The sequence below is a fragment of the Barbus barbus genome (assembly GCF_936440315.1).
Source record: "Barbus barbus genome assembly, chromosome: 46".
Lineage (NCBI taxonomy): Eukaryota > Metazoa > Chordata > Actinopteri > Cypriniformes > Cyprinidae > Barbus > Barbus barbus.
The window spans coordinates 19,009,845-19,081,933 of NC_136724.1; the positions used below are offsets into that span (position 1 = coordinate 19,009,845).

The window sequence follows — 72,089 nt, forward strand, 5'->3', positions numbered from 1 at the left end:
CGTGAAACATTTGATTTAGATCAGAACTTCGGAGTGGGTTCATGAGTCTATCGTGCTTTCCTGTAGCTCAAATAATAGAGCATGGTGCTAGCAACGCCAAGATCATGGGTTCGTTTCCCATGGAAAGCAAGAGCTGATAAAAATGTAAAAACTGTAACTTGAATGCAATGTAAGTCACTTTGGATAAAAGCATCTGCTAAATGTAAATGTCTTTAGATTCAGACCGGAACTTCAGAGGGCGGTTCGCAAATCATTTAATTTTGATCGGAACTTCTGAGTGGGTTCATGAATCTTTAGATTCCTCCTGGTTTTCATCCAAAATATCTTAAATTGTGTTCCGAAGACGAACAAAGCTTTTACGGGTTTGGAACGACATGGGGGTAAGTGATCAATGACAAAATTTTCAGTTTTGGGTGGAGTATCCCTTTAAGGGTGTAGAATTTAATACTAAGTTGTTTCTAGCAATCATTTTGCTCAAACAATTAAATGCCTGTTTGCACCCTACACTCTTGCTGTACAGACAGCTTGTCATTATTTTGAAATAAACTCCTAAGAATCCAATGTGTCCTGATCAAGTGTTTGGGTTTAATTTGCAGTAATGAGTGGCTTGCTCTACATTATCTCTTATGTAATTGCCTAGCAGTGACACACATTTGAAATTCTTGAAATGATCTAATTAATTTAAGAATTGATAGAAGATACACACAGGCTTATGTACCATTGGTTTTCCCAGAACATACATATGAATCTGAACTGTAGATTAAATTAATGTTTGGAAGTGGAAGCTCTGATCACATTCTGCCAAACTGAGCAACTCTACCTAATTATTTGTTTGCTTAGGCTTTGCTCAAAATGAACAAACATGGCAGATGAAAAATTATCTGAACATAATGCTTGACTTGGCAAAGTCTGATTCCATAAAATGCTGAAAAATATCAGTTTCTGGAGGTGTAGTACTTATGCTGTCATTTTAGCAGATTCCCAGGAGACATGAAAAGGATAGTTCACACAAAAATTTAAATTCTGTCATTATTTTCTCACCCTCATGTTGTTCCAAATTTATATGCATTTCTTCAAATGGTATCCAATGCTTTTAACTTCCATAGTATGGACAAAAAATATAATGGATGTCAATAAGACCCTGTTTGATTACCATCATTCTTCAAAATATCTTCTTTTGTGTTCCACAGAAGAAAGTCATACAGGTTTGAAATAACACGAGGGTGTTATTAAAATGGATGTAAAAGAACCTGTTAACATAGCAAATGTTCTATTAAATCAAAGGCTACATTAAATTTGTATCATATGCAAAAGGATGGCCTCATAAAACCTAAAAAAGGAGGCAAATTTCTCTAAGAAAGTTCTCTCTTTCAGGTAATGAGACTTTTTTTCCAGTAGCGGTGTTATTCTCTGTGACATTCATAAAAGAAAGTTAATGCTTAGAGGAAGACTGCTGGCAGAAAGAGAGAGAGAGAGACAGGAATGCGTACAGTAGACATGCCCTGCCTCCTCTCTGCCTTATTTCCTGAATGATCTGCATTAATATTGAGTTTAATGCTTCATTACACCCACACCTTTATATGGAAAAAGTGGATGATTAAAGTGCTCTGTGAAGCATCTGTCTTAAAGTCACGGAGTCATCTAAAAGAATCATGAGCTGTATAAATAAGTTATGGAACAGCCGCTAAGCAAGCAGCGCCAAACTATTAGAAGGAGAGAGAGAGTTCTTATTCTTTATACTTGCCTAAAACATTCATATACTATAGTAGCTGGCTTTGATACTGAGCTTCCTTCTGCAGGCTCAGAAGAGACCGGACCTTCTCATATCTTCACTTAATTACAAATAGAGGACTCATCCATTCAGACAAAATAATATAATATATGTATATATATGTATATATGTGTATATATATATGTATGTGTATATATATATATATATATATATATATATACACACACATATACACACACACACACACACATATATATATATATATTTACTGATAACAATATGAACGCTTCCAATGATAGTGATCTAGAGAACTGATGTGTTTGTTCTACTTTATGATTGTCCTTCCATTAACCAAAAGGAAACAATCTTCTCAGCTTGATGTTCAGATGTCTACATGCAACCAATTTACCTATTTTCTTCTATTTTTGTGGCGTTTTGTTTTTAATGGGGACTATTTCAGACGTTTAATGTTTCAGGCAGACTATTCTAATTGATGTTAATCAAACATGCAGTCTTTGTAGTTGAACCATTTCATTTAGATGAAGTATAGTGGCCCTCAAACACTAATTACCTGCTCTTGCTGGCTGTTTACCAAAAGCCCTTTCTAGAAGAATCCAATATATGAGCTTTAACTTCAGAATACCATTTCATCTAAAGCCGCTCATATTGACGATGACACCGCAGCCTATCAGCACAGATTTCTTTTTTCAGAGTTTTTTTACACTCTTAGAATACATGTAGAACACTAAAGGTTTCTGTCAGGCGTATCAATCAAAATCAGTTCAATCAAAAGCCAGAAAAAAAGGTTATAGGACCTTTCAGGGGATTTCCCATGCATGGTGGGATCATTTCATGACTTTAATACAGTAAAAACTGGCTTACCATTATTAAAACATACAATAGTACAATATTTTAAGATTAGCAGTGTAATGTAAGGTTAGTAACCGTATTGACAGACCCATTATGTGTATTCTGCAGTAGAAATAAAGCACAAAGTCATGGTTAAACATTTGAAATCATTGCATAGGTGTTGTATTGTAATGCAGAGTTGCATTTATTTCAATATTTCTGAGCCTGACACAAATATTTTGAAAAAAGCAAAGAGAATCCCTTCAGATCTTCTCAAGTACATTGAAGACAGGCCATGAATGTCTCATGAAGCGTGGCGTGAAAGATAAAGTTCGCAAGTTGCTTTGAAGTCGCTTTCCGTCATTCGTCTTTTAATACTTTAGGTATTGTTTATAGAAGCAGTGATTTAAATGTGCACAAGTTTTCTGCTTTTAAGTGCTTTATGAATATCGTTTAGTCCTTTAATGTGTATTTTGTTACATTACTTTGTAATATTGTCTTCTTTCTGTAATAGTCTGAAGTGATGCACTCTTAACACATCTTTATTAGGACTCTGATTTATTGGTCTGTGGGTTTAGAAATTCAATCTAGGCCAGCTGCTCCTTAGGGTGTTTCTGAACTGTGAAAATCAAGAATAAGCTTTTCATGTTCAGTGATGCATCATGTTCAGAACATGCTCCTAGTTAGTAACAAGATCCCCAAGATCATCAATCATATTCCTGTACTCAAAGAAATAGTTTTCAGAAGCCAATATCACACACTATATAATAATTGTACTAAATTACCAAAATAAAATACTGTATCATTAGTGATGCTAAGATTAAGAACAATCACTCCTCTCCCATCATAGAAACCACACCTACATTTATCAGCCCAGCTGCTGTGTTTGTTCTCTGTGGAAACACATACTAACTGTCACAGTAATGTAAATAACAGCTGCCCAATTATCATGATTAGTTATCGTAGAGTTTTTAACAGATGTACGGCTCTACCACGTCACCCTGTCACACATATGCTAGCGCTGTAATTGATTCTCTGCGAGGTTAATATGAACATCTGAAGGGTTTCAGCAGGGCAGATGATTCCTCACAATATCTCACTCGAATTTTATTGTTTTTGGCGAAGGGAAAAAATGAATCCCCGTAAGACTTTATCACAGCTGTTTTAATAGATGAGGTTCATTATTAAAGAAATTTGAAAGCTGAAAGTGTCAGGTTTTGAGATAAAGTCAAAGACGGTTTAGTTAAACGGCGATGTAGCTGATCAATGTTGGGCTTTGGTTTTAATATGTTCTTTTTTATGCTGTTATTCAACAATAAAACAGTGTAACCTACTTTTGGGAGAAAACACGTTGCAACCAGTTCTTAGTAGGAGTATTAGTTTGTCTTTCTGGTAGATTTTCTGGGTCTGAAATATAAAGTTGGTAATTAAAATGTAGAATATGTTTGAATGTTCTGTAACAGTTTATGTCTATGAAATGTTTAAAATGATGGCACAAATTTTACTGTAATGTTGAATGGCTATTTTTATCCCCAGAAATTTATTTAAATAATAAAAGTAATAGAGGTATTATTGGTACTGATTATACTTGCCTTTATTCATAATTCATAGCCAAAATATATTTATGATTACAAATTTAAATTTTAGATGCTATTGGTCATGATTACATTAGTAAATTTGTAATCGATTAAAAGCACCAGGGAAAAAATATACATACAAATATAGGCCTCTGTCTGTCTGTCTGCGAATATATAATTTTGTATTTTATAAGGCAAAAATTATTGCTTTATTTAAATAAGCCTTCCCAGAATTCCCTGCGTGAACTATCAATAAAATGTTTGTTTACATTTTATTTTAAAATGAGCGACCTGATGGTGTTTAGTGTTTAGTGTGTGCGTTATATTATGATTGGTCAAAGTTTTTATGAACTTTAAATCATCACTTGATTTCTTTTTTTCATTGTATTGTCTGAGAGTTAGTATATTTTACAGAAATAGCCAGTTTTGTTGCTGTTAATCAGGGCTGATAGATCCGAGGTGACATTTGGTGACTGACGGAAGAGCGCCTCTTTAAACCCTCTGAGCGGATGATGATGATGATGGTGGTGGTGGTGGGGCGCGGGCACGGCGCCTGACGTGTCTCTTCATCATCAGCTGGCTGTAGTGAGGAGCGCGCGGTGGCACTTTATCGCGCTCTCCTCTCACGCTCTCTCATTCAGGCTCGAGCGCTGTGCCATGCGAGCGCGTGCGTCTTCGCGTGCCAACCTCGCGTGCGCTCGGAGCGTCGGACCCCGGCGAGATGCGGGAACTATAACGAGAGCTCAGATGTTTGGAGGTTCTCCACTGGATTGTTGGTAAATGTTCCTGCCCCAATCTCTGACGACCATGCTTTATTTCCAGCTGGTGATCATGGCGGGGACGGTCATGCTGGCATATTACTTCGAGTACACGGACACGTTCAACGTGCACGTGCAAGGCTTCTTCTGCTACGAGACCGCGTACACGAAACCCTACCTCGGACCCGAGGACACAAGCGCCATCCCGCCTGCCGTCCTGTACACGGTGGTCACCGGAGTCCCCACGCTGCTGGTGAGTCACTCAACACAGTGCTTGTGCAGTCACTTCATTGATTGCTAAATGCTATTGAGTAATCAGGTGATATTGATTATCATGGAAAAGTTCATTTATCGACCAATGAAAGAATTATGATTATCATGGAAAAGTTCATTTATCGACCAATGAAAGAATTATTACATAAAAGCAGATCGAGCTTGAAGTTGATGCATGACTTCAGCATTGATAAGCATTGATAAGCGATTATCATTGATAAGTGCTTTAAATGTATTCATAAAGGAATGAGTTATTGCATAAAAGCAAATTAAGCTTGAGATTTATAAGTAATAACTGTGGATGTGTAAGTGTTATTGATTGACAAGTTATCAGTTTAAAAAAGAGTGATTGCATAGAGGCAGATCAGATTGATAAGTGATTTTCATATTAATTTATATCTGATTTCATATTGACTTACCTGTTAAGTGTTGATGAATTGATAATTGACTGAAAACACACACATCAGACTAGGAACTGATTATAGGTTATTATTTTATTTATTTTCTTTAATGGAGATTTTTATATTGGTTTTCAGTGATATGTTATTTTAATGAATTCATAAATTAATATTTATATGAAAGGCTATGAGATTGATGTGATCGCTTGACATTGATTGTCTTTAATATAAATACTGATTTGAGATTTTGATATTTTCATTTGTATTTTTTAATTGATTATCAAATGAATGATTGTATGGAAGCAAATCGAACTCGAGATGCAAAACTTGATATTTATTTGCTAGAGTATGAGGTTATGATTTTCAAGTGATTTTCATATTGGTTTTCAATTATGCGTCATTAAGTACCTCACTAATGAATAATTACATGAGAAGCTATCAGACCGGAGATTGATGTGATCACTTGATATCAATTGTCTTTAATATGAATTCATACTGATTTTCATTTGTATTTTTTTATTGATTTATTTTACATTTATGGATTATCAAATGAATGATTGCATGGAAGCATATCAAACTTGAGATGCAAAACTTGATTTTGATTGATTAGAGAAATGATTGCATGGAAGTAGATCCGGCTAGAGACTGATTAGTGGTTTGAGATTATTTTTTGCCAAGAGCCATGGGATAAGTGGTTCTACAATAATTATTACATGATTTGTTTTAGATTTTGATTGGATAAGTGATTTTGCTTGATTTCTGCTTTGATTTTTAGAGGTGTGCATAAGAACACATTAACATGTGCTATTCATTATTGATTGAGCAGCGTGCAAGTGATTGCATGAAAGTAATTGAAGCTAGAGATACATAAGAAAGAGGTTTAATAAAAAACAGTGCTGTGTGATGCTGGCAATGCTGTCTGAGGTATAGAAATAATGCACACCATGAGTCTTTAAGACGAGACTTGTGTGTGAGTCATAACTGCCTTTAGTCGACACTGCTGTTCATCATCACTTTCACATTCAAATACATTCCAACTCTGCTGATTTTGTATGTTTATTTATAATTTAGAGGTTATTTCTTAAACCATTGCATAGAATACTCATTTTCATGCATGCGAGACTGTATAATTAACTAGATCCAAATGTGTTTACTGCACATGTTCCATCTTGGTAAATCAGCATAATGAGATTTCATTATCCATGCATGCATAAATTAAACCTGCATTTCATAACCCCCCCACTCACTTCATATCTAGCTGAAGATGAAGCCTTTGATGTTAGATCACACCAGGCACTGCCCCAATACTGAATGCCTTCATTAGCTTGACTATTCACTGACAACTGTGTCGTTGTTTAATAACACTTGTTCATTGAAAACTGCAGTGTTTTTTTTCATAAGGGAAAACAGCAAACTGTGAGCATAGACGTCTCACATCTCACTGTCTGTAATTTAATGTTCACCAGTCCACATTATTTCATCAGTGGCAGTGACTCAAACTGAAGTGCCCCCATGCTGGACCTTTGCTACTCTGTCAGCTCATAGTGTGGTTCTGTATTCAGCTAATGTGCTCAACAGATGAATGGCAGCTGATAAAAGGATGTTTTATGCTTAAAACCTGAACCTTCTCTGAGTTCAAATTTTTTCATTATTTATTTTTTAGGATTGCATTTGATTGGACTCTGTCATTCTGATTTAGATTTATTTGCATTAGTTTGTTTCTGCTAAATATACAAGAGAATGTCATGCAGATTTGTATTTATTTGTTTATTTATTTACTTTTTGTTGGGGCTTATCACATTCGGTAGGAATTTGGTTGGAGATATTTAATAGCAAGTAAATGCTATCCTTTAGCCAGGGTCCAAATGTAATTTTGGTTACACCTGCCATGAATATCACTTATCAGCCACAAAAATATGGCTTAATAAAAAATATATATATATTATTAATGATAGAGAGACAGTGGGGTGGGTACAAGCCAAATTCAGTCAATGGAGCCATGCAATTTGTCTCATGCATTTTTTATTTATTTATTTTTTTAAGTATTATAACTTAATATATTAAGTATTTTTTACTGTTGAACCTTGGTAAATATTTTTCTCAAATTTAGCACTTGGTGAGCATAAATTTAGAATCTTGTCTTCAGATTTCTGACACCTTATGGTTTGTCACTTTGCAGTGTGGACAGCCAAAAGTATGGCAGTAGTGTTTGGTATGTTTAGCTGGTATAGCTTCATAATTTGAATGCAAAAAAAGATGAGTGGAGGAAAGATAATTAAATATAGAATTCTTATTTTCAGTGATTTCCTGCTAGACTGTTTCCAGACTCAAATAGATGCATTTTTCATTTATAGTACTGTCAGATTATAAGTGTTGCTACATGGCAGCTAGGTTGTTATATTTTTTTCCCCCCCAACACCTTTCTGAGTAGCACAGACAGATATTGGCTCATGTTTTTCTAGACAGAAAAAATAACAATCCGGCTGCCACGTCGCAACACTGTGACCCCAGCCAAAGCTGTCGTAAAGAGACATGAGCTCTATCTCCACAAAGTACTGCTCATAAACTCCACGGCGGACTCGTACTGAAACCATCACGCTGTGATTTGTAGTCTGAAAGGATTGCGGTAAAGATATGAGCTTCAGACAGAGATATTGCTCAATTTGAGCTGATATTGGCAAAAATGACATTGATGCGTTAAGGTGCGGATTATAGGGGAAAAGTCTTGCAAAGGTGAATGATTAAAGAAATCCCTCAACATAATAAATTCGCTGCCGGATTTGGATGTGATTGTGCGATATCACACGTAGACAGTCAGACATTTGGATAAGGCATACTAGTATTCCCATCACATCTTCATTTATAACAGATTACAACGTAAAATCCTATTTAATACTGATAAATCTTCTGATAATGAATGGAATTTGATGATCACTGTCAAATGTGCTAAACCACAACAAAGCCCATTCTTTATCAGAGATTATAATGAGCAAACTTTGAGTATAATCGTTTTACCCAAACATTTAATGACTTTTCAGGATGACTTTTGCAGATTTACTTGATAGTGTAAGGCCCGGGCTAATAGTCGAGGCAAAATTAAAGCAATACTTCACCCAAAAATGAACATTTGTTGAAAATGTACTCACCCGCAAGCCATCTGTGATGTAAATGAGTTTCTTTTTTCATCAGAACAGATTTGGAGAAATTTAGCATTACATAATTTGCTCACTAATGGATCCTCTGCAGTGAATGGGTGCCGTCAGATTGAGAGTCTAAACAGTTGATAAAAACATCACAATAATCCACAAGTAATCCACACAACTCCAGTCCATCAATTGATGCCTTGTGAAGCTGCATGTTTGTAAGAAACAAATTGATCATTAAAACAAAGCAAAAAAATCACTGAAAAAGTGGCCTGTTGTACTGTCAAACCAAAATCCACTGACATATTTGTTCAGAACAGTTTTGGACTGTTTTTCACTGGAGACTTGTGGATTACTGTGATGTTTTTATCAGCTGTTTGGACTCTCATTCTGACGGCACCCATTCACTGCTGAGGATCCACTGGTGAGCATTCCACTAGTGTAATGCTAAATTTCTCCAAATCTGTTCCGAAGAAGAAACAAATTAATTTACATTTAGGATGGCCTGAGGGTGAGTACATTTTCAGCAATCTATAATTTCTTGGTGAACTATTCCTTTAAGATGCAATGTGCCAGTTATTTTAGCTCATGATTTGCAACTGCACTTGTATATAAACGTCTTATATTGAATACCAAACACTTCTCATGCACACTCATTGAGACGTCCCCTATCATCATGTGTCCTTGAGCAAGACACTTAACCCAGATTGCTCCAGGGGGACTGTCCCTGTAATAAAGACGTGCTACAGTCACTTAGGACAAAAAAGCAATTACCACACAGCTAATAACTATAACTAATAAGCTAATATAAGTATGCACATATTTCTCTGACTCGCTTATAGAAATAAAGCTTCCAATTAGAGTTTTACAGCTTGATGTCATTTTAGGTAAGTCTCATAGAAATGTCTTATTCATAAGAAATAATATTGGAATAAGGACAATCCTGTTATTAGTAACATTTTGCATTGAAAATTTCATATTAGGCTATCAAATTCTGCTACTGTCAGACTGTAAAAAATTATGTCTGAACATATTCCTTTTAAATCGGTCTAAACTCAAATGCATTGCAAATACTATTATGATAAATACTTTGATTTAAATCAAATATTTTGTGCACATTAATGATTTATTAAAGGATTATATATGGATAGTCCCAAAATATGCCTCATATACATTTTCTCTTTTATTTTCTTTTGATCATGGGGTGAAATATGACCCAGATATATTTATGAAAGTTTTATGCGATTCATTCACAAATAACTTTATTTGTTATATTTATTTCTCTCTCTGGTGTTTGTATTGTCAGAGGGTTTCATCTTTTGTGCGTGTGTATGTGTATATAAAATATATATATATATAAAAAATAAATAAAGTTTCAGTTAGAAAAAGAAAAGGTTCAGTGTATTTCAACAGTTGCAGTTGCAATTATGGTAATGATTTAAGAAGATTTAAAAAATTAACATTATGATTGCAGAAGGTGAAATGATCAATGAAAATGATTACATTGTTAAAAAACACTGAAGAACCTTTATTTCTTTGAGTGAAGCGTATATTGTTTTTGATCTGTCTCTCTCTGACTTTGAAGCCAGTGAATTGGTGTTTTTTTTCTGTTTCGCTTACAACAGATACAGATTACAGCCGTCTGCTTCTGACATGCAGTCAGATGTGATAGATCATCATCTTCTTTCATATCTACTTGTTACAGATTTTGAGGCTTTCCAACTACTTCTTTTATATCTTGGTGTACACTTGTATATCAAGGTAGAGTTCACAATTGAGTTGTGATAACAGTTTCCATGATCAAAAACAATTTTATGGCAAATCCACCGTTATGCTTTCAAACACATATGTAACTGCATCCATTTTGCAGTTATAGATTGTTTATATTAATGTGCATGAATTCAGCCGCCATTTATGTAATCGTTAGATCATCAAAGTACAGTTAATTACTTCACAGTTCTGAAGTAATCACACTTATCCTGATCATTCCCACTCATTATATTGAATGTATTTTGTCTGGCAGACTTTCTTTCAAAGTGGGTATCAATAAGTAAAGTACTTAAGATTACAAAATGAGCAAGTGGTTTCAAAATCTTTTAGTATTCTGCAGTTTGCAAATAATGTCTAATAAAGTGTGCAAATAAGGCAAATAAAGTCTCTGTCGGTACTGACCACAAACAAAGTCCCTTTAAGCAAGTCGATTCGCTTGGCAGCCATCTTGGTAATGAAGATGCATTGTTGTTTTGACTAATGACACTCTGTTGTAGAATTGTATAGATCGTAGAGAATGGTCTTCTTTTACTGGCTCAATGTATTGGTTACAGGCTAAAAGACAAGATGTGCCATTTTGGTGTCCACATAAAATTAAATTTACAAAAGTGATTTTTTTTTAAATACATAAAAACATATTAAATGCAAGTGAAGTGTTTACTTTAATGTTTCAGATAAGTTTTGTGAAAATAAAATTGAACATAATATCGTCAGTCAGCATAATAGATATATTTATAAAAATTATACAACATACTTATTCTGACCTGTACTTGTAAAAATATATAAAAGAATAAGTTATAATATGAAATTTTATTTTTGATTAAATATAAAATTATTTAAAAATTATTAAAAAGGGTAAAACCCTTTTCTCAGAAAAATAAAAAATTTAACAGGACACATTCTAATGTAAGGAAAAATTTTTTTTTTTTTTTACTTTTATTGTTTTGATTCTTGAAAAAACCCTCTTTGTCTTTGACCCATGGACATACATGTTACCAGATTGTTTCAAGTTTAGTTTGAAACATTTTTCAGGACTTGAAGGTATGGAAGTCCATTTCCACCACACAAGAAAAAAAACATGCTTTGGTAAACCATTATTATGAAATACTAAGTCATAATTATAATTATCATAGAATTATGACCTTTTTATCTCATATAATTGACTTAATTTCAACTTTGTCTCATAATTTTAACTGATGACAAATACAACATTTTGAATATTTGTCATAATTTAGATTTTTCTGTTTTATGACTTTTTGTCTCATAATTATGATTTACCAAAGCATATTTTTTTCAGTTCTTATGTGATAGAAATGAGCTTCCATTTGAAGGTGATACAAATGCTTGTAAGTACTGGTTAGTGTCGATTAGTAATTTCCTCTTTCTAGGACGAAATCGCAAGAAATTGGTCTTAATCCCCAGTTTTCAACATGTACGCCATCACTGAGATTTGGTTTTGTTTAAATCTCTCATGTTTATGTCTCGGTGGTCTTGATATATTTATAATCTTCTGTCAGTTGTTAGATTTTACATCCCACTAATGATACTGAATTCAGTGGCTAAAGGGTTTCTTTATAAAAATGATTTTAAAAATGTAATGAGGAACATCAAGAGGTTTTGACTCTGTGGAGTTTAGTTTCACAGCATTAGTATATTCTCCTTATTCAGTGCATCCATATAAAAGACCTCTAGATTTCTCTCAGCTTTATGAAACAGACTGAAAAGACTCTCTGTCAACAGAAAATGGGCCACGAGGAGTATGAAATAGCTGCTCATTAACACAGTCCAAACAACATCACTCCATTGTCAACAGCGATCATCTGGGCCATACAAACCAGTGAGAAACCAACAGATGTTCATGTCTGGCTGAGTGACCAGGACTTCATGCTTGAATTGATGTGTGTTTATGGAGTTTTAGTCCATTAGGTTGGAAATGGTTGAGTTTACTGGCCCACTGTTGGGCATTAGCATCGGGCTACACATCATGATTGTGCTGTCATTTATTGGAGTGACGTTATGCAGAAACATGAGAATAAGTTACTATAAAACTGTTATTTAACTGTTTTAAACCAAGTTTGTGTAAAAATAAGAAACCAGGAAATTAGTTCAGCTGCATCCATGTTTCTTCCTCTTCTTGAGATCTACAGGCAGCATTTGGTTGGCAAGCCTGTGTGAAAACATACAACATAAGAGAGAGTATGGTGTAATGTTAAGGTATTCCTGCTCAGGTGGAGGACTGTAACCTCGTGCTTAGAGTTTAACCCTGAAGATTTAACCTCATTATTCTGATGCAGATTTGTTCTTTGTGTTCGTATGCACTTGAAACCATCTGTACTATAATCATTTTGTTAATGTTTGGTGTGGAAGAACCCGTTTCAGAATAACAGGTTTTAACAAGTGAAAAAAGTTTTAATGTACATGTGACAGGGCCATTTAAAATGTAATCTAGTGCTTAACCACTGACAGTACAAACACTCTGTTTAAAGCTCATTTAGTTAACCTACTTTTAGACCTCCTGCTGTTATTCAGGCAGTCATATTGTTTTAGCTGCTAATAGTATTTGCTATGAAAGAATCCTGTCCAGGATGTCCTTACAACAAGCTCAACCAATGATGTGAGTTTGGGGCATGGCTATCAGTTTGCTTGACCAATGGGAGATAGGGGACATGTTTAGGAAACAGTGTTTTTTTTTTTTTTTTTTCTCAGTTCTCTTTGGTGACACTAGTTGTACAAAAATGGCATGCATCACCTTTAATATCAGCATGATATTAATCTCATTCAAAAAAATATGATTTCATAATCTATCATTATTGGATCTATTAATCTATTGAATCAATTCCATTCCTTTTCAGCAGACATCAAGCTCTCTTATTTTTCAGCCCTCTAAGTACCTCTCATATTGAGACCATTTTTCACAACCAAATAAATTCCTAATGGATAAGTATTTTTTTTCCTGTTGAATGTCCTTTTTCATTTGGAAATTGAAATTTCTGTGAGCTGAGGTTGTTGCATTAAATATATAGAAAAATGGAAGTATACATATTTATATTGTCTGTACATACCATGGTAAAGTCTTAATCTCTTAAATTAGTTTTGGTCAACAAATATAGGCTATGATATAATGTTATTAATCTAATTAATCAACACCTTGTGTAAGTAATTTGATTGACAGCCCTGGTTTAAATCTATTTCCTGATGGATATAGAGATCAAACAGAAGCTATGTGTTTCTCAAATGGCTGTTGGTTTTTTTTTTTTTTTTTTTTTTCCTGTCTTTTCTGATCATTTTCTTTTCTGCTGGATGCTCATAACCTAGATTCTGCAGTATGTGTGTAAAGCCTTGAGCGGTTGTACTACTGTTTTGAAGTAGGGGGGCAAAGAGGCCACCAAACTCTTACGCTTCTCTACCCAGATTTGTATGTGGAGGTTTATGCAGTTTGAGAATGTGAGATTAAGTCGCTCTGCTTTTGGAAGCAGAAGATCCTACTTGCATCTATAAGCCCCAAAAGCAAACCCTTGAGGAGCTGGACAAGCTCTTAAATCACTCTGACAGATCAGGAAGAGCCTCAAGCTCCTCATGTGTGTTCGTATCCTGGTCTCGTTACCTCAATCAAACCCGGATCTCTGCACTCATGAACAGAGGAAGAGAAAGAAATGTCTCATTAGTTTTATTGCAGATAGAGTTTACTTTAAATGCCTAAAATCTTTATGGAACCTTAAATCCATTTTTAATGATGACACACACGAATTTGCCCAATTCACTTGATTTAATGAAGTGATGATTCAGTCCTAGATGAAGTATCTGTTACTTTGTGGTGTTATTCCAAATGTGACGGGATATTAAACAACCATTGGGAATTGAATGGATTGTGAAGGGGAGGGGCTAAAATGAGAGGGCTTGATGACATCAGCGGGGAGGGAAGGTCATTTCACAGGCAGAGCAGGTTATTATATTTTGATAAATTACAAAAAACACTTTTTCTTTGTCACAATAAGACCAGAACAAGAAAAGTTAAAAAAAATAGATTTTATGTTGATTTTAATAAATGTTGCAGTTTTCATAGTTTTTCATTAATATATATATATATATATATATATATATATATATATATATATATATATATATATATATATATATATATATATATATATATATATATATATATATATATATATATATATATATATATATATATATATATATATATATATATATAACGGTCACATAGGCAAATAAAGTTAATCAGTGATATCAATCTAACTGACCAAATTATTCAGTCTTATAGATGAAGTATACAGTGTGAAAAGGCCTGTAGTCAAAGCAAGGCTTCTGTCTAGAACAATATTGCAACACCTCATCTACTAATGGATGCAAATAAGGGCAGAACGAACTCTAATTTGGATTTACGGGATAGAAATAGTGCCCATTCTCATAATGAGCATCAGCACAATAAAACACAAAATGTTTATTATGACAGTCATTTGCAGAGTTAAGACCAGCAGGCTTTAACAATGCAGCCAGAGACTAATCAATATCTTGCTTCTGTTTCAGGCTTTTTTTGTCATTTTTAAACTTTTGTTCTGCCTCCCCTGTTCTGCATCTCCCTTTTTTTTCATTGGCAACTGAAAATTGGGGTTCAGTTGGGGCTTTCCACACACTTATAGCTTCCACGGGGAAGTCGTGGCCTAATGGTTAGAGAGTCGGACTCGTAATCCAAAGGTTGCGGGTTCGAGTCTCGGGCCGGCAGGGATTGTAGGTGGGGGAGTGAATGTCCAGCGCTCTCTCCACTCTCAATACCACGACTGAGGTGCCCTTGAGCAAGGCACCGAACCCCCAACTGCTCCCCGGGCGCCGCAGCATAAATGGCTGCCTACTGCTCCGGGTGTGTGTTCACAGTGTGTGTGTGTGTGTGTTCACTGCTGTGTGTGTGCACGTTGGATGGGTTAAATGTAGAGCACAAATTCCGTATGGGTCACCATACTTGGCAGTATGTCACTTCACTTCACTATACTGGGTTATATACCAGATAAAATAAACAATGTTTTGATTGTGGGCTATTTTACTTGGGCTGTTATGAAACCATCTAGTAATATGCTATTGCACTAAGAAGCGCCACTCACATTTTCCTCAGAAATTTTTTTAATTAATTTTATTTGATTAATTACAGATGTTTGACATTTTCTGATGTTCCGCTCTGTTTCAGATCACCGTGACAGAAATGGTGTTGTTCTTGATACAATACACATCGAAAGATCTTGACAGTCGAGAGAAGACCATCGTGACCGGGGACTGCTGTTACCTCAATCCATTAGTGCGGAGGACTTTCCGTTTCCTTGGTATGTCACGGCTTTTCCACTTCATTTTATGGATCTTTTTATGGAACCTTGTGCTTTCAGCCCTGGCATTCAATTTACAGTTAAACTGTGAGAATTATTTGGAAGTGTTTTGTTCCTCTCAAAAGAAAGAGAGGTTGCACCAACCCACGGTAAGTGCACTAGTGTCAAAAAAACCTGTATTTTAGGTTATAACCAGTGAAGGAAGGCATTTGAAATGCTTTATTTTATATTAGGGACTGTTCACCCAAATAAAAGTTGCCCTTATTTACTTATGACTTTTTTCTGTACAAGACAAATGGAGAAAGTCGGAAAAAGAAATCTCTAAAAGAAATGGGATAAAACTGCACCTTAAAAGAACTCTATATTTCTAGTTTTCTGAAGCCACACAGTAACATTGTGCGAGGAACAGATATATCAAACATAATTTGTTATTCATAATAATGAAAAAGGATGACTTAAATGTACTCAATTGGCATCAGAATGTTTGAAATAAGATGAATGGACTATAATTTTGAAGCTTTTGTTTTACCTTTTTACCCTTTTTGGTTACTTTACTGTGTGTTTGTTTTATGAAAAAAGAAGAATGCATTTTCTAAATATCTACTTTTGTGTCCCACAAAATAAATAAAGTAATGCAGGTTTGAAAATACATGAACGCAAGTAAATGATGACATGATTTTCATGTGAAGTGTTCCTTTAAATGGAGTTTGTTGCACACAAAATGTGGTTTCTAGGAACTAGTGATGCATCCAGATTTCAGCTCTGGAAAATTAAATTAAATAAATATACAGTTTGGCAAAAAAGTATTTAGTCAGCCACCAATTGTGCAAGTTCTCCCACTTAAAAAGATGAGAGAGGCCTGTAATTTTCAGGTACACTTCAACTATGAGAGACAGAATGGGGGGAAAGAATCCAGGAAATCACATTGTAGGATTTTTAATGAATTATTTGGTCAATTCCTCGGTAAAATAAGCATTTGGTCACCTACAAACAAGCAAGATTTCTGGCTCTCACAGACCTGTAACTTCTTCTTTAAGAGGCTCCTCTGTCCTCCACTCGTTACCTGTATTAATGGCACCTGTTTGAACTCGTTATCAGTATAAAAGACACCTGTCCACAACTTCAAACAGTCACACTCCAAACTCCACTATGGCCAAGACCAAAGAGCTGTCGAAGGACACCAGAAACAAAATTGTAGACCTGCACCAGACTGGGAAGACTGAATCTGCAATAGGCAAGCAGCTTTGTGTGAAGAAATCAACTGCGGGAGCAATTATTAGAAAATGGAAGACATACAAGACCACTGATAATCTCCCTCGATCTGGGGCTCCACGCAAGATCTCACCCCGTGGGGTCAAAATGATCACAAGAACGGTGAGCAAAAATCCCAGAACCACACGGGGGGACCTAGTGAATGACCTGCAGAGAGCTGGGACCAAAGTAACAAAGGCTACCATCAGTAACACACTACGCCACCAGGGACTCAAATCCTGCAGTGCCAGACGTGTCCCCCTGCTTAAGCCAGTACATGTCCGGGCCCGTCTGAAGTTTGCTAGAGAGCATTTGGATGATCCAGAAGAGGATTGAGAGAATGTCATATGGTCAGATGAAACCAAAATAGAACTTTTTGGTAAAAACTCAACTCGTCGTGTTTGGAGGAGAAAGAATGCGGAGTTGCATCCAAAGAACACCATACCTACTGTGAAGCATGGGGGTGGAAACATCATGCTTTGGGGCGGTTTTTCTGCAAAGGGACCAGGACGACTGATCCGTGTAAAGGAAAGAATGAATGGGACCATGTATCGTTAGATTTTGAGTGAAAACCTCCTTCCATCAGCAAGGGCATTGAAGATGAAACGTGGCTGGGTCTTTCAGCATGACAATGATCCCAAACACACCGCCCGGGCCACGAAGGAGTGGCTTCGAAAGAAGCATTTCAAGGTCCTGGAGTGGCCTAGCCAGTCTCCAGATCTCAACCCCATAGAAAATCTTTGGAGGGAGTTGAAAGTCCGTGTTGTCCAGCGACAGCCCCAAAACATCACTGCTCTAGAGGAGATCTGCATGGAGGAATGGACCAAAATACCAGCAACAGTGTGTGAAAACCTTGTGAAGACTTACAGAAAACGTTTGACCTCTGTCATTGCCAACAAAGGGTATATAACAAAGTATTGAGATTAGCTTTTGTTATTGACCAAATACTTATTTTCCACCATAATTTGCAAATACATTCTTTAAAAATCAGACAATGTGATTTCCTGGATTCTTTTCCCCCATTCTGTCTCTCATAGTTGAAGTGTACCTGAAAATTACAGGCCTCTTTCATCTTTTTAAGTGGGATAACTTGCACAATTGGTGGCTGACTAAATACTTTTTTGTCTGACTGTATATATTTGGTTTCAGACTTAAAGGAACACTACACTTTTTTGGAAATAGGCTCATTTTACAACTCCCCTAGAGATAAACAGTTTAGTTTTACTGTTTTTGAATCCATTCAGCCGATCTCTGTGTCTGGTGGTAGCACTTTTATCTTAACTTAGCATAGATCATTGAATCGGATTAGACCATTAGCATTTGGTCATCAAAAATGACTAAAGAGTTCCGATGAAAAGAAAATGAAAAGTTGCGAAATTACGATGAAATTACGCAGCGCCTGAAAGTAGTCCCCAGCTAGGTAACTAGTTATGATATAGCTAACCTCACATGCTCTACATCTACAACATCATGATGGTAAAGCCTCTCCAGCCACGTCACATACACTCAATGCAGTTTAACAAATTAAGACCAGACTTAATCTGTGCTGTCTGTCTGTCTCTCTCTTCCTTACCCTTTCGTTCTCTCAGTTTAATTGTTTTTACCCTTTTCAAGTTTCTCCCCCTAATGCTTTAGTGTTTTTGTGAGATAAAGAAGCAGCAACGTCATGGATTATTAGCCTGATCCTCACAGAAAATCCACTTCCATCTCCTATTAATTTCTGCATTAAATGGTTCCCATTCACCCACAGACGCTTTCGTTTTCCAGCAGGATGTACAGTACTTTAGTCATAGTTTCACAGTTTGCTGTGCCTAGTCATCCAAGCTGCGGGATTGTTGGACATCTGACGGCATTAGCAGTCTTAAAGACAAATCAGATAAGCAGAATTGTTCCTAAGCCTCCTACAGGTCACTGAGAAGATCACCTTTACTTTACTGACAGCATCTGTCACTGTTCAGCAGCAGTCAATGTGGCCTAGAGGAAATCGGATCTATCTGAGATCTGTTTTTCTTTTTTTCTTTTTCTTTTTTACAGCACTTGGCTTCTTGAAAGCATTGTCATGATTGATTAGGCTGTGGCATTTTTATCTTTAAAGAGATATAGCAAGTTATTTCAAGCTCAGCTTTTTTCCAAAGTTACAGTTAATCCAAAAAAAGTGTGTCTGATCATTTACTGACCCTCCTCATTCCAAACCTTTTTGACTTCTGTGGACAAAAAAAAAGAAAAAGCAGAAATGTAGAAACAGACAAAAATTTAAGTCATTATTCCCTGAAAATCCATAAAAAATGCTCAAATCCCTTTTACTTTTGACGTCATTGACAAATCGCATTCATTGGTAACTTAGGAAAGTCATAGAGGTTTGAAACATTAGTGTGATAAGCAATAAGGTTCGAGAGGTTGTGTAGAAAATATAAACACTACTGTTCAAAAGTTTAGGGACAGTATAAATGTATTATAATAAATGTATACTTTTGAGCAATTAAACATTAAATTGATCCAAAGTGATAAAAATGATCTTTCATATAAATGCTGTTTTTTTTTTTTTTACTTTCTATTCATCAAATGTTTTTGAAAAAATCGATAACAGTTTCCACAAATATATTAAGCAGCACAATTTTTGATAATAATAAGAAATGTTTCCTGAGCAGCAAATCTGCATATTAGAATGATTTCTGAAGGATCATGTGACGCTGAAGATGGGAGCAATGGCTGCTGAAAATTTATAAATTACATTTTAATATAGAAAGCAGGTATTTTAAAGTAATATAATATTTTATAATATCACTGTTTTTATTGTATTTTCAATCAAATAAATGTAGCTTGAAATACACTACTATGTATGTAAATATATTCACATTATAGAACAGGCTGGAGTTCCTTATTGCTTCTACAAATCTTAAAGGACAAATCATCCATTTATATCCTTTATATTTTAAAATGAATTAATTCTTTATGGGTTCTGGTTATGTTTATCTGTTTTACTGTTTTATTCAACCTTGATCAAACTTAAAAGATAAAGCATCTAGAAGATGTCATGTGTGTTTCCAGCCAGTGGTGGCTGCTTGAAATTAAAATATTTTGAGGAATGATGTTTCTTTCTGTTTTGTTTGAGGATTAATGATGCTTCTCAACTAAAAAGCATCAAATGAGACCAGTTGCTTCGTGACCTGGAGTCACTGGCTTGTGTTATTTGCATAATGACTCACGCTGCGATGTTCTTTGGGAGAGATTAAATTTAGAAAATGGCTGTGGGTTATGGTGCACTCTTGGTTAGCTCAGGCAGGCTTTTTCAGTAATATTTCCCCATCTCTCTGCCTGAGAAGAACTCTTGGTTCACACCAACTCTTGATATCAAAAATGATTGTGATTGAAAACAGAAAACACTTCAAAGCAGTGTGTGTGTGCCAGTATCATTAAATAGCTCCTGAAGTATCATTATGAAGGTAATGGAGTAAAAAAAAAAGTATTTTCATAAAACGGACATTATTGGGTAAAATATTTTCTTTTATTTTCATTTCAGTCCATTTAATTATGAGTCATGTTTTGTAAAAAATTATTTTCCAGCCTAAAGTAAAAACTAAATTATGTTTTGAATCTATCCATGTCCCAAAACCATAATGATATATGTATAGCTTTAGGATATTATACTTGTAAGATTATGAAATCATTTAATCTAGAATCAGTATTTTATGTCTACATATTTATTTAATGTATAATGTACAGTCAGCTGGTCATTTTCGCCATTCATGCAATACATTTAATGTGTATAATTAGAATGACTTTAGTGAAACCAAATTAGAATGACATTAGTGAATCCAAAACATACAATGAAATCAGGGTTGTCTGATTCGCTAACAAATGATTCCTTTCAATCAATTCTTATTATGAACCATTCAAAAAGACTCATGGACAGGAGTTTGAATTAGTTGAATCTTTAATTAACTCACTGGATCAGAATGGATACGAATGAATGCTAGTTAATTGAACAGTTGTTGAGATCACTGTGTGAGAGGAAGTGTGAATAAGCCCTATTTAGCTTTGTTTCGCTTGCAGACAGAATGCAGTTTGGGGACTGTCAGTGTCAAAGTTATTATGTAGCCAATGTGACAAAAAACAGAACTGATGTCATGTGACGCCAGCCTGTGACATTATAAGATGCCCTTTTTATACCAACCTCAATTTGCATTCTCAAGTCTTCGTAAAACAAGACCATATTTTCCCTCCAAACCATCTGTCAAACTTGTTTTGCTATGTGTCACGTAAAAACTCTGCAAGACGTTCTTCTGAGTGACTGTATTTACAGAGGGAAACATGCTAAACGGGGCTTTGTTAATGTTGTCTGAATGCGTCTGCCAACAGTTATGAAAATGACTTATTGTTGATACAAGTCTTTCAATGGCTATAATAATAGCCTTGTCAAGGCTGTCATTCTGTTGAGCTGAAAAGATGTTCCAAACAAAAAGAACATGACATTTAGGAGTGAAGGAGAAAAACGGAGCTCTTTAAGAAACAATGGTGACTTCCCGTTCCTCGGCCAATATCTACCATTGTAAAACTCCTCAGAACAGAAGGGAGAAGACTAATTTGTGAATTGTCCATCATGATTTGGGGTTCCTCGAGCTTAGTAGTTCTTGTTTTGCTTCAGGATCATCAACTGGTGAGCCAACCAAACTGTTGCCCAATGTTCAGTGAAGTCTAGCTCATTTTCTTTGACTTTGTGATTTATATTTTTACCTAGTCCAACACTGAGGACCTCATCATAAAAAATCTGAACAAAACTATGCAATGTTAAATTGAACAATTTCCATATTGATTCTTAAAATCCAAAGAACAACCAGTGTTTCCTGGATCCAAAAGAAATGAAATGTTTGGGGTAAAAATGCTATTAAATAAAATAAAATTAATACTTTAATTCTGCAAGGATACATTATATTGATCAAAAGGGACAGAAAAGTGACATTTTATTACAAGAGACGTCGGTTTCAAATAAATGCTGTTCTTTTGAACTTCTGGTTCAATAGTGATAAATATCCATTGTTATGTATTGGTTCTTATATACTGTTAGATGTAGTGGTACATATACTATATAACACTGAATGAATTGGAATCAAATATAATTTAAATTGGAATATAATTGAGAATGAGAATTGAGCTTGAGAATGATATGCACATCCAGTGTTTGAGCTCTTTTAATTGAGGTATTATGGTTTGGTTTACAGAGCAGTGATGTGAGAGACTCCATTCAATTATGAGGTTTGATTATTATCTCATCAACTCAGAACATTAGCTCCTCTAATGCGTCCTCACAGCTCAGCGGCGAGATGTGGGCCACTGTGGAGATCACCTAGTCTTAGTCGTATCCGTCCCCTTAATGTACTTAAGTAGGAAATTTCGGTTCTGGTACGCGCTGTACCAAATAAACAGGCCAAGCACGACCGCTGAATAATTGAACCAATTTTCCAGGTCATGTTTGGAAAATACATATTTTAAGCCCCATCTTGATGGATTCTCTTTAAGGGATTACATACTTTTAATGTCAAATGAAGGCAGGGAATTTTAATATCAAGTGTAAGAAGTGTTTAATAGTCATATTGGGGTTTTTTTGTGACTGATGGTATAGCTATAAGAAAAAAACGCATTTGTTTTTGTAGTAATTGGTATCTGTATCTGTTTACTCCATAGGTGTATACATGTTTGGCCTTTTCACCACTGACATCTTTGTGAACGCTGGTCAGGTGGTAACGGGGAACCTGGCCCCTCATTTCCTGACAGTGTGTAAACCCAACTACACAGCTCTGGGTTGCCAGCAAGCACTTCGCTACATCAGCCATCAGGAAGCCTGCACCGGCAACGAGGACGACATCCTACGAGCCCGCAAAACCTTCCCTTCTAAAGAGGCAGCGCTCAGTGTGTACGCTGCTGTCTATATGGCTGTGAGTATCTCATAAATTCAACCCAGCCTCATTGGAAAAATGTGCCTGTGGTGACGTTGTTGCAAAATATTGCGTTGTTTCTTGCATGTTTCACTATACTTTCAAAGTGAAAAGTCCAGTGAGGTGAACATTGATCTGGCAACGTTGAACATGAATCAGATGAACATGAATCTGGCAACATTTTATAACACTGGTTATTAAATGAAATGTCTTGTGAGTGGCGCTTAAAGGTTAATGCTCTATCGGTTTTGAAAATAACGTACCACCTACACTTTAACGCAACTGATAGTGTTAACAACAGCAAACGCAAGATAAAAACGAATTTGCTAAAGCAGCCCTGCTATTTTTGAGCTCTTTTATTGTGACTCGTGTTTCACATGATTTGTAGTGCAGTGCGGTACTACCGGGTGAGTCAACGAGCAAGTTTACAACATCAGACAAGCCATTCATATGGAGTTAGTTATGTGATGCAAACATCAAAATGTATTAGTTAACAAATCATGTAGTATGGTAAAATTGTTTTGAGGTCGTAACATAGTATTGTGCAAGGAACTGTGCAAAAACAAGTCTGTACTAAATGATGGTCTACTCGTGTAATTATAATTTGGGTGAAAAGGAATAAAATGTTGTTGTTTTACTGCCACTAGAAACAGCAGCTAATTGAAGGAATAGGTAAGTTTTTGGAGTTTTGCAAACATGTTGGTACATTTTCCAATGAATCTGTGTTGCATAAATCTATAATAGTTACTCTTTCTTTATCCAGTGCGGGGCGGTGAAAAATGACCAATCACAATTCAGTATGCAATCATCCCGGTTGATTACTGTACATCTGTAATGTAGCAAGAACTCTTGATATTGTTCAGACGTTCAATGCTTATTTTGACCAGAAGAATCACCAAATTAACACAGTCATGAAATGTATTCATTTTTATAAGAATTTTTCTAAAGAAATTATACAAATTCATTGTTAAAATCTCTGGCATGTCAGGAGTTTAAATTCTATTTTCCTTATTTAGTTTTGATATTGATATAGTGATGGTTTAATTATTGTGCCGTGCTTTAGCTTGTAGTCCGTTTCCATGGTAAAACCTTCTTGGAAAAGTTGTCTTTTAAATGTGTCCCTTTTTAAAACACCAAGATTTTTTTTCTTTATTTAGTTTTGATATTTTTAGCCATGATGGATTAATTGACATGCTGCACTTTAGCTGTGAGACTGTTTTCATGGTAAAACTTACTTGTCTTTAAATGTATCCCTTTTTAAAGCTATACACATGCAGGTGGATGTCTTTAGCTGCTGCATTGTGTCTTGTGTTGTTCCTTGAGGTTCCACCCACAAGTGTTTTAAGATGCCATGAGCTTCATAAGAACTTTAAACAATTATTTTTGTTTGTAATGTGTAACATGGACCCTGTAATATCATCTACTCGTCCTTGGAAAGTCATTCGTTTTGAAGTTCTTCAAGAAGGATTTTCAAAGCACGTCCTCTGCTGCTCTTCACACTTACCGTCATTAATGAATGTGATGTAGAGTGACAACCGTTAGTCTACTTTTGACTTTGAGCTGATGTTTAAATACAGCAGTCATATGAAGGTGATTTCTGCTCTTATAGCACCACTTGGTTAGAATTTTGAATGGCTTGTGCAGATCATTGATATGTATATCTCTGCGTCTTATAGTGATCATCATGAAGCATGCTTATCTTGAGTGCATCCAGGAAAGGTGGCACAACGCAGACACAACACAGCATTTGAAATGCAAATGCAAATTCGCAGAAGCTTCATTTGGATTCTGTCCATAGCCTGATCGAGTACAGATATGACACAAAGCACTATAGTGTGAACAGTCGTTTGTGGAAAGGACTTTTTTTCTAGTAATAGGCAGTAGAAAAAGTGGGGCTTTTTTGGGGGGGGGGGGGGGGGGGGGGGGTAGCTTTGCCTGTCAGCAATCTTTCCGCAGGAAATATTGCCGATGAGAAAGGAAATGAGAGTTGGATTGGTTTAATGATTTAATGACAATTTTGTGTGTGGACCTTTCTCATACAGGATACGGCTGGTTTTCAACTGGTGGCTCAATTGGTTTTCAATGAGACACAGAGGCTTGTTCACACATACAGTAATCTGATTTTACTTTTTTTTTTTTTTACTGTGCTTTGTGTATCATGAATTACGAAAAAACTACATGAAATCTGATCTGACTGATTTTTCAAAAATCAGAAAATTTTGTAAAAATCATTTAGTGAGTGATTTCACCATTCAGACTGAAACACTTTCAGATCAGATTTTAATACAGTTTTAGGCCTGTTCACACCCAGGACGATAAATATAAAGATAAGATAAAGATATAGTTCTAAAAATAGTTATCAATATTACAGAATAGCAGAGTCCACACCACAGCCATAACGATAAAGGCACACAATATTGTTGGAATCACTTTCAGAACAATTTTTTTTCCAGCTCATGAACTATACAAACATTGACACCCAATCAGAATCCATCCTGCTATCATGAGCTGGAGAATTTAAAGCGGCAGATGAGTGTGCGCTTAGAATAAACAGACGATATCGTCCGCTGGTGTGGACGCTAATATCCTTGTCTTTATAGTTATCTTTATATTTATCATTCTTAGTTTGAACGGGGCTTAATAGTTTAGGTCTGAAATTAGATTTTAATCGGATTTTAAAACCGTTTATTTCTTATGTCTTTAAACATTTAAAAAAAAAATTGTACTCTTGTTTTTGCGGTTCATCTACAAACTATGGAAGCCTGATTCTGCCACAGAATAAAAATGTCAATAAAGGTAATTGTTATTATTTGTCTCACAATTCTGACTTTTTTCTTGCAATTCTGAGAAGCTGAAATTACCTTGTTTACTTTTTTTATTCCTGGGCGGGGAAAAAATAGAATTGTGAGATGCTCAGAAATAGAGAAAAAAAGTTGTCAAAGGAAAAAATTGTTGTGAATTAAGAATTGCAAGAAAAATGTTAGAATTCTGAGTTTATATCTCGCAATAGTTTTTTCTCAGAATTGCGAAAAACAAAGTCTGATTTGTGAGATAAAAAAAGGTAATTGCAATGTTGGAGATGAGTTTCCATAAAACAAAATAAACCGAGTCAGATATGGGGGGAACAATCTGATTTTTGCTGCTTGTCTGTGCAAAAACCCATGAAGACTTAATTATTTATCTTTACTGAATGTTACAGCTTGCAGATCATTTTAGAAATTGGCTACGAGTCAAGCACTAACCAGCCCAAAAAAATAGATAACGTGAGCTTTCCTTTCAGCTCTTTTACTTGTTCATTCCCATTATAATCACCACTTTTTGGCCTCCCTTAATTTTTCACTTCATGGTCTAATTATCCACAATGACCCGGTTTGGATACGAGATGTCCCATAAAGGCGAGCAGACTATGAAGGACAGATTCCAAAAATCAAGTAATGAGCATCTGGCACGGTTTAGCCCTCTTTTTCATCAGTGATGCCGCTCCAGATGTGCACCGGGCCCACAAAATCTCACTCCACAGGAGGGATCTCATACCGGCTGTTAGTCGAGTCGCCCTGATGACTAGAACTCAGAAAGAATCACGGTGAGGTCCCGGGAGGTTTGATTATTAATGTAAACACAAGAGGAGTCTGATTAGTGTCTGTAGGATGTGCTCTGCCGTGTCAGAGAACTTTGAATTTTTGACTTCTTGCAAGGTGTCTTTGAACGGACGTGCTTTTCCAATCAAATGAGCAGATCAATCATGCTTTGTATGTCGGTCATGAAGTATGCAGATAGTTTTAGTTTGCATGTTCTGCAGAATCAAAAGTTGGCTAATTCTTTGTCTTTAACATCATGATTAATTAGATTCTGAAACACGTTGATAATCTGGACTAAATGCTCCACACTGAATATGCACAGCTTCAAGCAGTTTTAAATTCATGGACCGTGCATTTTTGAAAAATGAATGTATTGAGAGAAATCCTAATTATAAATATTTTTAATTTAGTACTGAAAAGTATTAATTAAAATATTTAAGATGAAAATATATACACAACTGTTCAAAAGTAAGATTTTTTTATACATTTGAAAGAAGTCGCTTATGTTTGCCAAGACTGCATTTATTTGATCAAATATCCACTAAAACAGTAATATTGTGAAATATTATTACAATTTAAAAGAACTGTTTATTATTTTAATATAATCATGCTATATTCTGATTTGGTGCTCAAGAACCATTTCTTATTTTCATCAATGATAGAAAAAATAGTGCTGCTTAATGTTTTTGTGGAAACTGAAACATTTTATTGTGAGTCTTTGATGAATACAAAGTTTAAAAGAACCGAATTTATTTGAAATATGTAAAAAAAAAAGGATATTTTGAAATTATATATTTTTTTTTAAATTCTGTTGTAATTTCTTTACTGTCACTTTTGATTCATTTTAATGCATCCTTGGAGAAATTATAAAAAAAAAAAAAAAAAAAAAAAAAAAGCTTTTGAACAGTTTTGTATGTTATATCTAATTAAAATTGATTATTTTACCCAATATTTATGTCTTCTATATATTGTTCGTGTTTATATCTTTGAGTTGAACAGGTTAAATTTGTTACCATTTTTGCTGTATTGATTTGTGGTAATTAGCTGCAATTTTAACAAACCATTTTTGACATTTTGACCTTTCTTTAAGTAATAAAGAGACTTCCAATTGGTCTCTTATAATGATTCATTTTACTTAGGAGTCTGCAGTCTAAGTAGGGAGCAGCTCAGTAGTTTTTGGAACAGTGCTGCAAACACACATTAACACTTTTTTTTTCAGGTTTGAAGAACGAGGTGGCAAATGAAGTCAGAAGAGTTGGCAGGATATTGTGAGTCAGTCCGTTTCCAGAGTTTCATGACTTTGTCAGACTCCCGTGGGAGATTGACTTTCTCCAAAAACTATCAAGGCAAACTGAGACAGTTTGATAAAGTCTTTGAACAATAATGTGATGTTCTCAATCCTGAACATGATAGCTGTCACAAATACAATAAAAATGTCTTTACGGCTGTGCAACAGTGTGTAAAATTGATATTTTGACAACTTACTCTCTGCAGCTTTGAGGCAGTCCAGAGGCTCTGCCCTTGACCTGTGAGATGACGTTTTGTTGCTTTCAAAAAGACTACATGGTTTTTGACAGAAGCCCTGAAGGCAGATGACTGAGGACTCAACTGACTCCTGAATAGCACATGCAAAATGTAGGACAGAGAAAAGTCAGCGTGCAGCAATACTCGCACAACCCATTTTATTTTTGTAGTCTGACATACTTCTAAGTAAAACAGGTTGTTGTTGTTTTTTGAGAAAAATAGGGATAGACTGATATTAAATTAAAGTACCGTTTAAAAGTTCTTCAAGAAATAATTTTATTCAGCAAGGATGCATTAAATTGATCAAAATTGACCATAAAGACTGTAACTATTTTCAACATTAATAATAAATATTTATTGAGCACCAAATCAGCATGTTAGAATCATGTTTGAAGGTTCTTGTGACTAAACACAAGAAGTAATGATACTGAAAATTCAACTTTGCTATCACAGAAATAAATTACAATTTAAAATATATTAAAATAGAAAATGGATTTTAAATTATAATAATATTTCACACATTTACTGTTTTTTTTTTTTTTTTTACTGTATTTTATCAAATAAATGCAGCATAAGAAAGTTCTTTTCAAAATTTGTAAAAAGACTTACTGGCCCCAAAGCTGATTTTCCAAATAGATTAAACATAAAACACTAAATAATTAATAAATGCTACAAGTAAATTCAGGAATTACAACATTAAAATACACTATAAAAATTGTATTAATTAGATTAGATTTAATTAACATTGTTATTAAATTCTTACCCCCGGTTTCACAGACGAGGCTTAAGCCTAGTCCTAGACTAAAATGCAAATCTGAGCAGTTTCAACTTAAATAAACTTGCACTGATACATTTTAAGATCAGTCAGTGCCTTTGTTTTGTCTCAAGATGCACACCAGTAATGTTTTTTTCTAAGAATGTTTATAAAAAGAACTTAAATGTCCTAATTGAACTATGGCCTAATCCTGGTTTAGTCTAAGCCCTGTCTGTGAAACCGGGCTTATGTGTTCTAAAGATTAAATGAGAGCTAAAAGTGAGCATTAGGTAATGAGAAAGGGCTTCACTGCTTGTAAATACTGTAACGAAAATATGAACTTCATATATCTGTTTTTAAAACCTCCAAAATGCCTTGCCACATACACATCCATTGGAAGAGCATAACTGTGTTTTGTATGAGATTTTTGAGTCTGCATTAATTTGTCTCATCTGTCTGGTTTTATCCTCCAAAAAAGTTATACATATTGAAATTTGAGGACATCAAATACGCCTGCTCACCCCAACTCCTGGAGACAGAATAAAATCAGGTCACAATGTGACAATGACCTTTGAAACCAAGAGAGACTCTGAAAGAGCGAGACAGCGCTGTAGCGTCTCCGTCTCGCACAAGGTAACAATTACTGTCTTTGTGTGGCGTTTCCTCAGGAGTGATGGCTGATTATCTACGACCTTCAGCGCTGATGCATAGGCATACTCCAGAATGAGTCGGCAGGACTGTCCCACATTTGTCCACATTTTCTCATTCACTTGCTATGACGTGACTTACAAAGTCACAACACAGATCTCTCTCTGGATGGATAGGCTTGTTTGTTTGGTCTTACCTGACTGATCTAAGTGAGTGTTGAATAGCTGTTCACCGGCCCATGAACCTCCCTGAGATGCACACAGGGACATGCCTATATCCATTAAAGGATGAAAGTTTTCAAAAATGATAATTCTTTCATCATTAACATCATTGTTCCAAACCTGTATGAGTTTCTTTCTTCTATTAAACACAGAAGATGATATTTTGAAGAATGCTATACCAAACAGTTGGGGGAAACATGCTATGGAAGTCAATGGATACCAGTAACTGTTTGCTTACCTTCAAAATACCTTTTTGAGTTCAATGGAAGAAATAAACTCATGCAGGTTTGGAACAACTTGAGTGAAAAACTTTTGAGTGAACTATGCCTTTAATTCACACCATATAATCTGCATTCTCAACCTGCAAATGTGGACATTTGCTAATGGACTCTGTACACTTCAAAATAGACATTTTCAAGGGGGTTTCTGCAGAAAATGCCATAAATGAGCCAGTTTTGGTTTCCTAAAGAACCTTTCCACCTTTTGTGTAATGGAAATGTTCTATGGATGATAGAGGTCAAAACCAATAAAAAAAATTAATATTTTTTAGAGTCTGTTAGTTAAGAGTACGTTTTGCATCCATTCTCCTTGCGTTGTTTTTTTTTTTCCAACTGATATGTCTGAATACTTAAGGAGGCCTTGTATATTAACAAAGCAGTTTTAATTCTACATATGACATTATGAATGTTTCAAATAAATGTAGATTGTAAGTTAGTCAGAGCTCATATTTTCACAGTGTCACAGATAGATGCTCGCAAGAGACATTCGCCTGAGGATGTAACCATAACAACAGTAGGCTGTTAAAGTGCTTTCTGTCACTCTGTTTATGCTCTTTTTGCCCTATATGGCAATTGGTGTTCGATTCCATCCATCACTTCCGTCAGTTCCTGAGTGTCTGGATGTTGATAGTTTGGTTTGAGAGGAGGAAGTTTTTAAGTTTTGGCCAGAATAACCTGATGCATTCACAATGACATCTTACCTGCATCTCAAATTGTGAGGTTTGTGTGGTTGGATTGCTATGCATTTTGGAGGATATTTACATGTTATTTTAATAACTAGATGTCTATCCAACTAGTAAAAAACACATTGAGGGGTAGGAGTACAGAACCACAAATGATTGCAAATCAAAATCGTTATTTGAATATATTTTGTTTCTTTCTCTGTGATTTCAGATGTACATCACATTTACAGTGAAAGCCAAAGGAACTCGTCTGGCTAAACCAGTCATGTCTTTGGGCCTGATATGCCTGGCTTTCCTTACGGGTATTAACAGGGTGGCAGAGTATCGTAATCACTGGTCTGACGTCATCGCCGGCTTTATCATCGGTGTGGCCATCGCCACCTTCCTAGTAAGTTTATCTTCAGGTTCATGTTGTATATATCTTTTAGGCTTCTTTCAAAGCCACAAATGATAGTTCTATCATCATTTACACACTCTCATGTCATTTCAGATGTATATGAATTTCTTTCATCTGTGTAGCACAAAAATTAGATGTTTTGCAGAATGTCCTGATCAATCCTTTTCCATACAGCATGAATAGGGATGAGTAAGGAGATCTAAAGCTTAAAAAAGCACCATAAATGCAGGGCCGAATTAAATTAAAATTCTCTCTATCTATCTATCTATCTATCTGATTGCAATATATATGGCCAAAAATATTGGCACCCTTGGTAAATATGATCAAAGGCGGCTGTGTAAATTAATCTGCATTGTTAATCCTTTTGATCTTTTTATTTTATTTAAAAAATTCACAAAAATCTAGCCTTTCATTGGATAATACGGATTTAAAATGGGGGGGGGGGGGATATCATTATGAAAGGTTTTTGTCAAATACACATTGGACACAATTATTGGCACCCCTAGAAATTCTTAAGAGTAAAATATCTCTGAAGTATATTCCCATTCATATTCACAATTCAAAAGTATTCAAATTCCCATTGCAGTTTTATGTATTATTATTTATATACTATTACAGTATTTATTATTAATATTTTAATTATTATATTTTCAGTTTTCGTATTCATTTTAGTTTAAATTTCAGTAATTTTATGTCCTTTTGTCCAGTTTATTTAGCGGTAATTTATTTTGAAATCTTAAAAATAATCTTATTTTAAGTCTTAGTTTGTAAATTTAGTATTTCAACCTACACTTATTTATTTCAGTTAGTTGCCAAGTCAACATTTCTAATGTTTTTAATAAAATATTTCATTTTTTTCAGCTTTATTTCAATTTAACAAAAGTGTTTGTTAACGATAACAGCACTGGTATATAGCTAATATATCATAAAAAAAAAGAAATCTGCTAGAAATGGCGTTTTATGGATAGTCTCTTTTTTTTATTCAGTAATCATAGATAGAAAAGGCATAGAAACTCATTGGTAAAAATGTAAGAATCATTCATATGTAAGTCTTGTAAAGTCGTACAGTAGTTTTGTAACAAGCAAATTATGAGGGTGATTTAAATGACAAAATTTTTATTTTTTGTAAACTAACGGTAAGTGACAAAGATGGAGTTGAATGGTGGAAGTCCAGAGCAAATGACATATTGCTCATTTGGCAAGGATAACAGGATAAAGAAAGGATCATGTTGGCTGGTGGGAATCTAAGTAGAGGAAGCGTTCACATACTGACATTCTAGAGGACCAGCATCCAGCCTGTTGCAGACCCTCTGCTCCAGGCCTCTTATAAAGCCAATTGTGTTGCGTAGAAGAGCTGCCAAATGCAGGAAGATGGATTTCACCCTCATTCCACCACCTACATCTGGACACATCATGATACAGGCTTCCTCTCAGGGCACAGGAGCTGAGAGCAGAAGCTAATGAATTTGTGGAGACCACAGCTGTGTCTGAGTTTTAGAGATTTACAATCAAGCACAATGACTCTTGATTTGCTGAACTGCAAGTATACATTTTGGACTTTGGCCTGTCGATTCAACCAATTTGGATTAAGATTAAAACATTGCAATGTAAGAAAATCCATGAAATTCAACCTCGCATGCTGTAAATTCAGCGTGTGATGTTCCAAATCCCAAGCTCTCTCCACCATCCTGAGCATGCAGAAACCTCTGGAAAGACCAATTCTTGGCACGTGCAATAACATAACACTGGAATAGGGTTTTCTTTCATGCTAGCTGCTAATTAGTTCGGCTTGCCAAATTGGAATACCTGAAGTTGCAGACTAAAGTAAGAAAAAACTGATTCCCAGACGTCTTTTCAATTCGTTGAAAGGTTTTTTGCTTATGAGCCTTTTTTTGCTAAAACGTTCTTTGTTGGATGTTAGAAAATTATTGAATTTATCAAAATACCATTCCAAAGTTTGCGGTCAGTAAATATGTAATACTTTTTTTTTAGCATGAATGCATGAAATTAATCAAAAGTGACAGTAAAGACATTTATAATGTAACAATAAATTATATTTTTTAATTATATTCATTAAAATTTGTAATTAAAGAATCTGAAAATCTGAAAAAATACAAATATTTAGCTGTTTTCAACAAAGATGTTTCTTGAGCAGCAAATAAGCATATTAGAATGATTTCTAAGTGGAGTAATGATGCTGAAAATTCAAGAATAAATTACATTATTAAAATAGAAAAATATTTATTACAAAATATTTATTAAAATGTAAATAAATAAATTATATTTTAAAATATATCACCTTAAAAAAAAACAGAGTACAGTTAAATTGTGAAATGTTTTTTTAATATCAAATCAATGCATCCTTGGTGAGCATAAGAGATCTAAAAACATTTAAAAATATTGCTGATCCCAAACTATTGGACCTTTAGTGAACACAAATGCTTAGAACAAGTTCCTTTTCAGATGTTGCAAGATGTTTTCTAGTCTTGCAGTACTTAGGGCCAGGGATTTGAATAAGCTATGAGCAATAGTAATAGTGATGTTTGCCTTAGCAAGCACTGCTTATGAGAGAGTCCACTGCATATGAATAAGCATTCGAATGTGTTTTTTTTTTTTTTTTGACAGCCTCTAGCCCAGTGTACAGATAAGGCATGATTTTAGGATGAAAGATAATGGTCCCAGAAGAATAGATAAAAACATTGATGTAGGCCACATCGGGGCCAAGACGCCCACAATCTCCGGAGCCATGGAGACTGTTTCTTGTCCATCATACCACACAGCCACAAAGGAGCTTTTTAGAGAGCTGTGATATCCCAGTGGCAACGTTTTGGTGTCATTTCAACTGAAGATTTTGTGACAAAAGACTCTTTGTCGAGATATTTTCCCCTTGTGATTTCATTAGTGATCAGAGAGTGAATTAAATAGTTTAAAAACATTTCATAACTCCTCTGAGTGGTCTCACAGAGATTTCTCTAGTAAAGAACTGTCAGACTGAGCTCTTTAATGATTATTTGATTGACTTCAGCTATTAATTTGTCTGAGAGTAGGTCGTGTTGGTGCTGAACAAACACTGTGGCAGTGCAGTTCTTGTATTGGCGGATTATTGTATTAAGTAGAACAGCTCCAAGATTGCTCTCTAATGTCAACTTCCAACTTTGAATAAACTTGCTTTATCACCGTATTAGTGGTACTTGCTAAGGCAACTAACAATTGCTTTGTCAAAACATCTAACCCTAAAGAGATGGCTCACTAAAAAAAAAAAAAAAAAAAAATTCTGTCATTCTGAACCACTACTCAGATTTTTGCAGGAAATGCAACAGATTCTTTTTCTTTCTTTCTTTCTTTCTTTCTTTCTTTCTTTCTTTCTTTGACTGTCTAATATCTATTGTTCTGTCTATATCTATCTATCTATGTATCTATCGTTCTATCATTCTATCGTTCTGACATTCTATCTATCTGTCTATTGTTCTATTTGTCTAACTTTCGTTCTATCATTCTATCTATTGTTCTATCGTTCAATAGTTCCATCATCTATCCTTGCAGATTTTCTTGGACAAATTTAAAATTGTAGTTATATTTTTTTTGTTCTATTGTTCATATTGCTAGCATATGACAAGTGTTTAGCCCTGCTGCGAGGCCATTACGAATCCTCTCCGGCGACTAAGATTGTGATTTATGAAAGCATTTAGCTGCCGTTTTGTTGGAGGAAGCACACAAAGAATCATGTGATTAGTTGACACGCTCCAATTATCGAAATTGCATGTGTTAAGCTTTCTCGTTGCGTAAAGGAGCCCGCTATAAGATATCGGCCTCATTTGGACCACGATGGGTTAGTGATTCAAACATGCTCTGTTTAGCTGGAGATCCACAAGCTGCATATATGACGACAGAATATAAACTACCAACAGAATATGTGACCTACTTTGGCCCTTGACTGCTGTGTTGGAGCTTTTTATTAATATCATCAACAGATTTTGCACAGAAGTCAGAAAAAGCGGACGCTCAGCAAAATACAAATACATATTTGGAATGGAGAATTATATACAGCAAGCTGTGCAAGCAAAACAATAATTTATGTCTATCTATCTGTCTGTCTATCTCATTCTATCTATCTATCTATCTCATTCTATCTATCTAGCTGAGCGGGAACTGCTATGGGTAGTAGCTATGTTCCTTTTTATGGGTCGAGGACTCTCACACATGGCTGCTAACAAAATTACTGTTATTTCCCTCGTCTCTTCCTACTGTGACACACGATTGTCCTTGACTGTGCACTACACGGTAGCTTTGTATTAAGTTTGTGCACTTTAATATTATCCGCTCCATTGACAGTGCAGCTGTATTGTGTTGACTTTGTATTCCAGAACTGCAACACAATCAACAGCTGCACAAATCCTTATATTCACCCTTACTTTCACTTTACAATTTGTGTTTTTGCTTGTTGTTTTTTAAATAATATTTTAGAAATGAATTCATTGCACACTGGCATTCATGCAGTACTTTTCTCTTCTGCAGGTGTTACACATTACTTCCTGCCATTTCAAAGTTTACACATTCATATTATTTACATTTTTGCATCAACTTATGCGTGCTTAGTTATGCATGTTTGTAATGTAAAATGCCTTGACTGAGATTTTCATACTGATGTTCACACTGTTTTTGAATGGATTGAGGAGTGAACTCAGCATGTTGTCAGCATTCATCAAACTTTTATTTAAATGAAGATCAAAATAATCCTGTTTTACCCTTAAAGGGATAGTACCCAAAAATGAAAATTCTGTCATAATTCATTCACCCTCAGATTGTTCCAAACCTGTATGAGTTTGTTTCTTCTGTTAAACACTAAAGAAGATGTTTTGAATGTTGGTTGAAAAACACATACTATGGAAGTCAATGGTTGTTTGGTTACCCATTTTGGGTGATCTATTCCTTTTATATAGTTATATTTTTCATGTTTTCAGGTGGTATGTGTGGTCCATAACTTCAAAGGCAAACAACTGCTGCTCGAGGATCCCCCACAGGACCACCTAAGCAACAATCCGATGGTCAGCTCGCCCAGGGTTGAGAGTCCACTGGAGAAGTACATTGCTTCACAGGTACAGAACACAGTAGACAAACGCACACTTGGAACCATGCTGTCAAAAGAACTGCCGCATGGTACATGTCCTGTGTGCAGAGTGTTGAATCAGCTCTCAAGGGTCCTAATTGTGTCAGTTTGAGCGCTTGTATCAACAAGATGTGTATCCTTGCGCTCCTGTCCCTCAGGTGACAGAACTGAGAATGGATGATGAGGACTTGTCGTCCCGCTCTCTGAAAGACCGTCTCCTGAGTTTCTTTAGCTGGATCACAGGCAAAAGCAGCCGCTTCAGACACCTGCAGAGCACAAGGCAATAAACGTATGCGCACCTGTGTGAGGAGCTCAAGCTGCCAAAGCTCTGGAGTACAGCAACGATTAAAACCCAATCATGTTCATTTTAACTGAACAAACCAATTACATGTAGCTAATTAAAGCATACCCAGATCTTTGGCATCTCGGTCTGCATGTTTTCAAGTCCTTTGCAGTTCAATCTTCATGGTTGCATCTGGTCTTCCTCTGAGCTTAAAGCTGATGTGTAGATTTTAAGGGTTATTGAGGTTTCTTTTGTTAGTGCACTGTGATAGGAGACATCAGGGTGATAATACAGCTGAGTCATATCATTCAAAGCTTTTGTGATCTAATAAGAATTCCTTGCACGCATAGTTGCTTCCAGACAGTTTTCTTTCATAGCCGGTGCTCCAGAATCCATTTAAAATCTGAACTGAGACCTGGTGTTTGTGTTGGGTGACCTAGAAACCGTCAGCAATCCCGCACCTCGGATAGAAGTCGAAACGCACTACTAAGCCCTCAGAGACTTGAAACACGTTTGAAATTCCTCCGTTCCTGAGGCACTCCCGAGCAGCCGTTATACTCCATGGCAGAGACCTCGTGTTCAGCTTTTAATTAAGCCACAGGCCACCGCTGAGCCCCGTTCAGACTGTAATTAAGCTGCAAGTATGACCTTTTAAATGCATTTATTTACGCATTCGTTTCACGATCCTGCAAGTAAGCAAACAAGAGAATAATTTAATCCCAGATTGCGGTGTTGATTTTCTCTCTGCAGTATATGAGGGATTAAATGTTGTACTTGTTTGCTTATTCAGCTGCAATAAAACCATTTGGGAACAATGTCGGTTCACAGACGGTTTATTGAAATGCAGCAAATGAAATGTGTAGGATATTGAAGGCTCTTTCAGGGCTCTTTCTCACCAATAAAAATGCTAATCTTCTTTAGTCAAGGGTGCCGATTTGAGAGATTTATTTGCGATATCCCTCCATCCTTGTAGATGAAGTTTGGATGTAGTAATGTCCCATGAGGTTTCTGGGATGGAAAACAGACTATTCCACTTTGCTTTCTGCTGAAATATCCCCCAGACAGATTGCTGTCAGAAACCATAATGCCCGTTGAAAGTGGGAAGACAAGGCAAGGAAAATCTGCATCTCTGTTTTGTCTCTTCAAATCACACAGACGAATGAGACTGGAAGCAAGAAATCATTTGTTTGACAAAATCCGCCCCATATTCTCTGCCGAGGTCACAGTGTATATTTCAGCGATGTGACCTGCGGAGCGCTTTTCTGTGATCCCTCTTCATGTTTGCTGAATCTCTGATGAACTCACTAGATTTCCAGCTGTATTATGAATTTTCTAATGCAGTGTGTAGTTTCTGCACCATGAAATCACAATTTCAGCAGAATCCCTTTCAATGCCCATTTATATCTGCATGACACTTGTAAGACACAGAACATTGCATTTTATAATAGAGTTTTGATCACCAGAGTCACACACCTCTTCAGATCTGACTGAAACGATCAGTCTTCTAGATCTTGCCATGAACAAATGAACGATTCCGACCGGGACTCATTTTCTTTCATTGGACCCGTAAACAAAGAGCATATGGCAGCTGAAGGTTAAAACAAAACCATTAGTGTTACGAACTTAAAAGTCTAGAGTTATTTCGCAACACTTAAAAAAATTGATTATTGCTGGGTAGATTGAACCAAGCAGAGAAATTACCATAAACAAGGATAAAGCTTGATTGCGAATAATTTATTTCATAAAGCCGAAGCCACAAGAATATGAATGGGATGCACTATTTACAACTGCTGGAATGAGTATAATAATAGAGAGAGAAAAAAAGGAAATGAATAGAAGAGAAATTAACGAAAAATTACCAAAACAAAATTACCACTAACATAGGGAAAAGGAACTTGAGTGGCGCCCAAATCAAAAAACAAAAATAAACTAAATTCCCATAAAGCTCCCCAAATCCCCTAACCTAACTAACAAAAGAAAAATGTCAAAAAGAAACCGAAAGCTTCAGTGTATCGACGCTCTAAATTTCCTATTCTCACCAATAATAACCAAAGTACAAGGATGGCGCACACCACTTCCCTAATGTATCTAAACACTCATCATTACTACGTGCAAAGTGTATATCGCGCGATATGCTTACCTGTTCTCTTTTCCCTAATCAAGGAGAAAACAAACCATAAATCAAATACACAACCAACTAAGTGTTAAACACATCACATCAAAGAATAAGATACAAAAGACTTAATTTCAGCAAAACAAAGCGTACACAGACAGGGCGAAAGCAGATTGGACGAAGAGGACGACGTCACACCGATGATCAGCGGGCGACACGGCCAATCAGGAACCTAAGAGCAAGCAGCAGAGCAATAGCAAAAGAGGGAGAGACGAGAAAGAAAACAAGCACACACACCTATGCGCATAGAACGTAACAATTAGTGTTTGCTGTTGCTTGGTCAGCCTCATGCAGGAACTTTGACTGTGTGTAAAATGGATGAAGGAATACTGGGAGATTTGGGCCTAAGCAAAGCTGCCTATATATATTTGCTCTAAATTCACATTATTAAAAAATGGCACACATGGGTGCTCTCTGTCCTTCATTGCATTTCTAAAGTCATCATGTGGAGTCCTAAATTCTGAGAACTCTGTGAAAAGCTTCTATTTTTATAATTTAAAAAATTTAATAAAAAATAAGTTTGAGTAAAAATAATAATATAATATAATACGTAAACAATTCTTTTTCAAAGAAATTAATGCTATTTTTCCACAAGGATGCATTAAATTGGTCAAAAGTGGCAGTAAAGATGTATATGTCAGACCTCTGTTGTGTGTCTTGTGTTTCCATGCCCATATTTGTTTTGTTTCCTGTCCTCGTTTTATGTGATTAGTAGTTTATTCTGTTCCAGGTGTGTGTTTGAGTTAATTATCCTTGGTATTGAAGTCCTGTCTGTATTGTGAGATGCTATCTGGTCTACTCGTTACCCCCGGTGTTTGCCGCTGACTCATGCCCACCGACCCCACTGTTTGCGGGGTATCACGCTGCCGTCCGCGGCTCACCGACCCCGTCGTTCGCGGGAGATCACGCCGCCGTCCGCGGCTCACTGACCCCGCCGTCCGTGGGGAAAGCCCACCCACCGTCCGCGGCCCCCTCTAGTTCGCGGTTTCGTGGGGAAGGCCAACCCGCCGTCCGCGGTCACTCGGCCCGTCGCCGGCTGTGGCTTCCTCCAGCCCACCGGTCCCTGCCGTTGAGTGGTCAAGCCGTATTGACCAGACTGTGACCAAGGTCTTTTTAACTTGTTTCGAGCTTGTTTAGCTCTGGAGGGCTCCTGATACCCCCGAGCTGCCCCATGGAAATTTGTTTGGGGGGTAGAAGGGTTCCGGCTGGAGTGGCCGGAACGAGGCCACGAAGACCAGCTGCCATGGCCTCCTGAGCTCCCTGATTCACCTCGGCCTTCGTCTGTCTGTTCCAGAGCACCCGCCCACCCCCCCTCCCTGATGGAACTGTTTAGGCTCGGGACGAGCCTTTCGGGAGGGGGGAGTTATGTCAGACCTCTGTTGTGTGTGTCTTGTGTTTCCATGCCCATATTTGGTTTGCGTCCTTTCCTCGTTGTATGTGATTAGTAGTTTATTCTGTTCCAGGTGTGTGTTTGAGTTAATTATCCCTGGTATTTAAGTCCTGTCTGTATTGTGAGATGCTGTCTGGTCTACTCGTTACCCGCGGTGTTTCTTGTCTGTGAGTTTGCCTCGTCCTGCCCTGCCTTCAGTAAAGTCTATTGTTTGAGTTTACGTCCTCGTCGGCGTGTCCTTGATCCTCCCTGCTGTGTGCACCGTGACAGTATAATGTTACAAAAGATTTCTATTTTAAATAAATGCTGCTCTTTTGAACTTTCTATCCATTTATACTCATAAAAAAAAATTCTTAAATTATCTTAATAAAGGTGCTTCACGATGCCATAGAAGAACGTTTTTGGCTAAATGGTTCCATAAAGAACCTTTAACATCTGAAGAAGCTTTTGTTTCACAAAAGGTTCTCTGTGGTGAAAGAAGGTTCTTCAGATTATAAAAATGTAAGGAAGAGATGGTACTTTTGAAGAACCTTTGACTGAATGGTTCTTTGTGGAACCAAAACTGGTTCTTCTATGGCATCACTTGAAGAACCTTTTGAAGCACCTTTATTTTTAAGAGTGTAAGCAGCAGTTTTTAACATTGATAATTGTTTTTTGAGCAGCTAATCAGCATATTAGAATGATTTCTGAAGGATCATGTGATACTTAAGACTGAAGTAATGATTCTGAAAAATCAGCTGTGCATCACAGTAATAAAGTAATAAATTACCCTTTAAAATATGCTAAAATAGAAAATCAGTATTATGGTTTTACTGTTTTTGCTCAAAAAATGCATGCTTGGTGAGCAGAAGAGACTTCTTTTAAATGCATTAAAAATTGTATCGTAATTGCAAAAAAAAAAAAATGAAGAAAAGTAACACTTTCTGTTTTTCTTTATATATTTTTGTCTTGTTTTCCAGTTAAAATATGTAAACATCCTTAAGATTTACTTAAGTGCAGTTGCATCTTAAAAGATATTAAGACTTGTTTTTAGTGAATATATCTAATTTTAATACATTTATTTATGCATATACTGATTATATAAATGCTGTAAGCATTATTCAGTTATTCAAGCATCAATAAAGGATGTTCTTACTGGAAAACAAGATATTTTGCAGTGAATTTAGGTGCAGTGTTAAACAGCAATGTTTTTCTCCTCAAACCCTGTGTGAAAACAGTTTGCATAAAGAGTCTTTTCACTGCCAGAGCAGATTTGATGTGTTTGATCTTCTCAAGTTTTTGCTGACATAGTTCCTTCTGTCTCACTCTGTCAACAGAATCACATCTCCTTCGCTGAGATCACGTGACCTTGATTCTCCAGTGTGGCAGACACATTGGACATCCACGCTGTTTACCGTCCAGTCCCGATAGTCCCGGCTCAGTGCTAACGCAGTGGTCATATTCTGTATGGTGTCGTTTTGGATCTCTCTGCCCTTGCTTTGTGTGTGTGGAAATATTAGTACTATCAACTAATAACTGTTACCATCACGCAACTAAAGACTGAAGCTACACTTCATATTTCCCTGACCGGTTCTGTTGGCTTTCTTGCAGACCGAGCTCACATCTAGAGCTCAGAATATCTCAGCTGCTCGCATATGTGGAGAGCGTACCTGTCTTTGTTTTTATTTGAAAGGTTTTTGGCAGGTTGATGCAAATACCTGCGCTTGGAATTCAAAATGGACTAATCTTGTAGTTGTGGAAAATTTGTCGTCATATATTCCAGAAAATGTTTATTCCTATATTATTTTTTTCTTGTTTAGAGCATTGGATGAGTGCAAACATATGGAAGCACATCTCTGCCTCAGTTTAAAAAAAGTAACTGTGAGCTTATTTCTTGGAAGTCATATGTGTCTCATAATTGCAACTTAATATCTCATAATTGCAGCCTTGTTTCTCAGAATTGCAGCTCTTTTTTTCCCCCTTGAAGCCATATTTCTTATAATTGTGGTTGTATGTCTCTCAATATCACAATTTCTCTTAATTGCAGCTTAATATCTCACAATTGTAACTTTTTAATCAAATTGTGGCTGACGTCTCAATTTGTGAATTTATATCTTAAAACTGCATATTTTTTCTCATAATTGTGATTTCAATATCTCACAATTGCAAATGTATTTCTCTTAACTGGGATTTTTATCTCACAGATTTTTGAGTTTACTCAGATTCTTGTTTTAAGTTTATACAACAAAACGTTGACAACTCAAAAATCTGCTGAAGCTGGTTGCCTTTTGCCTTTTAAGTTGGCTCAACTTTTTTTTTTTTTTTTTTTTACAGTGAATATGACTCTTAATTGCAACATTATCTCACAATTGTGACTTCAACTGTAACTTTATTTCTCATAAGTATTATTTTCTCACAATATGAGTTTACTTCCCTTCATTGCAGCTTAATAGCTCTTAATTGCAAATGTATTTATCTTAATTATGATCTCAGTGTGACTTTCTCAAATTCCTGATGGCTATGTCTTTTATTTTTTACTCTGAGGCAGAATTGTGCTTCCATACATGCGTAAATACACTGTGTCCACAAAAATAAGGCAGAAAATAAGCTAAAAATATCTGTTCAAAGATCACATTTTAAAAAAATTATAAAAAAATACCAAAGCTTGGATAAATTCAAGTACTTACCTACTGTACTGGCAGCAAAAAAAAGGAACCGATCTAGGTCCATTGGTTAGATAACTCATGAACCAGGATTCAGTTTCACCCCGTGGCCAATAGGCTTTCACAGTGAAGCTGTGTTTGAGTGAGATTTGAAGTCACCCTGCTGTGAAAGACAGATCATCTGCTAAGACAATCACCAGCCATCTCACTAGAATAATGAGTCAGTCCATCAGACGCGTCCATTTAACCAGTGAACAACATAATGATACTCACATAGACATTTGTTTCACACTGTTTTAATGGCCAGCGCATCTTTAACTGAGGATCGATATTGTTAATGTTAAAGAAATAATGAGTCGGAAAGCCACCTCTCCTCCTGCGATCATTTAAAACAAACTGTGATGCCTCATTTGTAAAATTGTGGATATAAATTAGTCTCCTACATTATTTTATTCTGAAAAGATGCACTGCTGCGCTAATTTATATTTCATATCTCCAGCCCTGTGTTTCAGTCATGTAGTGGTGCCATTTAAAGGAATATTATGGGTTATGTCTTTAGCGTAATGACACTACCGTTCAAAATTTTGGGGTCAGTTAGGATTTGACTTTTTTTAATTAATATTTTGATTCAGCCAGGATGCATTGAATTGATTAAACGTGACAGTAAAGACATTTATAATGTTACAAAAGAATACAATTCCGCATAAATGCTGTTTTTTACTTTGTGCATCAAATAATCCATTAAAAATGGATTGCAGCACAACAATTAAAAAATGTTTCTTGAGCAGCAAATCAGCATATTAGAATGATTTCTGAAGGATCACGTGCCAATGTGCAAAATTCAGCTTTGCATCACAGGAATAAATTACAGTTGCAAACATATTCAAATAGGAAATATTAAATAGTAATAATATTTTGACAACTATTACAGTTTTACTGTATTTTTCATCAAATAAAATAAACTTATCCCAAACCTTTGAATGGTAGTGTGTTATCCACAAGCTCAAATCATAGTCTCATCTGTTAGCATGATAATATTCTTCAATAATTGTTTTTTTTAATTGTGTGGCCTGGAGGTCTTATGAAAATAACCCAGAATATTCTTTTAAAGGTTTTAGATTTTTGGTGCTTGATTAAATAAATATATGGTTCCCCTTGTAATGTCCTGCTGATGTGACCAATCCTTAACCTTAAGAGCAATAATGTGATTCTTCATATCTCATGAGAAAATTCCCATTTGGCTTCCCCTCAAAGGGTATGTATATTTTTATTAAGATATATAGACATACAGTATATTATATATTGGTGTGATAAATGGTATATTATTGCTAGATCACTAATCACAGAAGTCTGGGATAGCTGCACTTTATAATGCAGAAAAAAAAAACATGCATAAAGATAAATGAAAGCGATCAGCGCCTGCAGCAGTATTACAGTGAAAACCAACATTGTGTGTACAGTGTAAATGCACATTACTATAATTTTTTGTCAGAGATTATCAGTGTTTATTTTCTTATGTTTGTACTGTACATGTATGTGTGGCTGGGGGTCTGTGGGTGTACGACGGCATACTGTAAGTACATATTGTACTGTATTTATCATGGATATTCTTTGAATTTTAGCTGTAGTATCACACTGGTTTACTGTGTACCAAATGGATGTTTTTTAATCGTGTTTATATTTATGTTGTGTTTTATGCCTGCACAGAATTTTTGGTTGTTAAAAGATGTTCTTTCGACCTCAAAAGCTTTTTTAACTTCTGATTCCTATATTTTCTTCTCCCATTCCACCTCGAGAGTCATTACTAAATGGTTTATTTGGATACTATAGATGGATTTCCTACCAAATCGATGTGAATCCATCTCTTTAAGTCCTTTTAGGGCTTTGAATTCATGACCTTTTACACTGTAGAGACGATGAAATTTAAAGTTTGAATAAAAAATATATTCTAAAGCCTGTGGTGTTTTTTTACTGATGTGTGCAGAGTATAAAAGGAAGGATGTCTTATATTGAACACTCTCAGCAACGTTTAAAGAGCCCTGTGGCATCTCTGGCCCCTGACCTCTGGAAAATTGGCTGGTTTGCTCTGGAGAACCTGTAGAATATGAGAGAAAGTGACGTGGTGCGGAGTTGGAGGGGATTCGGTGTTCTTCGGGCATCCTGACTGACACCGTATGTCCTGAGGAGCAACAAATGGACAAACAAGCAATCAGAAAAGATAGAGCGATTCGACCAGCTCACATTTATAACGGTCACTCAACAGGGTCAAAGTGGAAAGTCTATTTCTCATTCCTCCTTGCCCACATCACAAGAACTGATTCTTTTCCAAAGGGAAACATGTTCTCCTGCTTTGAGATTCCTGCTCATTTTCTCCGGTCTGACTGCTGCTAACTGTCTCAGTGAAGATTGAAACCAGCGGTGAAGTGCTGTGAAATAGGCCACCTGGGCTTAGGAAAGTCTTTTGATCTTTTGAGAGTCGTATCTAAAGCCAAAAATGATTTATTACTCACAATGAAGCAGGGCATAAACATCACACTAATAAAGGGTGATGTTACGAGGGAAATTTATTTGATTTGGTCATTTCACGGTTCCGTAATACCTGTTTGAACTCGACATGAAATGAAAATTTATCCTATTTGCTTTCTTAATACGCATTCCTGATCTATTTGTAAATTTAGTTAATGCAAGCTATTCGAAAGAAACGATTACTTAAAAGCGTTTCTTTTCAAACAACTTTCCATTTGGCAATAATATATTATGTAGGTAGTATTAAAATCCTGATGGATAAAATCAAGTTTTGTTCAACTTAGAAATGCATCATATGTACGTAAAATAGATTATGATTTTTGCATGTCATTTTACCTCTAAAATACATTGTCAAAAAAATTGCTAACAGAATTTCTAGGGCAGGAACTGACAAATTAGTGGTGTCACAAGCTTCTGCCTAAAGTAGCTAGTTGGGGAAATCTGTCAAGAGATACCCAAGTCACACTACAACCCAAATCCAAAAGAAAACAAAAATAAATGCTGTTTTCAGAGCAATTAAGCATATTTACCCTCAAAATTAATTCAAATGCAAATAGAAAATACACCAACAAATTAAGAAAACAACATCATCAGTAATGCAAATACTCGCAACACAACCAAATACAGAACATGTTGCAAATGTGACAGAGATACAGAAACGCACTGCAAATACTTGCAACACAACCAAACATGGAATCGCGTTGCAAATACACGCAGTGCGACCAAATACAGAAACGCTGCAAATAATCGCAAAACAATACAGAAACGTGCTGCAAATACTCGCAACACAACCAAATACAGAAACGTGTTGCAAATCCCTCCTCAAAATGGCGCCGCTGTGTTCGGACGCCGTTCGGGTCGCTCCGCTGAGATTTTGCTTCAACTTTCTTTTTTACTTACTTTTACTTTCTCTTTTTACACATTTCACGTCGGCACTGATCACTACCTACATTTCACTGCTGGTTATACTCTGTATAATTGTGTATGTGACAAATAAAACTCTTGAATCTTGAAATACGCACAATGCGACCAAATACAGAAATGCGCTGCAAGTAATCGCAACACAACCAAATCGAAACATGCTGCAAATTCTCGCAGCAGAACCAAATAGGCAGAAATTTGCGGTAAGTATGCACAGACCCCAATGGAATTTTTAAGGAAACCGCAATATGTGACGAACATGACAGGGACATTATCTATGTCTGCTCTTAAAGATGAAATTTTTTGTTTATTGTTTTAGGATATTATTAGCCTAAATAAGTTGACGAAATTCACAGTTACTTTAACTGTGAAATGTTATGTAAGTTGGCTAGCTAATAGCTAATTAACCGTCGTTTTGCTACACTATATTTTAACCATGGCATTTGTACAACTGTTATTATAAAAATGGTAATCAATAAGCCAAAAAAAAAGGTTACAACACTTTTACAATAATAAAATCATGGTTAATTTTCGGAAGGGTTGTTGGGGTCTCCTTTTGGATAAACATTTCTGTTGTGGTCTATGCTACTTGCAACACTTTTTTTGTATTTGGTCATGCTGTGCATATTTGCAGCGCATTTCTGTATTTGGTTGTGTTGTGAGTATTTGCAGCACATGTGTTGTCAATTTGAATTTCTGGTGCTTTTTTTGATTTGCATATATTTTCTTAAGTTGCTCTTGGCCACCGTAAAAATGAGCCTCATTGACCTGTAAATGATGTCACAATGAAAATTCCTAATAGTTATTTTTTTCCATATTTAATTCAGCTCTACAATATATACATTGAATTTTCGTTGTCAGCCTTATGTATTGTGCACTCACTGACATAATTTTACACATTACTACAGCAGTGTTCAGCATGCACTCTAAAAACCTATAGAGTCTAAATTGCTCCTGTAATACTTTGCAGCTAACAATAGCTACCAGTCCACGTCCCAGCATTCATCTGGAATCAAACAGAGGCTGATTGTGTAACAAAATCATTCATTTCTGTTTACCACGAAACAGGTCGATATCCTTATAAAACAATCAATCTGCACCGCAGGTTTCCCAGCAAGAACAAGCAGCCTTATTGTGTTACGCATTGTTTTGGTTCTCATTCAATCCGCATGCTTGTAAAAATTGGCCTTTGTGCTTTAAAGGCAAGAAGTTCGAGTCAGGACATCGATCAGCTGACGTGACTGAGAAAGAAGTGGACAGAAAACAAATCTCAAAAGCAGCAAAAAGAAAGAGTTTGGCTTTTAGACCAAAAAGTCTGTAGTTTGAGAACATCAATCTTACCCCAATCGCTTCTGAAAACTCTTTCTGCTGTCCTTGCTGTTTCCTGTTAAGGTTCTGTGTGACGTCTCGCTGGTCTCCCCCTGGACTGTGTCTCAACCGCGGTTGGCAAGGACTACAGAGACATCCATAGCGATTCTGCAGTGTTGACAGACTGTAGTAACTATTGTGCAGGTCTTTGTGATTCACCAACGGTTTGAGATTCTGTTCTCTATGCCTGCCTTTCCCTCTGTAACCTCTTCCTCGTGCCAGTCTCCGGATCACCACTTTGGGTCTGGCCGTGGTGGGCGATGATGACCCAAGGTGGGCCGCCTTAGCCAGGCGCTCATGGCACCATACGATTTTCTTTCCGGATGCCTTTTTCCAAAGAGCTTCAGGACTTCTTGTTTCATTGTTTGCTGAGACAAGTCCAGCACACCTCCAGGATGTGGTTTCCTCCATCATTTGCTCATGAGATGATTCCGGAATCCACTCAATCATTGGCAGAATCCCGTTCACCTCTACGATATGTACTTGCAGTGAGTTCTCGCTGACAGTATTTTGTCTCTGGGTCACTGAATCACTAGATACGCTGGGATTTATTAGTACACAGCTCGGGTCTGGTGCACTTGGTCTCTCAGTAGTAATGTTACAAGATTTAGTGGGGACGCTACTGATTTGAGATGCTTTCCATCTTGAGTTTGCTTCATCCGATGCATCATTTGCTCTGGATATGCATGACCTGGGCTGAGCAAATAAATGAGGGGACAAAATGATGTTCCTTTCGTCCAAGTAACTGCATTTGTGCCTAACCTTCTGTTTAGCCTCCTGGTATTGGTGAAATGCATTATCATCTGTTAAAAAAAAAACAGTCATATGTAAGATTTTTTTTAAATGTTTTTGAAAGAATACTATTGTCCTTTTCAAGGGTCCATTTATTTGATGAAAAATACATTAATAATATTTCACAGTATTACAGTTTTTACCGTTTAAAAACTGTTTTTCTATTTTAATACATTTTAAAATGTAATTTATTCCTGCAATGCCATTATTCCAGTCTTCAGTGTCATTTATTTATTTACACTAAAACTAGCATGCTAAGTTGCATGTACAAAATACAATGATATTGTAGAATTGCAATAAAATGTGTAATGAATCAGTGTACAGCACATTCATAAATTCTATAAAAACATAAAAAAAGCATTTGATGAATAAACAAAGTGGACCTGATGCACTTTATTTATTAATCATTTTGCAGAAGCAGCGTTAAAAACCTTGCTCTGCCCAAAGTGATCTGAAAGATTTGACTTCCCAACTTGCAAATACTAACCTACCAGGAGGACTTGGGAACACCATTATCAGTCTTATGCTGCCACAGAGAATGATGGGAAATGTATTTTGGTCACAATTCTATCTTCATGAATCAGCCAAAAAAAAAAAAAACTTTTCTGGAAAGTTGTATTGCTATTCTTCATCGCTACCCCAATATAGATCTAATTATCTACACTAGCACTATTTGTGCTATGCATAATTGTTGCTAACACACTGGAAAGGCTATTCTGATGGAGCATTACCTGCTGGAACACACCTGCCGGTACTTTTGAAGTAATCCTATAAACCATGAGTAGCTAGGGCATATTGATTTCATACCTGCATTAAAATATGTTAAGATCATCTAATGTCTGTTTGGAAACAAGAATGAATCCTCCCAGGATATTTGGGTAAATATAAACATTCCTATTTAGACTGTTTAACAAGGTTATGTCTATCACAGAGATGTTAAACCCTCCTGCTGTCTTGTTCTTGGGTCTTTGAGTGTTCATAGGGTTTCATTACAAATACTGTGAAGTCTGAGCCCTGTTAGGCCGATGATTAATCACAGGTCTGGTTTTTAAATGTCAGGTCTGCGCCCAGCGTGGCCCAGCTCTGATCGATGTCCTACTCTATGGCTATCTTTCAGAAAGCTGCACTGATGCTGTGGGACTCGCCATGACCATTCGCCATGACCATCACCATTTGCAAGTTAAACCTGATGATCATGTTTTCCAGCATGACTTGAAAATGATCCAAAAAGAACCTTGTGCTTTAATAAATGCAAGAATATATAAGCATCTGTACAAAGAGTCAAAGATCAGTGTGATCAAGAAATTTTACAAATTTCTCTTGCTGTCTTTTTTTTTTTTTTTAAATCAAATTTTCACTGTGGTCTCAGACTTTAGGGCTCCGCTGTATATATAATGAGATTGGAGTAGGCCTACACGACATCTGGCAGATATTTGCTTCTGTGAGACATCTGCATAATATGCAGCATGAATGTTAGTTTTTGTGTTATTATTCACAACATTTTGGGAAGATGCCAATGCTGTAGTTCGTAAAAAGTAGTAAAGTGAAATAAAACTGAAATAAAAAAATGACATGGAAAAAAATGCAGCTTGCCGTACATTTGTAGTTTTTTGAGAATTGGTTTTGAGTGGAAAGCCTTTATATGAACATGTCTTGGGCATTTGTTTATGCAAATTACTAGTTGTAGATACACCTGCCCTCATTTAGAATAATCCAGATTCATCAACAATGATGAATGATGACAGGAACACATTTCTGTGTACATGCACCTGTTGTGAATTTGTCAGAAATTCAGAGTGAGAACTTCTTTTGTGCACATAAATATGCAATAGTGTGAAATTATTAATGAGCAAGTCCTAATGTTAACATTAAAGGAATAGTTGACCCAAAAATTAAAATTGGCTGAAGTGCAGTGAATGGGTGCATCACAATATTCCACACAACAAGAATTAACATCTTGTCCAGTAAAAAGTTTCATGTTTGTAATAAATTCATCATTAACATTTTTAAAATCAAAATTTGGAGTCCTCTATCCAGAATGTTGTTTTCTCCATTGGAAATGAAATATTGCTCTCGCCAGTCATGTTGTCTGAATCAGGAGAGAAATATGCACAGTTCAAGCATTGTTACAAGGCAAAACTTATAAACAAATATGGATTTTGATGTGAGACAACAACAGATGCTGGCCTTTTTCACTGGAGGAAGCAATATTATGGATTATGAACTGCGGTTTAAATTTAAATGGATTCCTTGATTTTTTCCCAGACGTTTTTTTAATGTATTGTGAAGCAAAAAACTTCTTAATTGATGTTTTGTAGTGGTGTGGATTACTTGTGAATTATTGTGATGTTTTTATCATCTGTTTGGACTCTCATTCTGACGGCACCCATTCACTGCAGAGGATCCATCATGAGCAAGGGTTATATATATATTTTTAGCTAATTTTATTAAAAAAAGTGAGTTGGTTGGTAATCGTATCAATTACAATAATTGTATATGGTTTGAGCACATATGACTCAGTACCAGAGTGCTGTTGTGAGTGGTGTCATTTGCACATAATAGTCAGTGGCGGACGTGACTCACACAGTGTCCTTGTTGAGCTCTGACATGAGGCTGCTTGGAAGTTGCTCAGAAAACAAATGACATGCTACGTTCATTTAAAAAAATAGGGACTAGTGCAACAGAGAGCAGTTGTAATCCTATAAAAATACAGTGACTATACGAAACTACAGTGCACTGTAAAAAAACAAACAAAAAAAGTAACCAGCTTCAGCAGATTTTTGAGTTTTCTCAACTTCTTGTTTTAAGTTTATGCAACAAAAAGTTGAGAAATGTCCTAAAAAAATAAGTTGCGAAAACTCAAAAATCTGCTGAAGCTGGTTGCCTTAAACTTTTAAGTTGGCTCAACTTTTTTTTTTACAGTGTAGTCTTAAAGGTGCCTTAGAATGGAAAACTGTGTAACCTTGGCATCGTTGAATAATAACAGTTCTGTACACAGAAATGACATACCGTGAGCCTCAAACACCATTGTTTCCTCCTTCTTATGTAAATCTCGTGATAGCAAAAGACCACTATAAAATAGGCGAATCAGAACATAACACTGACTGTGACGTTACAGTTGGGATCACTAATAGTTACGCCCCCAACGTTTGCATAAACCCGCCCATGTTCTAGGCCAGCCGCCAGCCGAACCATCAGAAGTTCTGCCTGGTATTGTGAAGAAACAAGCAAGGACAACAGTAAAAATGGCAGATCATGGAAATAAATGTTATGTTCCAGGCTATGCACAGGATGTGAAGTGCAGGGATGGGTTGGTGTCTGTATTCAGAAAGGCACAGAAAGCAAATAACGTGTTCTAATAAAATAACGTGAGCCACTAAAGGGACATGGTTAGCTTCTTGCTAGCGGTTGCCTGTTACATTACAGTACATAAGATTTCACTTACCACATAAACAGAGTAAGGAGAGATGACTGAGGATAATGGCGAATGATTTACAGATCCTGAGCACTCCTGACAAGTATCTGATCTTGTAAAATGTGTGGTAAGTACTGCCGCTCCATAGTATAAACAGAGTACATGCGATCGCGAATCTCGAAAGTGAAAGTGAAACTAAGAAGCGATCGTGCATTTGAAAGCAGTTTCAATTCCCTGCATATTAATAGCGGCTCCCTGATGCCCACATTTTATTTATAGTATAATTACCCAACGATATAACTGCGCGTTAAGTATTGAAATATATATTTTCCCTGTGTTTCCTTCCTGTGAGCTACTGAAATGAGCTGTACTGTGAAACAGCCAATCAGAGCAGAGCTCAACATTGAGCCATGCTGTGAAACAGCCAATCAGAGCAGACCTCAACATTATTATTCATGACCCTTCTAAATAAGGTAATAACAGACCATTTCATTCTAGGGACAAATCCTAGGGTTGTAAATGGACATGTAAAACCATTTCTGGAGAATTTTTGCCCTTACCTAAGCCACATACCTTCTATGTAGATATCAGAGAACCATTTAAAATATTGTATCAATGCATTATATGGCACCTTTAAGATGACAAGTACCCTCTAAATCCAACAAATCAGACCAATCTAGACTTAGGCTATTTTAGATGAACTACGTGTATAGCTCTCTCTGCTGAACTGAATCACAGTATCAATTTTTTTTTTTTTTTTTTTATGTATGTGGATGAAGCTGCATTAATTTTGTATCTTGCTTACATAAATGTGTGCCAAGTATCCCATTACTCCTAGCCTGGTTATTGTTTTTCTGAAAACAGCTTTAGTGACAAATCAATTCTCACCCTCCAGTCAAAACAATAGTTATAAACATAAACAAACATAATATCCAGTCAAAACAGAAAAACATGAGTAAATTAAGCATCTGGCCTCATGTCTCCATGTGAAGAGAAACCTCTACATGCTGAGTGATTGGCAGGAAGTCATGCCTTTCAGTCCCGATACACACTGCAAGGTGATTTTGAGGCATGCTGGGTAGCAAGCTAGACTCAGTAGCAGACAAATGTTTGCGCCGCACATAATGGACGCCTCCAGTTCCCCACAAGGAATTTCCCGTAGCAGCAGGTGAAAGCAACTGTGTAATTAGATGCAGGTCGCACACAGGAAAACGCCAGCGTCATCCATTATCTCCTCTCCTGCTGCTTGAACTAAACCATGTTTAAGGGAACTCAGTGGAACTGTCACTCAGGACTCTGATTAGGACTCTGATGTGGAATTAGAGCCATTTCAGAGAGTATTATTGATTTTTCTCTGGCAGCATTTTATTCCTTTTAGCTAGATTCATTACGATGTAAGCCATGACGTACATAGATTCCCTGACTGAATATGATTGGGTTTGATTGCTTACCGCTGATTCCGCCATCCGTATCAGAACATTCCCAAGCACAGCACAGATCCCTCTTCTCACCTTTTCTGTAGAAAGATTTTGAATGCATACAAATTTAAATGCATAAAAGACCAGAATTTTCAGAATACAACTTTTTAAAGTCTGAAGATAGAGTGCAGTTTCTGTAATAATGACATTCGACCATTAAACATGACGTATAATCACGTTGTTGTAAATGGGTAATTTTCCATGATTTAAATTTAGTTTAAATTATACATACAGTATATGATTATAAATTTCAACTATATTTTTCTATTTTCTATTTATATTCTAATATTTATAATTTTTTTTACAGATAATTCATTAGGTAGACAGACAGATAGACAGATAGATAGATAGTAGATAGATAGATAGATAGATAGATAGATAGATAGATAGATAGATAGATAGATAGATAGATAGATAAAACTCTTTGGGAAAAGTCTTACAAGCTACCTTTGAGCAACAAAATGCAATTTCTGAGATCTGCTAACTGAATTGAACCACAATGAAGTCAAAAATGAAATTAGATTTGCACAGAAAGGACTGACGGGAGACTTTTTACAAAGCAGCAGCTACTATGTTGTATTCAGCATGATGGCTGGTGTTGAATTGTTTGTGATGTGATGACAACAGGCAGGACAATAGAAGCTCTTCACTATAGAAAAACGACATCAGTGCCTAGTAGGCAATCAAATGAATGGAGCATACAATGCTAACAGATTCCCTGTGAATGTTCCAGCAGCTCATCAAACCTCTCATCTGATAGAGAATGACTCTGTAGCCCAGGATCAATGAGTCATGCAAGTCCATAATTATTCCTGGCTATTGTTTTCCATTACCATCACCTAAAATCAGCGCTACTCATAAGCCACCTCTAACATCTCTAAAGCACACTTTTTGTGAAAGCGTAATGCAGAAACGAAACAAAGTAGAGTCATTTTCTCTGTTCTCAGCCCTGTTTTCAGTGCAGCATACAATAGACATGGCTTGTTTTGACGGTGTGAGAACTCTTCCTCCAGCAGATTGCGGTTCACAGCAACACTGAGAGAGACAGAGCAGAGCCGATACAACTGCTTCCAACCCAGAGTATAACGTTTAAATGAAGACATAAATTCACATTGTGATATAAACTCAAAATTGGAAGATATAAAGTTACAAAAAAAAAAATTTTTAAACTTGTGAGTAGAAATGGGCTTCCATAACACCGAGAACTAAAAGCTAAAAAAATATATTTAGCTATTTACAACATCTGAGGAAGCCTGTTTCCACCTCCAAAAAAAAAATATAAAATAAAATAAGATAAAATAAATTAAAATTAAATTAATCAATGATAATATAATATATATATATATATATATATATATATATATATATATGAAATATGTAATGCATATATAATTGTGTGGTGGAAACAAACATGTATTATTATAATAATTATTGTTAATAATTCATATTTAATAAAATAAGTACAATTAAAATTAAGCCTTTATTTTAAAATAGTTACCAAATTATTTTTTTTCTTTGGAATACAAAAATCTACATTATGCATTTCTGAGCTGCTTTTTACCATAATAAAATCATATCCAATATAATCATGTAGTGATTCTCACATTAGACTTTTCTAAAGTCAAGCGAATTTGTAATGACATGAGGGTGATTAAATGATAGAATTATAATTATATATGATATATAACTATATATATATATATATATATTTTTTTTTTTTTTTTTTTTTTGAATGATGATGAACTGTCCCTTTAAGTGATTTAACATGCAGATCAATATTGGGTAAAATTCAGGAAGCATAAGTCAAAAGAAGCAAATAACTGTACCTTTTAGTTTTCGGTTTATTTTCCATGAGCTGCATGTTGGCACACTTTTGTCTCGTGGTCTCTTCTGAACACTTTGACATGGCCATGTTCACACCCAATGCCATAATTACACACAAGAGACACAACAGTAACCAGGAACTTGGACACGCTTCAGTAACTGGTCAAGGTGACGTTTGACAGCGGCCTTCCCACTGCCAACAGCTGATACCTGAACAAAACGTACCAAATTATTTAGCTGCACTGAATGTATTTTATTTCTTCTAAAGAGTCTGAGGAGAAACATCTAAGGCAAAGATAACTCTATTAAGCTCTTTAGCTTTGAAATGGCAGTATTTGAAATCGTCCTCTGGCAGTTTCTCTTTAGTCACACTGAAGTCTTGCACTGGAAGAAGCATGACGAGTGGAAGGAAACCGTGGGCTTCCCTGAGGCTGTTTGATCCATCTGGTCAGTCAGGCATGCATGTACTTCCCTTCTCCAAGTCTCCATGAGGAAAGCCCAGAGCAGAGCTGCTTTCTGCCAGGGAAGGCTCAGATGCTCGAGTCAGGGAACAGCTGCTGCTAATGGCAGGGAAAAATTAAAGTGCTGTGGAATAAAATTAATTTGCTTTTACATTCTTAACGCACTTACTTACAAACCAAATAGTAAATTAATATTGCTGTGGAGACACTGACATATGTGCATGTGCCAGAGATAATAGTGATTAAGTCTGCGGATGCACAGAGTGCATTTGGTAAAAGTGTTGGTTCTTGGATTGGGACAAGTCTGGGCTTGGTTTTCCTTTTTCCATTCCAGGCTTCTGGAGTATTCATGTCCACATGGACAGACTTCAGTGGTCCAGGGAGATATCTGATGGAGAAACTGAATGGGCTTGAGATATCAATTATCTCTCAAAATGATCTTTCACAGGTGCTTAAATGGTGAGTTTTTCCTAAGCCAAGCAAAAGTAGTGCTGAGCTGGCCAAATTCACAAAGTCTTCAACTTCAAGGTACAGCTAATGTTTTCGCTTCACTAAAAAGAGCCTGTTCAGAAGAGTCACTTGTTTGTGAATCAGGCACATTGGTTGCACTGCATGCTTTTGATTTCACTACAAAGAACTAGTTAATATAAGTAATTTGTTTGTGAATCAGGCAATACTGGTTGTGCTGTATAGGCCTATTTCATGCACTAGAAAGAACCTGTTGCAGGAGTCATTTGTATTTGATTGTAATATGTTTTTAATTGACAAAAAGAACCAGTTTGAAGACACCATAATTAACCCTAAAGTACAACCTTATATATTTTGTATTTAAACAACTCTAATAAATAAAGCAATAATTTTATGGCAGATTTATTTAAAGAGCTCTTTAATGTTTCATGTGATCAAGCTGTGATGGTAACCCAGTTTAAGATCCAACATACCAAACTGTTTGATTATTTTCCTTTGAGAGAGAATAAAAGCACACACCACAAGACTTCTTTCAATCATCTTTTCAATCATTTTCTTTACAGCTATTACATCCAAGACATTAAATTCACTACTGATCCATAAAAGCATAGTTTTAAATCAGGTTGCAATTTATTACACTTTCCGATATTAGTGCACCGCATTCAAAATCATATGGAAGTATCTAAAACAATACACTCATTTCATATTCAAAGGCAACGAGTAAATTCTTTTGATTTATGCACTTCAATAACATGTAAACAATTCTGGAATGTCAGCATCTTCTTCAATATATGATTTTTGCATAAAGATGCAGCTTCAGTAATCTAAATGGAATAGCACAATGATGAATTCAGTCCAATGCAAGAAATGCATCCATTCAGAGTGCATTTATATTTATTTATACACTAATCGAATGGTTTTTGCAGCGAGGCAGCTCTAATAAGAGGTAAACAGCATTTGCATTGGTCTGCAAAAGGGCAGGACATATGAATCACAAACATCATATGGATAAAATCCTCACTAGAGGTCAGATGATGCAATAAAGCCATAATGCGTGCATCTTCATTTTCCAGGAATTGCAATGAAAAATAGTTCTCAGTATAAAAGATTTGGCAATATAATTTTTTTCCCCATTATCAAAAATTCAAACGTGGGACAAACGTACTGATAACAGAGAAAATTCTCCTTTCATTTCAATCTCACTGGGTGAGTTGGTGAACGCTGGGAGATGTTTGTACAGGGCGACTGTCCCTCTCTTTGGTGCCTCAGTCTAGAAATATGAATCTTATTGGCTTCTGCAGGAATAAAAGCGTCTTTGGTGGTCCCGTTCAGATAAAAGCACCATGAGAGATTAGGAAAAGTCAACCTTTCCATTTCCTTCAGCCTCTGTCCTTTGAGAATGCAAGAACGACTCCCATACAGCCAAACACTGCAAGAGAACATATACACAAGCAATGTAAGAAGCAATGTAATAAATAAAACTCATGTAATAATAATTTAAATAAAATTAATACATTTAAATTATATAATTCTAAATATATCAATTGTACAATATATACACATTTTAAAATATATCATCTAAATTGTAATATATATATATATAAATTAATAATTGCATATATTACTATACTATAATATAGTAAATAAACTAACTACTATAATTTTGAAAATATACATAATATATAAATATTACAAATTAATCAGAACAGATGCCAATATTCAATAAATAACACACAAACATTCAATAATTAAAATATTAATATGCAAGTATTATAAATAATTAAAATAATAGTAAATATAAATATATTAAAATAAATCAAACAAATATTATAAATATTTATACATTAAATAATTGAAATATAAATAGTATAATTATATATATATATATATATATATATATATATATATATATATATATATATATATATATATATATATGATACAATATTAATTATAATAAAATAATTATATGAATTTATAATATATATATTAAAATAAATCAAAATACAAATATTAAAAATAATTATACATGAAATAGATATAAATAAATCATAAACAAATATTATAAATATTTATACATTAAATAATTGAAATATAAATAGTATAATTATTAATATATAAATTATATTAAAATAATTATTATATATATATATATATATATATATATATATATAATTGATTATATGAATTATATGTTTCTATATAATAAAATATATTTATATATTAATATATAAAGTGATTATTACTAAGTTGTTAATAATCACAAAATTTTTATTTTATTAAATGTATTTTCCAAAGCAAATGTACAACACTATCCATATACACCCATTTTAAACGCTTTATTGATACTTAATTGAACCCTTGATTTATTTACTTTTTTTCATTCTCACACCAGTAAAAAGTCTTGACTGCAGTGAAATATGTAGACATTTAAACAGCGTTAAGCGTGAGGCCTGACAAGTGGCTGCCATTTGGTTTCCAATTTCATTCACAAGCTGCGGTTGCTCCTCATCCCGAGTGCCATTTAGGTGTCAAGATTCTAAGCCCTTGATAAATGTCCTCTCCGGGACTCGTCAGTCGCCGCCCAGGCCCCTAAACACCTCAACACCCTCAGCCCAAACCACTCGGATGTTTCATAGCAGAATCTCCGGAGGAGCGTTGGCTGTAGCTGACCGACTGTCAAAAGCAGTTAATCAATGCACTCCATCACCACAGGATTCAGACGTGACATGACCTCAGCAAACGACTTTAGACAGGCCGTGCATGAGGCCGCTGGACCACAGTCGCCCTCACAATCACACTAGGACACGGCTATATTTGTCTCAGTAGCAAACAGTGGAGTTTAGGGAAACAGTCGACATCTGTGTCAAGTTCAAGATATTGATTAAGCTGCAGCAGTTGCTCAGGACTTTAGGCTGATGATACACGGGGCAATTTTTGGAGCAATATTGCTTGCAGGATTGGAACGAAAGCATATGCAAAGAATTAACATTTTACACTTGCTTAAGTTAGAAGAAATCCAAATCGGGAATTGTTGAATGCAAATAATAGTGATTTTACCATGGTTTAAGGGTAGTAAGCATGATGCAAAGCTGAACTGCTTTAAAACAGCAATCAACATTAAATAATTAAAAAATATTGATTATATGCTAGTTATAAAGTATATATATAAGTATATTATAAAGTATAATTTTATATATTTATGTATATGTATACGCATACGCACACGCATACATGCGCACACACACACACACACACACACACACATATATATATATATATATATACATATATAAAATTATACTTTTGTAATATATAAATATTGTAATGAATTAATTAATAAAAAGATCATTCAATGAGTAACATAACATTTAATAATATTTTTTATATAAATATTATACAAAAATATTGATAATATAACTAGCATAATTTTATATATATATATATATATATATATATATATATATATATATATATATATATATATATATATATATATATATATATATATATATATATATATATATATAAAATTATATAAAACCATATTAAAAACGCATATAAAACCCCTGCTGACAAACAAAAAACAATAGACACCATTACAAAATTAGTAATGGTTTTACTGGATATAATGGGACTTGTATTGGTTTTACTGGAAGCTGTAATGGTAACTGTTGATCGCTCTACTGGTAACTGGTTGCCTTCTATTGGTGGCTTGTTGAAATCAATAAATCCTAATGGAATGTGTCCCAAAACACACTACAGAAAACCATTTTTTAATGGTTTGTAATGCTTGTAATGATATGTAGTGGAAACCATTAACATTTTCTTTGATGGTTTTATTTTATTTTATTTTTTCAGTAGGGACATAAGCCTACCTCATGTCCCCTTAGAAATAATGTGCATGATGCCCCTGACACAATACAAAATTATTTGTCAAATAAATGAAACATGATGAAACATTCATTTTAGTTGAAATTGTTATAGATTACTACTAGAGATTGCAGTGATACATGACATGGTGAAAAATGACTGAATGAATAATACTTAAAGTAGGTTAAGATGAATTTTAAAATTGTGCCCCCTAAAAGCACAAGTGGCCCCTGTCTGGCCCCCCCAGTTACTGTAGTCTAGAACCGCTCCTGCTTATTTTGATCAGTTCTTTCGTCTTTGGGTCGTTATATTTCTCACAGATTTCTGCTCGTTCTAAATCAGATACAGATAAGTAGCACAGTAAAGATTACATTCGCATGAATGAATGCATTAGTGAGAACGACTGCGTGTGTGAATTAATTCTACCTGGCAGCGTCTCTCTACTAGTAGTGAAGCTGTGGGATTTAGTTTTTAAGAAATATATGCTTGAACTTTTCAGTTTCTAAGCTACTTTATTGAGAAATCACAGTATAGTGTTGACAATACATTTCTGCGCTATGATTTCTGATTATATGCACGCAATCTGCGTGTGATGTAGCCTATGTGTGTGTGTTCGATGTAGCCTGTGTGTGTGCGTTCGGTGCGTTCAATTTCGAGCATCCGGTAATATGATCACACAACGCTTTCAAAGTATGAATTAATTTGTAATTTTAACTGTTTGGAAACGGAGCATAAATGTGGATTTCTTATCCTGTTGCGCCCTCTATAGGACCAGCGACTAGTGTCGTGGCAGAGCACTGAAGTCGACTAGTCGATTATTCGGTGCAACCCCTAAAATATATTAGATAAATATAATAAAGAAATATAAAGTGATCATTATAAATATGTTATTAAATTATTTTATGAATTATAATCAAGACATCAACATTCAATAATTAAAACATATTAATATAAAATATTATAAACACATTAATTAAATATATTAGTACAATTAAGAAAATGTATTATTATAATAATGTACAATTATGATATTTAAATTAGAATTAAAAACAGATGCTCACCCATTCTCAATAAATAAACAAACAAAAACAGAAAAAGGTCAAGCGTTTGGAATGACATTAGAGTGAGTAAATGACAGAATTAAAATCTTGGGGTGAAGTCCTCCTTTAAAGTACACTGATTGACCCTTCTAGCACAACTTGGTCAAACGAGGACAAGAAAAATGAAAACGAATCAGTTACATCCAAAGGTGGAAAATGCATTATTCTCATCTCAGCGTCAGCAATTTTCCCATTTGTCATGAGAAAATTACTTCAAGCTGAGAAAACGGTAAATGTGGAAATGCAAGGAAAAAAAAAGAACATAAAGAAAAGTTGAACACAACTAACTTTTAAGAACATGTTCTTCAAGCCTCAGAATAAACAACAAAAGTTGTATTTGCAATGCAGTGCACATGAGGACACAATAACACTATAATAAAGCAGAAAGGCACAATGCAAACCCATGTGACCATTCCAGATCACTGACTCGGTGACAAGGTTTGAACACCGTCAGTACCAATTTCAGCAGTCTAGAGAGTCTAAGGGCTTGGTTTCTGACACACACTTACTTATAGTTTGAGTCTCAGTAATGGCTCTTGTGTTACCAGGAGGATCATTAGCTCTGTTGCCAGTCCAACCGCTCTCAGCCATAACAATCATCAACACAGACACACCTGAGATGTAACTGTGCAGATCAGACGGCAAAAAACATTCTGTTTCAGCTGCAGTCGAAGGGCTTGAGATGTGAATTTTTAAACATAAGTTGCATCAGCTGTTGGTAACAAGAGGAATGTTTCGCGGTCTGTGTTTGAGGGCTCTGTTCTGGCTGAATTATATATAACATTTAATGACAGCTTCCTCATCTTTGCTATTGTTTCGGCTATAGCCTTGTTGCTATGATATCTCCATGGCAATTCTCTTAAGTTGCCATGTTGCAGTACATGGCTGCAGTGCATTTTTTTTTTGTATTAAGTGGCATGCAAATGTTGAACATCCACCCACACCAGTATGCAGGGTGACACTGCTCCTTATATTAGAGTTTGCATTGTTACCGCTTAATGATGTGTACAGGGAGGTCAAATGCAGGTCAAATGCAAATGTCTTTATGATAGGTTAAAAGGCAAGATGTGAAAATGAATAATTAATATTATACAGTAGTGCACAGTGCACACTGTGTTGTTTAGACCTGAAGGCTGATAATAATTCAGTATAATTTAATATGGAAATTATATTAAATATATAAATACAAACAGAAAATACATTCTAATATTAAAATAAAATATAATCATAATAATAAAAATATTATAACTGTAAATTATAATTACATATTGTAATTTAATAAAAGTATAAATCATAATTAATAATTATTTAGTATTCAAATATAGTCATATATAGTCATACAGGTTCGGAACAAATAATTGCAGAATTAACCTGCAAATTCTGATAATTATTTGAAAGTTTAGAGCGAACTATCCCTTTAAAGTACACTGGTTGACCCTTCCAGCTCAAAATTGAAAACGAAGGGGTCACAATCTGAGGTGGAAAATGCATTTTTCTCATCTCAGCGGTTAATGACTTGTCGGCAATTTTCCCATTTGCCATGAGAAATTTACTTCAGATGGGAGAATGGTAGAAGTGCAAGAAAAAAAGAACAAAGAAAAGTTGAAGATTAGTATTACAGTAATGCAATTATTATTACACAGCAGTGCACTATTTAGTCCTGGGAAAAGCACACTGATTCAGTAATTATTTTTTAATAAGTCCAACCAATAACCTCCAAATTACAAGTGTGGGACCAATACACCACACACACTTTTTCACAACAAATTATATTAGCTGCATAATGAGCTCCACGGGTTATTTTAAAACTGCTATTAATTTTTTGGTTTGTAAATGTTCACACTTCATGCTTTAAAGGAAAAATCTGTTTACAATTAACTTAATTGTAAAATATTCTATTTAGACTATGCTACCTGTAACTATTCTTCTTGAATGCAAAATGGTATAATGGTGCCACCCAACCAATCTAGTCCCATGCACTTATAAATACCAAGTATTGAGGAACTGATAAGCAAAGTGTGAATATTTGTTATATAAAAATGTGGCAATCTGCGATGATCTTAAAGGGACAGTTCACCCAAAAATGAAAACTGCCATTAATTACTCACCCTCACGTCGTTCCAAAAACATAAGACTTTTGTTCATCTTCAGAACACAAATGAAGATATTTTTTTATGAAATCTGAGAGCTTTCTAACCCTGTATAGACAGCAACACAACTTCCACATTCAAGGCCCAGAAAGGTAGTAAGGAAATCATTAAAATGGTCCATGTGACATTAGTGGTTTAACCTTAATTTTCTAAAGCTACGACAACACTTTTTGTGCGCAAATAAAAAAAACTTTATTCAACAATTTCTTTAATAGTACTTAATGACAGAATTTTTATTTTTGGATCCCTTTAAACTGGTCAAATATTGGGCCAGCGTTTTAGTCTATCACAAATATCACCACATAATGGAGCTCTATACACCAGCAATTTGACTTCCAGAAAGTGTAAGGAACCCCAAAATATGACCATCTTCTACTATGCAACACTAATCACTTCCACAACTGTGTTTGACCACATTTTCTAGCCTGGATCTTCTCATATTAACAGATATCCCCACAGACCAGAAGCTCTCTTATAACAAACACATTTTCTCATTCCTCCACCTACTCTGTTTTTTTTTTTTTCTCACACCTTATTCTCTTTTAGGTCAGTGTTTGATGCTGCCAGGCTCTTCCTTCCACATTAAATAAAAATGCCTCTTTGCCTGGAGGTTACATAAAAACACACGTGTGAGGCACAGGCCCTGTGAACATGCAGTATTTATTTCTATTTCTTGCTTTTTAGTTTTCAATTTCAGTTTAGTTTTACCTCAATAGCTTTAGATCACAAATTTCAGCACACGATGGCACACATTTTACCAGAAACTGCACCATGCTCAAAATAATGCCATCAAAGTTTAAGTTTTATACTGCAGTACTCGTGCACAGTAAAATAATAAATGTGGCGCTGCTGAATTTAACAGTACATTTTCATTTCCATTATTCTGATGTCTCAAAGGCATTTATACTGAAATAGTATTTTCTTGTAAAATATACTCCAATAATCTTTTTGGTCAGATTTTATATTAGGTGGCCTTAACTACTATACTTACAATGTACTTATTGTGGTCATATTGTATTGTAAAACACTTTTGCTGCTATTGAGGTGGGATATGGGTAAGGTTAGGAACAGGTTTGGTGGTATGGGTAGGTTTAAGGGTGGGTTAAGGTCTAAGGGATGGGTCAACAGTGTAATTATAAATGTAATTACAGAAATTAATTACAGATCTTAATTCATATGTGGTGTGTCTCTTTAACTTTTAAAAAAATACAGTGGCAGCATTAGCCGTATTAAGCACTTCCGTTTATTATTCTATATTATTTCAAATTGATCTGCCACTAAATGTCACATTACAAAACAAAAAAGGCCTGAAAGAATAATTTATTAAATCAGACTTGAAATTACAAAAACTTCAATTATTTTTTTTTTTTCTGTAATTGTATTTAGCTTTTGTTCATATAATAGTGAATGCTAATTAGTTTTTCTTCTTTTACAAACTGCTATTTTGACTGCTAGTTTTTGTCTTGGTTTTGTCAGTTTCTGTCTGTAGTCAAATCTAATTTGAAACTGCAGCTTGCCAAACTACTCATTTAAAGCTTTCCCAACACTGGTGTGAGTGACAGTTCTCATAAAGCAAGGCTTATTTTTGAGTCTGTTTGCATCTGAAATTTCCCATTGGTTTTCTCCTCAACCTCTCTAGAGACCAAACAGAGAGTTTGTCATATTCGTTATCGCTATAAACTCATTCATCTGTTTCTGTCCAACAACAGGTTGTTCTCTAGGGCCTCTAAGGGCACAGCAGGTAACCAAGATCACAGCATCTCTAAAACTTTGAAAGTTTAACACTTCTTCCTTTGCTTCTCATTTTATTTAGTGCTATTGTAAAAGACCTTCAACTTTGAGGTTGAAATTTACAGTTTAAGACTGAAAAGGAAAGGAAGAGAGCTTTAAAAAAGATCAATTAAGCAGTGTACCGGCTTATATGCATTCAATCTAGCAAGCAATGTCAACATTTATAGACTTGGAGTGCAATTACTTGTCAGCAGGGATAAAAATGAGATACTACCACCCTCTGCTGGCACATATCCAGGGTGGCTGTGCAAATGAATGCAGGCAGATGGCCACATGCATCCCTCTAAAATCTGTTGGCGGTTTGTCCAAGTCTTCAACGGGAATCATTTTTTACCACCTCATACTGTAGCTGTGAATGTTTATCTCTCATGACTAAAATTTCTCAATTACATCACTATTTTAAAGCTTGATCAAATTTAGAGCAGTAACCAACGACCTCAAGCAGCTTATTGCTTTTATAAAATGGCAACAACAAATTTATAAAAAAAGACACCAAATAGTGAATATTAATCAGAAAAAAATATTTTGGACTAAGCAAACATCTCACCTTTTCATAGTAGCTGACGTTCCTCTCTGCTGTGTCGACGAAGGCTGATCGTAGGTCAGTTCTCATGACCTTTTGCCAGCGGGTCCAGTCGTTTTTGAGTGCATTATTTGCCCACTCCAGCCGGTCCTCTGCCTTATCCAGATCATCTCTCATCTGAACAAACAAGGATTGGTTGGTTAGCATGGTCCTGTTAGCCTCTGCTGATAGATGTCATAACTAGACCATCAGGGAACCAAACAGCTTCTTTCTCTATTGAAAGCCATTCACAAATAGAGTATTCAGTATTCAAGTATTCAGATAAAGGTTGTTATTTAGAAAAGATGGAAAAACGCGGTCAGGAGTCAGAAAGTTTTTCTGAATTTAGTAGTAGAAAGTGAGTCATCCAAATGTTAATATTAACTATGCATTCTGTTAGTTTTGTGAATTGGTATGCTTCATCGGGCCTCAAAAGGAATATAGAGAGACTACCGTCAGTGTAACTACTTTCAGGTTTCTTAATGATATCTCCCAAGAGGAGCATGTACAGGATGAAAAGCAATGGTCCCAGTACTGAGCCTTGGAGTACTACATACTGAAGTTGTGATCAATATGACACCTCTTCAGTGATAATGGACAGATAAGTATGATTTGAAACATGCCAATGCAATTCACCTAATGCCAATATAATTTTCAAACCTACCCAAAAGATTACTGTGGTCGGTAGAGTCACATTCAGCACAAAGGTCACTTAACACTTAAGCCCCGTTCAGACTACACAATTTTAGTCCGATTTTGCCACGATCTGCTTGACGTAGGGTGTCCTGGGGATTAGTAAATGACAATGGCCATCGGGACTCAATCGTTTCATCTCGTGTAGTATGTCATAGTGCACGACACCTCTGCGATGCTTCACGACCTCAACACAGAAAGACTAGCATGTTTCAATTTTTTTTTTTCGTTGTACACTACAAGTTCCATCACATCTGTGACACTGGCCAACAGGTGCACAGAAGCGCCTTTGTACAAGCTTTCAAACAAGCCGAAATGAAAGAGAGACAGCGGTATCGGTCTTGCTAGGTGTAATTTTACAATGGAGGAAATATTTGTGGAGCTACAGCAACAATACTCCTGCATTTATGATGAGGGACTACCGCGACACAGTGGAAAAAGGTGAAATAAAAACTATATTACCTCAGTTCTCTTTGACAGTCCATACCATTCTCTCCATGCAATCCAGATTTGTGTCCACTGTCAGGTTCTCTTTCTTTTTTGGGCTTTTCTGATGCCAAGACAGGGCAAAACACGCTGTTTGCTAGCCATTGTTTGTTTACGCTCATAGCACCTTCTGTCGTGTCCCGCACTGTATCGATGACAGCACACACGTCGTTAATGAGGGCCAGGGGCGCCGCTACGGATTCTGTGCCCCCTGGACCGCATGGGGATGGTGGGTTGTTGGTTAAGTTAATTTAGAAAAACTTTGGAGCATTTTTTTGTTTGTTAAATAAGTTTTTTCTTTCTTAAAGTAACGACCAAGCGGCCAGCGGCAGGCTGATCATAGCCATGTTTGATCAATTTAGCCCTCTGAAATCATCATAACTTGCCTAAAATAAAATCTATAGATATACTAAAACAGTTCAAGCATACAACAATGTTTAAACGTTAAACCTAGAGCGCTGCATCCTAGTTTGTGCGGAGAGTGGAAGTTAAAGCGCAAGACGTGGAGGCACCAGTGCAATCAATTGCATTTTTTTTTTCAATGGAAACAACTTACGTCGTAATTTTTGCTCATAAAGGGAAGAGTAATACATCATTCGGAACTGTAAAGGGTCTACTTTTATTTGTGTAACTTTTTATAAAATATATAAAATAATTGTATAAAATAAAGAAAATGATGCGCCGTCTCGCCTTGAACAGGAGCGCATCATAAAATGAACCGAAAGTCAGCGAATACATGCCTCACAGACAAGATAAATATATCTATAGAAAGCTTTAAATTACTACTTAACAAAATAAATAAAATCGAAAACAAAAACTTTTTCATTATAATCCGCGAATATGCATTTCTCTCTAAAGGCACGTCTTATGAGGAGATCTAATCGGGTCTAAACCTTAAACCCGCCTAATTCTATAGGATTTCCTTAAGACAGACTCGTCGACTAATCCTTCAGATGACCTACTGACAAACCAATTTTGAAAATATGTAGTTTTCCCTAATCCTGAACTGTGACTCATAGAGATGAGCAGCTCTCAGAGCAGCTCTTCTGCCATCAGACTGCTGACAAACCATTTTAAGAGTGTTGTAAAAACTTTCATTACGGAGGAGTATAAAATCCTGTAAAATCCTGCTGAGCATGCAGGAATGAATTCGATATTCTGATATCAACTAGATCGGTCACTCTAATTAAGTTAATTTGTTTCTTGGCTCCCTGCATGTTGTCTCAAAAGTCTGAGTTGTTTAAACAATGATTTTAAGTGTATCTGACAGCTTTGAATCTGCTTTCAAAGCAGACAATCATAATTGTCAGTTATTCATATTTACTCTGCCCCCAAATTTACTGATGCTACTTTTCAAAAGCTTGAGGTCTGTAAGATTTTTTTTCTTCAAAGAAATTAGAACTTTCATTCATCAAAGAAGCATTAAATTGATCAAAATTAACAGTAAAATAAAACATTATAATGTTAGAAAAGACTTCCATTTGAGATAAATACAGTTATTTTGAACTTTCTAATCATCAAAGAATTCTGAAAAAAATATTACGTTTCACTGTTTTGAACATTTATAATAATAAATATTTCTTAAGCACCAAATCAGCATATTATAGTGATTTCTGAAGACCGAAATGGCTGATGAAAATTCAGTTTTGCCATCACAGGAATAAACTACGTGGCTGTTAACAACTCTATCATATTCTATTTAGTGCACAAGCTCTCTAGGGGTGAAGCACATCCAGATGACACTCAGCAGTATCAGTGTCTAAACATAGAGAGAGATGAACAGTAAACATGCCCAGTGATGTCAGAAATGACAGGCCTGTGGGAACGGTGGCATGTCAGATCAGTGGGCCAAGAATGAGAGGAACATTTAAGAAAGAGAGAGCGAGCTGTTTATTGACAGGTAAGCCAATGAAGGTCAGAGGTAGCCTAGCTGTCTGTTAGAGCTTCATCTCATTTCCATTGTAGTGTGTGTTCGTGTGAATCAAATGCGAGGCTGTCTTGTGGAACAGCAGTTGTGTTTGCTGAGTGGATGCATTACGCATTGCTCTAGGGACGAGACGCTGTCTACAGCCGTGTCTCGCATCTGACAAGCAGGCCACATCATTAGTTCCGCTGATCTGATGTTGCTGTCACCCAAACACACACATTTATACACAAAGCCAAACAAATTGACTCTTAACATCCACTCTTAAAGAAATTAATGAATTATCTTCAGTCACATATTCAAGTTTGTCGACACCACTGAAGTAAGTGTCTCATGTATTTAGACCTATTGGAGAGAGTTTTCCATAAAAGGGATGATGATATTCCACTTATTTATAGTGACCTTTAGTGTCCTCTACTGGACAGAAAGCGCATGGCAGCATCCTACAGTATTTTTCTCATTAATTTAGAGTGAAAGATATGACAGGAAATGATGTGGAAAAGAAAGAGCAGCAGGATGAGAAAGTGATGCAGACCGGGTTCGAACCCCATAACTCGTGTATGGGAATCCCAGCTAAATTTGCCTGGAGTATTTGTGCTAACTGCTAACACAAGCACCACACCTTGATTCCATATGTAAAAGACTACTATACTAACATGCTCAGCAGAGTGAAATATTAGGCGGTTATCCGCTTAAAATAGCCACAGCATGTTAGACAGCGTTTTAGAAAGCGTAGATGTTGACATCACACCACAGCATTCAAACATAAAGCCACATGCTGGACTAAACTAAGCAAAAATGTGTGAAACAAAGACAAGGCGACAACACACCCTCATATCACAAGGTGTGGTCGCCTTAGAAAAACCATGTACCGTGTCAAATGAACCCTTGAGTAGATAAAGCCAGAAGAAACTAGACAGGCCAAGCCCAAGCACTAAGGGGGAATGTTACCTCCTTAATCTCGCCCTTAAGTTTCTGCTGTTTCTGCTGTTTGACCTCCTCAGGGGATCGTCCCACCAAGCTGTCCCATGCTAAACTCAGCACCTTAGATTCCTTCAATGGACACATGAGCAATTGACACATGAATATGAGCACGAAGTCACAAAGCCCGCCCTCACCTAGAAGGACATTTTAGTCAAGCGCTTCTTTTGTGTAAAAGAACTGAAAAAATATAAATAAAAAAACAAATCACAATTTTTTTTAGCAGTGCTTTAGGTCTTTTGTAGCAAAATTTTAAATGCTACTGATTGTCACTATTTAGTTTAACTTTTCGTTTTACTGCAATAATAAATATCATCTAACATTTAAAAAGATTTAAAAAGTACTTCATGTAAAATAATTAATAAACAGTAATTAGTGTAAAATATAAATAATATTAATAATAATAATTTTTAAAAAAGTTAAAGTCGAATTAATTTTCTCCATAGGTTTACAGATTTAAAATCTGAGAAATATATATATATAAAATGAAAAGTAAATATTTATAAAATAATATTTTACACATAATATTTTATACACATTTTTACTGTTTTCCCCACAGAATAAAATAGATCATCATACATGTAAATAAATAGGTGTCTATTTTAAGAAGGGGGTCTGTGTATCAAAAAACTGAAAACCCTTGATGTAGTTAAATACTTTTTTAAAAAACTGTTATTTAACAAGTTTAAATTGAGTAACTTGTATCTTGACCAAAGTACAATTCTAAAAGAAGTTCCCCAATATTGCTGACTTCTACTTATTTTAAGCAGTTATTTTATGCAGATTTTACACAATAATCCAAAGCAGAAAGTGGAGACAAGCGTTTTTGCATATGGAACATTTTCATTATATGGCTTATCGTTTCTTCTACATACTGGGAGTGAGTGAATCTGGACCATATAGTTAAAAAAGAAAAAGAAAAGAAAAATCAGGCCATTGGGGATAACTTCTCATTTTGGAAATGGCCTTTTGTAGTAAACACAGCGCAAGTCAGCAGGGACCACGCTCAATCAAAACACATAATTAAATTGACAAGAGAGCCGAGATGCTAAGCTTCTCTGGACACCACTGGTACTTTGTCCATTAATGCCCTTTCAGAGTGTTCAAGCGTTCTGCCCCTGATATTTGATGGAATTGACAAAAATAAACTCAAACAGCCAAAGAGACTTAAATATGGCAATATTAGCTTGGGCAATATGAGTAATATTTGAAAGCGTCCCACTTCAAGAGCTGTCTGGCTTTAAGGTACATCTACAGCGATAGTCGTATAATCTCTCCAAATTCCTTTTACAGCAGCGCTGTCTAATGAAAGCCAGGATGACAGCTAGAGCTCGGTTTTATTAAAAATAATCTCCATGAATTTTCAAAGGAGCACTGGATGGATTACGTGGAGAACTGAAAGAGTCAATAATAGACCTACCGCGTCTCTGTCGGCCTTCTTCATAGCAATAGCTTCAGCCTTGGCTTCGAAATCCGCCTGGATGTTGTCTCGCCTCCTTAGTACCGCCTGAAAACCCATGATCGATACTCATGAAGTATGAAAATTGTGATCAATATATTTTAATGAAATTTAAGGCCTGATGAAATATGTAATAAGCCTCGGAAAAGCATAATGCTGGCTGTATTGATCATAGCTTTGCATCAAGGTTTATATCAGACGGGATGAAATGCAGCAAACATCATATCAATTCAAACATGATTTTTATACTAGCAGGTCATTTGCCTTGAACAATATAGAACAGAACATTTTATTTAACCAAAACAAATTAATAACATTCTACACTTAAAGGGATAGCTCACTTAAAAAGGAAAAATTATGGATTATGGAAAACATTTACTCACCCTCATGTTGTTCTGAACCCCTTTTTATTTTCTAGTCATTTATTTATTTTTAAAGTAAAATAAGATTTTTGAAAAATGTTTACAGTTATACAGTACTGTTCAAAATTTGGGGTTGGTATAATTATTTTAATGATTCTTTTTTTTATTTGATCCTTTTGTGTTCTGCCAATTAAAGAAAGTCATACAGGTTTGGAATGATGGTAAAAAATGATGACTGAATTTGAATTGTAGGGCAAACTATCCCTTTAAGAAAGACAAAACAGAAGCATCTTGTCACTCTACCTTGAGTGTGTCGGCACAGAGGACATACTCATGAAGGACCGGTATCAGGTGATCACTGAGATGTTTGACCTGCTCCTCTGTCTCCTTGTAGCATCTGTCCACACTGCCTGCCACGTTCTTCAGGGACTCGGCCAGCTCCTCCTCTGATTGTGACCACAGCGCATATGTTGGCCCACACTCCTTCAGCTCCTCCAGGTACTCTGTGACAACAACAGCAGCTGGTTTATGCAGCATATCCATAACTATAGCAGTTAGAGTCCATACAAGTACATGTCCTTTAAGTGTCAACCAATTAGAGATGAGAATTCACTGAAAAGTGTGTAAATGAGACAAAAAGTCCAACCTTTCTGCTCTCTGACAATCCTTTGAGTAACTTTATCAACAGAGCTGATCTTCTGACTGAAGGCCTCCACGTACTCCTGCATTTCGGTGAACTCCTCAGGCCGGTTTCTGA

The 72,089-nt window shown here is 35.7% G+C and overlaps 2 protein-coding genes across 3 annotated transcripts in view; one reads left to right on the forward strand and one right to left on the reverse strand.

Moving 5' to 3' along the window:
• Window positions 1–4,938: 4,938 nt before the first annotated feature.
• LOC306864798 (phospholipid phosphatase-related protein type 5-like) lies at window positions 4,939–36,497 on the forward strand (the record flags this gene model as incomplete). The annotated part of the gene is made up of 6 exons (XM_079409032.1): window positions 4,939–5,169; window positions 15,704–15,836; window positions 22,770–23,020; window positions 30,918–31,094; window positions 36,065–36,199; window positions 36,369–36,497. 6 exons carry the CDS (start codon window positions 4,939–4,941, stop codon window positions 36,495–36,497), a joined length of 1,056 nt encoding a protein of 351 aa, XP_079265158.1.
• A 19,727-nt stretch (window positions 36,498–56,224) lies between these two features.
• The window catches only part of LOC306864591 (sorting nexin-7-like), a 20,572-nt gene continuing 4,707 nt past the window's right edge, over window positions 56,225–72,089 (reverse strand). Inside the window, exons 5-10 of one of the 2 annotated variants that reach the window (XM_079408691.1) lie at window positions 71,979–72,089; window positions 71,636–71,835; window positions 70,932–71,018; window positions 69,482–69,583; window positions 65,413–65,565; window positions 56,226–57,380 (exon numbers count right to left, since the gene is read on the reverse strand). The exon at window positions 71,979–72,089 is cut by the window's right edge and continues 88 nt beyond it. In XM_079408691.1, coding sequence (XP_079264817.1) covers window positions 57,303–57,380; window positions 65,413–65,565; window positions 69,482–69,583; window positions 70,932–71,018; window positions 71,636–71,835; window positions 71,979–72,089 — 731 coding nt within the window. In that variant the 3' untranslated portion in view covers window positions 56,226–57,302. Of the gene's footprint in view, window positions 57,381–65,412; window positions 65,566–69,481; window positions 69,584–70,931; window positions 71,019–71,635; window positions 71,836–71,978 lie in introns of both variants that reach the window. The other variant, XM_079408692.1, reaches the window with a different exon arrangement.